The following is a 72,089-nucleotide window of genomic DNA, read 5'->3' on the forward strand; positions in this document are numbered from 1 at the left end:
TTTGCCACTAATACATGATAAAAAGTGCTGTAATTTTAGCACTTCACTCCTTGTAATAAACCCTGTTAATGGCTGTAACACCCCAATAACAAGAACGGTTGGAATTGCAGAGATGTATAATGGCAATTTAGATCCCCAGTCAGTGCAGCAAGGTGTAATAGGATTGTTCCTATTACCCAGGCTGTAACCTCCCCTACTGAACCCTGTTCTACATAAATGCTGTGGAATGATTCCTCTCTATCCTTTCGCTATACCTTGAATGATCTTTCCCTGCACTTGTAAATCGTTTTTTTTTTAGCACAATGAAGTATTTCCTAGCACTGTCCCTAGCGCCTGCTGATATCTCTCCCTGCACTAAGTACACTGGTAAATGGCAGAATCCAAGATGGCTGAGGCTATTTATAGGGCTGTGACATCACAGGGCTGGCTGGCTGCTGATTGGCTGCATGCATGGCATTATGGGTGATCCTGCCTTCCCAGAGTTCCTTGCTCCATGTCCTCACATGTGCAGCAGCCATTTTAGGAAAAAATGTGATTCATTACCACAAAGTGTGATGAAATTCGGATTCGGTGCGAATCAAATTTTTCCTGAAATTCGGATCGAATTCCACTTCGTCAGCTTCGATTCGCTCATCTCTAATGTTGACATCAGTGACAAGATGGCCAGTGATTCATCCATAGCGAAATCCATGAATGTTACGTATTTGGTCCGTGTGTCCTTTTTTTTTTTACCCTTCATGTGTCATCCATAGTCCAAAAATGCTGCTAGGCTGAAAATTAATTTTCAGAACATATTCTAGCAATGGTCCATGAAAACCATGGACCAAACACAAATGGTCTGTGGTCTTCACGGACCCATACACTGTAATGTGCATGAGAGATCTGTAATCACAGACAAAATGCATGTTTCCATGGTGTCATGGTCCATGAAAAACCACTGATGTGTGAATACACACATTAAAGACAAAAGATGTGTGAGCTGTCCGAAAAAGACCAGGGGCAGCACATATCCCACAAATAATTTTGGGGGTACTTTCTCTCCTTGGGGAGAGCGCTTTAATCAGCATGAGGAGACTTATAGGCCATACTGGCTCCTCTGGAATTCTGGGAAGAAAGACCTCTCACCCAGTTGTACCCCCCAAATCCTGACAGGCCTCTTACCCAGTTAAGCCAGTACTCTCTGCTCTGCACTGATGAGGGGCAATCACCCCAAAACAGCTGTCTGCAGATGAGGTGTTGGCTTATTTAACATCCGAGTCATGTCTTAAGGCTTATTTAAAGGGTCGAACACTGACTTATAGGATAGCTGCCTTACATCTGGTGGCATTAGAGGCAGAGCTTGTTAAGAGCTCATTTGCATGCTTTTCTTCTCGCAATCCATTGACATGTGAAAGAGACCTTGCAGAAACAAGCCAAGCAGAAGAGCACGTCACACATTTATTCTCTTCCTGGATGTGGTGGCCAGAGGTCGGTGATTGGCTGCAATGGTCAGATGTCCATTTTAAATATCATCATTGGGGTCCTAGATACAGACCACTGGGAAACCCCTCCAAGATATTGGTCTGGTGTTTTCATGAAGATGCTGGTTGAGTTATTTTTATATAATACCTTATAGACATGGTGTATAACAGCTCTGTACAACCTCCAAGTCAAGTTGTATGGGGCCATGATTGAGCACCCATGGACTTCTCCTATTTTATTTTCCTGTCTATTTGGTCAAATTTAGCAGAAAGTAATTGTGCCATATTCCAATAGATGACATATTTCATTGGTACTCTCCCCTGGAAGGGGGGATTGCCCTGTGAGCCTAGCAGTGCCAGAGGTCAGCCTCTGAAAGAGCCATGACTGAGCTATCTATCGGTATCTGCTCTTACTGGTGAGGGGCAATCACCCTGAAACAGCTGTCTGCAGAAGAGACACCGGCTTGGCTATAATCCTGAATTATGACTCAAGGATTGTTTAAAAGGCATAGTTTTTTTTTTTTTTTTTTTTTTTTTTTTTTTTGGGGGGGGGTGAAGAAGCTACTTTGTATGCCTCTTTCCCAGAGCAGAATTGCATGCCCTATAAGACTCCTTACACATTGATTAGTATTTTATATGTTCATTTGATGAAACTCTAATTTTATGTTTGTAGCAACGTCATTCTATAAATCTTACTTAGCTATGTTCCAGTTGTGTTCCCTGCAGCTAAATATTACTCATATCCTTAAATTACACATTAAAGTAGTTATTTAGTCCTTTGACAGCTGCTTGAAGATCACATCTGGAAGTTTCTGCTAGCAAATTCAATATGTTTTAGGTCATTTTTCAGAGGTCAGCTTCCTTTGTGAAAGTCTGAGTTAACTGCCCAGAGATAAGTGGGTGTCCTGGGATTGGCACCCTTGCAAAGTTGAAATGAACTTCAGACAGATCAGAATCTTCTGATGGATTATCAGCTTTTCTGTCACAGTCCATGCAGTTCTTAGCTTCTCTGCCCATCGCTGCCATTCCCAGAATGACCTAAGGTGGGAAAGCTGAAGGGTCGGAACAGACGCTTTCTGCATAGATTGCTGCCTAGACATTTTCTATGAATACCATTTTCCAAATCCCATTTTCTATCAATGCATTTGTGCCTCGGCATGTATATCTCTTATTATCCAGCATCCCTACCACTACTTCTTAGAGATGATTAATCCCCACGCTATATGGAAGCAAAAACTATGTAGTGTCCCGCTCGCTTGCATGCTGTAGGCACCATGAGGCTGTCTATGCACTTTATTTTTCAGTAATAATAATAATGTATAATTCTAATGCAGAGCAGCTTGGACTAATATAACCTTTTTGTAGACGGATAGTGGTGGGATAAGATTTCTGAAGTCCATTTTCAGAAGGGTTAATTAAAGTGATCACTAGTGACATGTCCTTTCAGTGACTGCAGAGCTGTAGTCAATCTCTCTTTGTGACTGGGTAGTTGATTGTCTTTAGTTATTGAGTAGTTGTAATTAGTTCTCACGCTGTGCTACGTTCCTGGCAACAGCCACTGGATGGTGTGACATCTGCACAGGTGACACTATCGATATCTATGGGAACGTGGGATAGTTCACTCTGGATGTGGTTTTTACAGACAGAATTGTAATTATAAAATTGAAGACAATGTGAAGGAACTGGAGGCCATCCAATCTAATACTGTCTCTACTTGTTCTGGCCTCACCCTTCGTACAGCGGTATTTGGTCCTACAAAATGATGTCCTGTCACCTGCATGTACCAGAGGAAGGTGTTTTATTTGGGCGCATAACTGCCACAGATCGAAAATGTCCTCCTCCTGCAGCAGGAGCTCCACCACCACGAACAGTACCATGACCACGTCCCTTACTTGATGCTCTCCTCATTCTTTGAGGACACCCACAAAACTGACAGCCAGGTAAACTACAGGGTGGGCCATTTATATGGATACACCTTAATAAAATGGGAATGGTTGGTGATATTAACTTCCTGTTTGTGGCACATTAGTATATGTGAGGGGGGAAACTTTTCAAGATGGGTGGTGACCATGGCGGCAATTTTGAAGTCGGCCATTTTGAATCCAACTTTTGTTTTTTCAATAGGAAGAGGGTCATGTGACACATCAAACTTATTGGGAATTTCACAAGAAAAACAATGGTGTTCTTGGTTTTAACATAAATTTATTCTTTCATGAGTTATTTACAAGTTTCTGACCACTTATAAAATGTGTTCAATGTGCTGCCCATTGTGTTGGATTGTCAATGCAACCCTCTTCTCCCACTCTTCACACACTGATAGCAACACCGCAGGAGAAATGCTAGCACAGGCTTCCAGTATCCGTAGTTTCAGGTGCTGCACATCTCGTATCTTCACAGCATAGACAATTGCCTTCAGATGACCCCAAAGATAAAAGTCTAAAGGGGTCAGATCGGGAGACCTTGGGGGCCATTCAACTGGCCCACGATGACCAATCCACTTTCCAGGAAACTGTTCATCTAGGAATGCTCGGACCTGACACCCATAATGTGGTGGTGCACCATCTTGCTGGAAAAACTCAGGCAACGTGCCAGCTTCAGTTCATAAAGAGGTAAACACATCATCATGAAGCAATTTCGCATATCCAGTGGCCTCGAGGTTTCCATTGATGAAGAATGGCCCCACTATCTTTGTACCCCTTATACCACACCATTCCTTCAATTTTTTTGTTCGAACAGTACGGATACTGGAAGCCTGTGCTAGCATTTCTCCTGCAGTGTTGCTATCAGTGTGTGAAGAGCAGGAGAAGAGGGTTGCATTGACAATCCAACACAATGGGCAGCACATTGAACACATTTTATAAGTGGTCAGAAACTTGTAAATAACTTATGAAAGAATAAAGTTAAAACCAAGCACACCATTGTTTTTTGTGTGAAATTCCCAATAAGTTTGATGTGTCACATGACCCTCTTCCTATTTAAAAAACAAAAGTTGGATTCAAAAGTTCCGACTTCAAAATGTCCGCCATGGTCACCACCCATCTTGAAAAGTTTCCCCCCTCACATATACTAATGTGCCACAAACAGGAAGTTAATATCACCAACCATTCCCATTTTATTAAGGTGTATCCATATAAATGGCCCACCCTGTATTGTATTTCCATGTCACGGATGCAAAGGAGGTGTATGTCACCCCAAAAAAGGAGTTTATGTCACCCACAGAATTAACAGACAGATTAACTATTGTATTTCTGTGTCACTGGTGCAGAGCTTTATTTCAGACTGCACACACAGCATTTTGCAGACTGCACCAGAGCCTTATTGCCTAACACTGTCCCTCACTCAAGCTGCGTCCTGTCCCTACACTAGTTAGGGCAGAATGGCTACCCCACATGTGATCCGGCATTTATGTTCTGCTCCGGCCAATCCTAGCCATGTCAATACTAGGCATGACTGTGATGGCTTTGAAGTGCCCACATCTAAAAAGCTTGTTGATTGGCCGCACTGCAGCCTTTCAACAAACTTTATTCAGCATCCGAACATGGAACCCAAACATAGACTTCCGTGACAAAGTTCGGGTTCAGGTGCCTGAACCCACGATGTTCGGTACAAGCCTGAACTTTACAATCCCTAGTTACCACGAAGCACAAGGAAATTTGGCTTCTCGGCTAATCAAACTTTCCCAGAAATTTGGATCAAAATTCACTTCGGACACTTTAATTCGCTCAACACTAGTTAGCAACACTGAAGACCTGAAGTTAAATCTAACCATTGACAATGTCTACATGGAGTTTTCTTGTTCTTTGTGTGTGTATGTGGGTCTCCTCCAAAACCTATATTGATAGGATAAATCTGAATTTAGACCATAAGCACCAATAGGGCCAAGGATTTACTGGTATGTAAGTGGCATCCATTTCTGTACAGCGCTGCAGAATATGGAAATGCTGTCAAAATTAATAAGAGATGTACAGTCGTGGCCAAAAGTTTTGAGAATTAGATAAATATTGGAAATTGGAAAAGTTGGTGCTTAAGTTTTTATAATAGCAATTTGCATATACTCCAGAATGTTATGAAGAGTGATCAGATGAATTGCATAGTCCTTCTTTGCCATGAAAATTAACTTAATCCTAAAAAAACCTTTCCACTGCATTTCATTGCTGTCATTAAAGGACCTGCTGAAATCATTTCAGTAATCGTCTTGTTAACTCAGGTGAGAATGTTGACGAGCACAAGGCTGGAGATCATTATGTCAGGCTGATTGGGTTAAAATGGCAGACTTGACATGTTAAAAGGAGGGTGATGCTTGAAATCATTGTTCTTCCATTGTTAACCATGGTGACCTGCAAAGAAACGCGTGCAGCCATCATTGCGTTGCATAAAAATGGCTTCACAGGCAAGGATATTGTGGCTACTAAGATTGCATCTCAATCAACAATTTATAGGATCATCAAGAACTTCAAGGAAAGAGGTTCAATTCTTGTTAAGAAGGCTTCAGGGTGTCCAAGAAAGTCCAGCAAGCGCCAGGATCATCTCCTAAAGAGGATTCAGCTGCGGGATCGGAGTGCCACCAGTGCAGAGCTTGCTCAGGAATGGCAGCAGGCAGGTGTGAGCGCATCTGCACGCACAGTGAGGCGAAGACTTTTGGAAGATGGCCTGGTGTCAAGAAGGCCAGCAAAGAAGCCACTTCTCTCCAAAAAAATTGGATCTTCTGCAGAAAGTATGGTGAATGGACTGCTGAGGACTGGGGCAAAGTCATATTCTCAGATGAAGCCTCTTTCCGATTGTTTGGGGCATCTGGAAAAAGGCTTGTCCGGAGAAGAAAAGGTGAGCGCTACCATCAGTCCTGTGTCATGCCAACAGTAAACAGACCATTCATGTGTGGGGTTGCTTCTCATCCAAGGGAGTGGGCTCACTCACAATTTTGCCCAAAAACACAGCCATGAATAAAGAATGGTACCAAAACACCCTCCAATAGCAACTTCTTCCAACAATCCAACAACAGTTTGGTGAAGAACAATGCATTTTCCAGCATGATGGTGCACCGTTCCATAAGGCAAAAGTGATAACTAAGTGGCTCGGGGACCAAAACGTTGACATTTTGGGTCCATGGCCTGGAAACTCCCCAGATCTTAATCCCATTGAGAACTTGTGGTCAATCCTCAAGAGGCGGGTGGACAAACAAAAACCCACTAATTCTGACAAACTCCAAGAAGTGATTATGAAAGAATGGGTTGCTATCAGTCAGGAATTGGCCCAGAAGTTGATTGAGAGCATGCCCAATCGGATTGCAGAGGTCCTGAAAAAGAAGGGCCAAAACTGCAAATACTGACTCTTTGCATAAATGTCATGTAATTGTCGATAAAAGCCTTTGAAACGTATGAAGTGCGTGTAATTATATTTCACTACATCACAGAAACAACTGAAACAAAGATCTAAAAGCAGTTTAGCAGCAAACTTTGTGAAAACTAATATTTGTGTCATTCTCAAAACTTTTGGCCACGAATGTATATACAGGGGAGCAAATCCTGCACTTGTGGCCCGTTGCTAATGACGATCCCCAGCAAAAATGCATACAGTGGAGGATGCCCACAAGTACCACAATAGACATCCTACACAAGACAAAATCAGTTTGAGGGTTTAGTAAGACTGCAGAGTGCACCTGTCTTTGCTATTATTTTGTTATATTGTTATATTGATTATCACATCCACATAATTGCTATCTTGTGTAGGATGTCTATTGTGGTACTAGTGGTTCGCTGCGGGCATCCTCCACTGTATGCATTTTTGCTGGGGATCGTCATTAGCAACAGGCCACAAGTGCAGGATTTGCTCCCCTGTATATATATATGCACAACTGCATGTGGGTTTGAGCACTTCCTGCTTGTTTAATACCACGCCATTCTTTTTAGTTTGTATATATAGAGATGCCTGGAGGTGTACAAACTCCAAGAAGTGATTATGAAAGAATGGGTTGCTATCAGTCGGGAATTGGCTCAGAAGTTGATTGAGAGCATGCCCAGTCGAATTGCAGAGGTCCTGAAAAAGAAGGGCCAACACTGCAAATACTGACTCTTTGCATAAATGTCATGTAATTGTCGATAAAAGCCTTTGAAACGTATGAAGTGCGTGTAATTATATTTCACTACATCACAGAAACAACTGAAACAAAGATCTAAAAGCAGTTTAGCAGCAAACTTTGTGAAAACTAATATTTGTGTCATTCTCAAAACTTTTGGCCACGACTGTATATAAAATCTTGACTCTCGGGAAACTATATTGAAAAAGACATAGGGGAATTTATAAAGCCTTGTACACTGGCTGGTTTTCTGACATATAAGGGTACGACCACATGGCACAGGTAGGGAACGAATGAGGCATAACACATGTTTAATCATGCTTTTAGGGTTTGTTTTTTGTCCACAATCGTTTATGGACTGTTGTCTGAACAGTTAGGAATTCTTGCAGTTCTTTAGCATTCTGATTAACCTCAAATAGTGACACGTGGTAAAATATATATACCGCAAGCGGCTGATCAACTGCATAGCCAATGGTATTGGCACCCGCAAGCAGGTGGGCAGTGCCAGGTCTGTCTCTTCACCCATTGACTTCTATTTGGAAATGAGATGCTGTGGTTCCTGACCGCATCATGACTGCATCACAACCGTGCCTTGTGGTCATACCCATAAAGTAACAACTTTTGGTATGCTTTTGAGTAAAATTTCCAACTTTTTGAAAAGTGGGTATCAAAATGGGCATTGATAGATGGACTAGTAGATTTACCGATAGCAAATTTTTCAAAAATTCACAAAAACGGTCACAATCTCCAGTTTTAAGTGAATAAAAGCATCTCTACACAGAATTTTTTTTTTCTAAAGATGCACCAAATTTATCAAACAACCTACAACATTTAATAAATTTGGTACAAATTACGGCATAGCGAACTCAAGCAAAACTGACTTTAAAAATGTTCCTCATGATAAATCTCTCCCCCCATGGTAAAGAAGTGTCATGTCATTTCTGGTGACCTTGAATGTCTATTTCATGGTCTCTTTTCCCAAGGCATATAATGTATTCTTCCTTGACTTTCTTCGAGGTGAAACAAGGTAGTATCTTACAAACATCTTCACACCAATGCACAAAAATGTTGACTTCATGATTTACATGCAGAGCTATGTACTGTCCTATGTGTTTCCTTTGTTTCTATGAAGCCACCTAGTAGAAAACTCAATGAGCTAAATCATATTCTGTATTTGTGATGTAATATAGATTTTAGGCAGAATTTATACAGAATTTCTAATAATTTGGCATTTTTTGCAAATAACCTCCAAGCTAGACTAGAAGAAGATCCTCCAGCCTTCCTTTATTACTTTTGAAGGACATATTGGTCAATTACTGGCAGTGCAAAAAGTATTTTTGAAAGGCAGGAACATGCAGCATATGAACTAATAGTATATCATCCTACAACTCTAATAATCTAATTACTGGTATTGGAGCTTTCCGTGGTGTTACTGTAGCACCACTTGTGAAATGTTGCATAAGTTACAGGGTAGAATTAGTATGCAAGTAGCAGTTCTACCCCATGCCTCTAATTACTTTGATATTCAGGAAGCACAGGTCTCTAAAGTACAGGTCACTATGTGCGTAATATACATATTTCAGTTGCTTATTCATCAGCCAAATACCACTTGTGAGCAGAGAGACTCATTTAACTCTGCGCTTAATTATCTCTTTCCTGTAATAATGTAAATGCGTTTTCTTTTTTGTCTTTACTCTTAGGTTTGGTTTATTGATTTGTTGCTTTTTTATTACACTCGTCCACCTTTATGCTACAAAGTAAATTCTTTCATTTCTCCTAGTTTCTTTCATATGACTGTAAAATACTCACTACGGTGTCTTATGGAGATCAATCATAAACTCAAGTGATGAATAAAGATTAAAGGGTTTTTCCGGGTGTTTAATATTGATGACCTGTTCTCATCAATATATCCTTGAAGACAAGGCCATTTGTAGATACAATTTATAGTTTTTGCCTTTCTGGACTTAATGGTCATAATTTTCCTATTTTTAGATCAATTTAGTTGTATGAAGCCTCATTTTAAGCAGAACTAGTGGTACTTACTTTGAGTGCCATTTAGCCTTCATATGCTGTATGTTAGTGTTTTATGCAGAAATTTTTTGATTATTTCTCGCCTTTTATTTTCTTCTATTGAAGCCATTTACCAAATCATATTAATAGGGTATTCTACTAATAATGAGTTATCAGCTAAACCCCGGAAAGGGTGTAACTTCTATTTCTGTGGGGAGGGCCTGACAACTGAGACCCCCACAATAACAGAAATATCAAGGGTCCTCCATTTTAATGGCGCAGTTGTCAAGTGTGCATATTCCATTTACTTCTTACGGGACTGTACTCAACTATCTCAGACAGTCCCATAGTGAATCGAGCAGTAGTGTCCATTCTAGACTACTCCTAATCTGGGGTCCCAGCAGCCAGTGGTCATTACTACAAACCGGACACTAAACAAATTGTGAATAAAAACTGAATGCAATGATGTGGAGATGGCAAATGTCAATATTTTATTTGTAATAGAACATAGATGACAGATCAAACGTTTAATCCGAGTAAATGTATCATTTTAAAGGAAAAATACGTTGATTCCAATTTTCACGGTGTCAACAAATCCCAAAAAAGTTGGGACAAGTAGCAATAAGAGGCTGGAAAAAGTAAATTTGAGCATAACGAAGAGCTGGAAGACCAATTAACACTAATTAGGTCAATTGGCAACATGATTGGGTATAAAAAGAGCTTCTCAGAGTGGCAGTGTCTCTCAGAAGCCAAGATGGGTAGAGGATCACCAATTCCCACAATGTTGCGCAGAAAGATAGTGGAGCAATATCAGAAAGGTGTTACCCAGCGAAAAATTGCAAAGACTTTGCATCTATCATCATCAACTGTGCATAACATCATCCGAAGATTCAGAGATCTGGAACAATCTCTGTGCGTAAGGGTCAAGGCCGTAAAACCATACTGGATGCCCGTGATCTCCGGGCCCTTAAACGACACTGCACCACAAACAGGAATGCTACTGTCAGTGAACACAATCCACCGTGCCATCCGCCGTTGCCAGCTGAAAGTCTACAGTGCAAAGAAGAAGCCATTTCCAAGCAAGATCCACAAGCTCAGGCGTTTTCACTGGGCCAGGGATCATTTAAAATGGAGTGTGGCAAAATGGAAGACTGTTCTGTGGTCAGACGAGTCACGATTCAAAGTTCTTTTTGGAAATCTGGGACGCCATGTCATCCGGACCAAAGAGGACAAGGACAACCCAAGTTGTTATCAACGCTCAGTTCAGAAGGCTGCATCTCTGATGGTATGGGGTTGCATGAGTGCGTGTGGCATGGGCAGCTTGCATGTCTGGAAAGGCACCATCAATGCAGAAAAATATATTCAGGTTCTAGAACAACATATGCTCCCATCCAGACGTCATCTCTTTCAGGGAAGACCATGCATTTTTCAACAAGATAATGCCAGACCACATTCTGCATCAATCACAACATCATGGCTGCGTAGGAGAAGGATCCGGGTCCCCAGACGTCTGTTGAGTGTTGTAAGAAGAAGGGGAGATGCCACACAGTGGTGAAAATGGCCTTGTCCCAACTTTTTTGGGATTTGTTGACACCAGGAAATTCTGATTCAACATATTTTTGCCTTAAAATGGTACATTTTCTCAGTTTTGTTCCGTGATTTATGTTCTATTCTGAATAAAATATTAGAAGTTGGCACCTCCACATCATTGCATTCAGTTTTTATTCACGATTTGTATAGTGTCCCAACTTTTTTGGAATCCGGTTTGTAGAATACCCCATTCCAGGGGTTTCCAGCCTTTTCTAAGTGAAGGCACTGGCATAGCTATAGGGGTCGCAGCATTCTTAACTGCGACCGGGCCTCTAAGCCTTTACCAGTGGAGCACCACTAATTATGTATTGCCGTACTGCGGCTGGGGCATGGGAGCAATGTCTCTCTGTCCCACCATTACCCCTGGTAGGCTCCAAACCCAGTCTGAGGCCAGCACAGGCATCACGATGATGTAATCATCATCGCGCTGCCTGAGTCGGGCAGGGTACAGCTCAGGAAACAGGCCAGAAGAGGCCTGCACTGCATTGAGTTGAATGCGATAAACTTGCAGCGTGTGTCATTAAGGGGTCCCGTTCTGGCCTCCGCTCCTCTAACAGGACCGCACAGCATTATTTCACTGTAATACAACAGATTCCAGGACCCTCAGGGTTCCACAGCATTATAATGCTGTGCGATCCTGTCAGAAGAGCGAGACCAGAACGGGAACTCTAACTGACACCGGCTGTGAGTTTATCGCATTCAACTCATTGTGTGTGTGTCTTGCCTAACAGTAGGGAAGGGGATAGGTTGAGAATTTGGCATTGGGGGGTTGAAGTTTAAATTTTTGCCTCAGGCAGCAGAAAAGCTAGGTGCCCCTTTGCCACAAAGCACTGAGGGCAGGGGAGCCAAGCTGAACTCTTGCACCAGGGCCTTTAGCTATACCCCTGAGTGATGGCCTATTCTGAGGGTTGGTCCATCTTCCTGCATCCTCGCCGATCAGCTGTTAGGGTGTAGCTCCATCGCCGGAAGTAGTTGCTAGAACTACACAGTAACATCAGAATTGTAATGGATGGCACTCATGGCAACAGCGCTGCTCCAATTGTGAGAAAAAAAATCCATTCCAACTCCATATCTGGCAATTAGAATAACTTTCTGATTTAACGACCATTCTACAGAAATCTAATAACTATAGCATGTAATATTACACTCCAGGCCCTTCTTGGACTCTTTTAGTGAGTTCATCATCACAACCTTCTCCAGCAGAGATCTCCATAGATCCACTGCTTGGTACAGCAGCAGCCCACGGCCGCCCCTGCTCTGCTCATTTCTCCCAGTTGTGCAAACCCGTGTGCCGCTGTCTCCTACTTCATGACAGGCTGCCTCCTGCTTGCTGGAAAGGCACCTCTTCTTCTGCCGGTAGGACGCGTGTTCATGTGCTCCAAGGCTGGCAACCCTGGGGTGCTTAAGACATCTTCATCTGCGGGAAGGTGCTTGAAGAAAAAGGTTCCTAGCTTACAAGTTTCTGCAACGGTGTGCCATATTTATTTGTCTGCCTCTGTACTGTCTTCTGCCCTTTAACTGGATTGATCATTCGCGGACCTTGGCCTACGATGTTGCTTAATACCTAGGTGCTCAACATTGGTGTCTCTTGTTACCTGTGAGTTAGCAATAAACCACCCAGAGACTACTCCAGGAGGTTGCAACCTGGTGGTTCCCCTGAAGCAAAATCCAGATCCCTGTAAAGGGGTTAAAGGGTAAAAACTAATATAACACTTGGAGTAGCCCAATGCCTAATTTGTTGGCTTCTGTTCAAAGGAAGGTGTCGCGCTGCCTCACTTGGCTGTGATTCAAAGGGCTTGATCAGGATAGGATACGACAGCTTTTAGGTGATGCCAAACAACGAGGTTCCACAGGAGGATAATCTCGGTCGCAAAACCACCCCTCTGTAGATATAAAGGTGCAGGCACATAGTGAAGATCCACCAATGTTTCCAATGATAATAGCTTGTATTATACTCACAAAGGTATAAGATCAGTAGGCATAAAACAGAATAAAATCTCTGTGGTTATAACACAGCTCAACCCAGGTTTCGCCACACCAGCTTCATCAGGACCGGATGATACACCCACATATGGGTGTTCCTTTTATATGGGTGTTAAAATAACATTCAATCTTCTCCCATCCCCCTTCCATTATAAATCCATATATTTTATATGTAAAATTGGGAAATGGGATGATTTATACTTAATAATTTGTTGTTGTTTTTTTAACTTTTTTTTTAAATAACTATTTCCCCCTTAGGGGCTAGAACCTGGGATCTTTTCATCCCTTGTCCTATTTACCCTAATAATGCTCTATTAGGGTGAATACGACATAGTGCACACAGCAGCAGGGAGATTACCATGGCAGCCAGGGCTTCAGTAGCGTCCTGGCTGCCATGGTAACTGATTTGAGCTCCAGGATTACACTGCTGGGGCTCCATCAGAAGCTGCCACTACACCACCAAGGAGGAGGAGGGGACCCTGTGGCCACTGCCACCAATGATTTTAATACTGGGGGGTTGAGGGGTGGGAGGGCGCACTGCGCAACCAATGAATTTTAATACTGGGGGGTTGAGGGGGGGCGCACTGCGCCACCAATGTTTTTAATACTGGGGATTTTTTTTAAACAATTAAAATCCACTTTTCTTTTCTTTTTTCCTTTCTTTTTTTTCCTCTCTACAATCACAGGAAAATCCATATAAAAATAGAATAAATATAGAAAAAATGGTTAATATAAAATAGCAATTTTTGTCACAATACCAACTACTCTCATAATGTCCGAATAAAATTTGAACAAAATATAATAATAATAAATCACATACCAGCTAATGTAATTTTCTTATTCACACATCTCTCTCCACCTAAAATAACTTCATTTATCCAATACATCATAGTTCTTGTCTCGGATGATATATGATCAAACCATTATTCACAAGGAGCATTAACCCTCACAATTAATACCAGCAGTAAAAATTAGCAGTAAAAAAAAAAGAAATAAATAATTACTATTCCACCAAACAAGGTTTCAAATCTAGGTCGATGTTCAGACCATCCTGCTGTAGAGACCCCATTCTGAAGATCCATTCCACCTCCCGGCGGTTAATTGCTGCCCCCGGATCTCCTCCTCGCCAGTTCTGTTTGACCCTTTCTATCCCCATGAATTTCCATGCATTTTTTTCTTGGATTCTTGTTTTAAGTTTTCTCAAGGTCCTCCCAATATAGATTAGTCCACACGGACACTTCAGGAGATATATAACCCCCATACATTCAGAGGAGATTTCTCCTTTGATAATATAATTCTGTTTAAATTCTTTTTTTATTCAAATTTTTCAGGTTCAAAGAACAAATTTGTAATACAATAAAATGATAGTTTAAATCAATATCGTAAACATAAATCAGAATGGTATACATATCATTAATGTCATGACATGTGTTACAATAAAAATGTATAACAATCAAGTAACGAGATGAGAGTATTTAGTTTCCTAAAGTTATTGAACCCCTGATTATTAGTGCTGGGGCGACAATCAACCAAATAGCAAATTAGGACCGCAGTCTTTGTTAACTAGATGATAGCGTAGTTGCTATTTGTTATAATCCTATATCACTACAGTTGCCCAGTATTGTGAGATTTAGTCAGCTTCTAAGTTACTGCGTGTGATTGATAATATAATTCTGACTATTTTTTGATTCCACTTTTTGAACATTTCTCATCTTTTTGTCTTCAGAGGTGAGGTTTCTGCACGCAATGCAGAAGCAGCACCATGTAAATTGGTTCTTACTCTCCTTCCCAGCCTTCACTGGAATATGGCTATGTACCAAAGTATCTCTTAAATTTGGTGCTTTCCTAAAGAGGAGTTCTGGTTTATCAGGAATAATATCCCCCAAGATCGGGTCATTTTTAATTATTAACAAATTTTTTCTCAAGGAATTTTTTAAAGGTCCCACAATAGCACTGAACTGGGTGAAAAAAAATAAATAAAATATAATCTTTCTCCTGATTACCCCTATATCTTTTCTCTTTCTTATCCCTTGTTGCAACAATGTCCCTAGTTTTTTCCAGAGAGCCCCTATCGTACCCCTTCTCCTCAAACCGTTCCATCATAATTTTACTTTGTTCTTTATAATCACTTTTTTCCGTGCAGTTTCTATATATGCGCATAAATTGCCCCTTAGGGATATTTTCAATCCAGGGACTATGGTGACAGCTCGATGTGTCATTGTCAATATAACCATTTACATCAGTGGGCTTAAAGAAAGTCTTTGTTTCTAGTTTGTTATCCTGAACAAATATGGTAAGATCTAAAAAATTAACCCTTTCTGAGCTAATTTCACTTGTGAAGGTGAGATTCCAGCTGTTATTATTTATCTCCCTGAGGAAGTCTTTTAACCCTTGTTCATCACCCTCCCACATTATCAAGCAGTTATTGATGTATCTTTTCCACAGGGTAAGTCGGCCACCGGACTGTGGCCGATGTAACCTTGGCTGAATGGTAATTTCTTCCCATGCGGTCATAAACAAGTTAGCGAAACTGGGCGCAAATTTTGCCCCCATCGCCGTCCCAGTTTGCTGCAAATAAAACTTGTTTTGGAACCAAAAATAATTGTGGGTCAAACAGAATTCCAGACATTGACATAATTTTTTTTTTTATGCATTTTATATATCGCTACTATATTCCTCAGCGCTTTACAGACATTATCATCCAACTGTCCCCAATGGGGCTCACAATCTAAGGTCCCTATCAGTATGTCTTTGGAGTGTGGGAGGAAACCGGGGAACCTGGAAGAAACCCACGCAAACACGGGGAGAACATACAAACTCCATGCAGATGTTGCCCTTGGTCGGATTCGAACCTAGGACCCCAGCGCTGCAAGGCCACCGTGCTGCCCTACATATAAAATTACTTTGCATATCTGTTATATCTCCATCGCCATCAAGTTGTTCTTTGATGGCATTAATGCCTAGATCTTTTGGAATAATAGCATACAGGGATGACACATCTGCTGTAGCCATCCATGTATTAGGAGAGGGTGAGCCATATTGTTCAATCACTTCCAACACACTGCCACTGTCTTTGAGGTAGGACGGGGATCTTTTCACGTACTTCTGCAGGAAAAAATCAACATACTCTGTCAATTTACTTAAAAGTGACCCAATTCCTGACATAATCGGCCTGCCCGGGGGTTTTGTGACCGAGATTTTCCTCCTGTGGAACCTCGTTGTTTGGCATCACCTAAAAGCTGTTGTATCCTACCCTGATCAAGCCCTTTGTATCACAGCCAAGTGAGGCAGCGCGACACCTTCCTTTGAACTGTTTGTTGAATGTGAATAAGCCCGCTTCACACGATAGTCTGCGATGCCAAAAAAGAAGAAAACACAGTGGTGAACTCTATCTTTTTTATTTTTCTGTTGTGTTATTTGTTATTTTATTTTATTGAACTAACTTGTTGGCTGACTCAGTAAAGAGTCCCCTTCTATTTTGGTGGAATGAATGTTCACACAAGACTCGAGGGGTCTGCTGTCAATGTTCTGGTGTCAGATACCAGATCTTCAACAAATTTCCTTCATTTCTAAAACTTCTTTAGGTGTTCGGACCACTTTGCCCGATTCACTATGAAATCACTATACCAGCACTGAGGGCAAGGGAGCAGTATATATACTGAAAATGTTATGAGCAATTTCCACATTCCAAAGGATAAAGATGCAGCTTTATTATTTGGAGTGCTGGAATTGTTTCATTGCACTTATGGGGTGGAAACGCTATAACAAGCACCAGAAAAAAATGAGCGCTGCAAGATTTTTATTACTGACTATGTTAGTACTCTGAATGCAGCAGAAGGTGGACCAGAAGGATAAACAGCAGGAAGCGCACCAGAAAGAAAAATTGAATGTACATTAAAAGAAAATGAACAATAATTTTATTGCATGTATATTGTAATAATACTTCATTTGAAATCCCCTGTTCATGTCATAGTAATATCTTTTTAAGGGATTTTCAGGGATTTTAATATTGATGATGATGATGTACACTCAGGATAGGTCATCAATATCAGATTGGCAGGGGTCCGACACCCGGCACCCCTGCTGATCAGCTGGTGAAAAAGAAGGCCATGCTCATGCGAGAGCTGCCTTCCCTTCATTGTTTACCTGCTCGCCGTCGACATCGCATATAATTACAAGAAGTTGTCCCATAGAAGTGAATGGGGTGGCTTCTTGTAATTACACCTGCTCACCACTGTGATGTCAACGTCAAGCAGGTAAACGATGAATGGAAGGCAGTGCTCACACAAGCACAGCCTTCTCTTCAAACAGCTGGTAAAGAATCAGGTCTTCCTAAAATGATGGCTGCAGGTGTTACAAAGTGGAATTAATGAGACAAGCCCTGGAACACAAGATCACTCATAATGCTGTGCAGCCAGCCAGTCCATAGGAAGCCATCCCCTGTGATGTCACAGCCCTATAAAACTTGCATTCCGTGTTGCTGAAAACAATTAATAGAAGAATTCAATACCACTAAGATGGAAGCCTTTATTATTTCAGTGCCCAACGTGCCAACCCTTTAGGGGGGCCAGGTCTTAATGATGACCATCCTCATCTTTTGCTGGCTTCACTTCCTAGAAAAGTCAGCAAGATACAGAGAAAGGAGGAGACATATTCTCATTGATATTAGATGATGTGGAAAAGGAGAAAAGGGAGATGGCAGAAGAAGGGCTCTCACCTGTAGGGCAGGAGAGCGCTGGGGTTGGAGAAGTGGGTCTGCCAGCATATTGTGCCCCAACCTAACCAGCCAGACCCCATACCACAACAGCTCCTGTTTAAAGGTGCCTTAAAGGTGCCGCGCGGCCATCAAGAATGAAGACCGACTTTACAGTGAGTCAAATTTTTCAAAACTTCGCTCATCTCAAGTCATCAATATTAAAATCCTGGAAAACCCCTTTAAGTATTAGTCTCTGGTCAGCGTACTCACAAAAACAAATATAAAGAAAACATGGTTAATAATTAGTGCAGATGAATAAATGCATAATTTTCAAATATTAATTTAAAAATTTACATATACTCTCCCTCCAGGACCATATAAAGGTGAGCAACAGCTACTGGTAATGTCTGATGCGAAGAAAGTCCCTATACTTAAAGAAATGTAATAGAATTAGTAAAAAAGGATCAGGTGATATTGGACCTAGAGGAGAGCAGAGGAGAGGAGTGACAGTAGCAAGGGTTGGGGTTATAGTTGGTACTCACTATGATGCTCACCTGGGCTGCACACTGATTAGAAGGGCACACCTTTTCTTTCCTTCCGGGCACACTCTGGTCCTTGAGATTTCCTGCCTGGTGTAGGTTGGGGTGCCCTTGGTGTTCAAATTTATTTATTTTTTAAGAAATTCTTTATTTAAGTGAATATATAAAAGGCAAGTACAAATGTCTCATCATCCAAATAAAACATGTCAATCACATAAATGTGTGGAGAGTAATCTTTGGCATATCAAAAACAGTTCAAATATGTTCGGTCTACTAGACAAAACCTGACTGATCAAAGGAAATCAAAGCACGAAGATCCTAAGGATGTTCAAGCGTGAACGGAAAAGTACAACCATCATCAGATCACCTATACTTTAAGTTAGGCTACATGCACACGACCGTATGTGTTTTGCGCTCCGCAAAAAAAAACGGATGACGTTCCGTATGGCATCTGGTTTTTTTTGCGGATCAGTTTTTTTTGCGGATCCATTGTAATAATGCCTATCCTTGTCCGCAAACTAGAAAAAAATAGGACATGCACTATTTTCTTTGCGGAGCAATGGAACGGACATACTGATGCAGACAGCACGTTTTTTGCGGACCCATTGAAATAAATGGGTCCGCATCCTATCCGCAAAAAAAACGGATCGGACACGGAAACAAAATACGGTCGTGTGCATGAGGCCTTAGGGTTGTTGCGGGTATCAAAATATCGATACCCAATCAATACTTTTATCCCGGTATCGATACGATAGCAGGATTTGACATTTATCGATACTAGGCTGTGCTACTGCGCAGCCTAGCATCAGAGAGCATGGAGCGCACTCTCCCAGCAGCACAGGGGAGAAGGAGTCACTCTCTCCCTGCCCCCTGAGCCGCTGCTGCCAATAAGAAGAGAGAGGGGCGGAGGAGGGGTGGGCGCACTGCGCCACCAATGAAAGTTAACGTTTAATACAAATACAGGTGCCGGCAGCAGAATCACATAGCCGCAATCAGTGGCAGTTAACCCCTCAGGTGAGTCACCTAAGGGGTTAACTGCCGCTGATCACAGCTCCCAGCTATGTGATTCTGCTGCTGGCACCCGCATCCTGTATTAAAGGTTAATTATCATTGGTGGCACAGTGCGCCTGCCCAGTATTAAAAACATTGGTGGCGGAGTGCGCCCCCCCTCAACCCCCCAGTATTAAAATTCATTGGTTGAGCAGTGCGCCCCCCCACCCCTCAACCCCCCAGTATTAAAATCATTGGTGGCAGTGGCCACAGGGTCCCCTCCTCCTCCTTGGTGGTGCAGTGGCACCTTCTCATGGAGCCCCAGCAGTGTAATCCTGGAGCTCAAATCGGTTACCATGGCAGCCAGGATGCTACTGAAGCCCTGGCTGCCATGGTAATCTCCCTGCTGCTGTGTGCACTATGTCGTATTCACCCTAATAGAGCTTTATTAGGGTGAATAGGACAAGGGATGAAAAGATCCCAGGTTCTAGCCCCCAAGGGGGGAAATAGTTATTTTAAAAAAAGTTTAAAAAAAACACCAAATTATTAAGTATAAATCATCCCATTTCCCAATTTTACATATAAAATATATAAACTATAAATAAATAAACATATCACATATCACCACGTCCGAAAAGTCCAAACTATTAAAATATAAAAAAAATCTCCTATAAGTTGAACGCCGGAACAGAAAAAAAAATTTAAAATTTAAACTGCATGATTAACCATTTTTTTAAATGTGGAATGCACTTGGCTTTTTTGGTGTTTTTTTTTTTCCGCACGGTATCAAATAATATCGAGTATCGCAATACTTTTTTGAGGTATTGAAATCGAATCAAAATTTTGGTATTGCAACAACCCTTCTTTAAGTGCAACACTTTCCATACACAAAGGGAGGTTAGGATAACAATAGGGGAAAGACGGACTGTAACAAGAAGGATGGAATATGGAAGGACAAGAAAATAAACAGATAAATAAGCCATTAAGTATGCACAAGGGAGAGAAGATAGAAGAAGAAAAAAAACATTCAATTTCCCCTCCTCTCTCCCTCCCCCCCTTAAAATAGAGGTCCCCTTTAGGCTAGAAGAGCTTGGTATTTCGGTGTGTTCTGGAACAAAAATCATGGGGTCCATGCCGAAATATATGCCTCATGGGAGTTTTTCAGAAGGGCAGTCAGTTCCTCCATTCTCCGGATATCCTCCACCTTATTGATCCACATGTCCATTGAGGGTGGGGAAGGGGATTTCTATCTGGCTGGGAGGCAGGCTCTCGCTGCGTTAACTAGGTGACGCAAAATAGATTTTTTTTAAGCAAGCGGCTGGGTAGGTCCGTGAGGAGTAACAAAAAGAAGCCCGGTGTATTTGGTATAGGAAAGGAAAAGATTGAGGCTATGGTCTTATGTACCGACTCCCAGAAATGTCTGAGTTTACTACAATGCCAGAAAGTATAGATCAATGTGCCCTGTGCCGACTCACATCTCCAACATAAGGGAGATACTGAGGGAAACATTTTCTGGAGACGAGTCGGAACATAGTACCACCTAGACAGTATTTGTGTTGGTGGTTTTAAGGTGCAAGGCAGGGTTCCTTAGTGCAGCAGCTAATGTCAGTGCAGTGTAGGTATGCAGGAAGGGACAAGGCCAGGGAAACAGCAGAATGGCTCTTTACCGAAGAATTAAGTTCAGACACATCAGGTACAGTTCTCAGCATGCATGGCCCGGAAGATGTTACACAAAATCACTTTCCGCAGATTTTACAAGTGACCTGACTGCACAGGTTAATAGGCCAAGATATTTCCTCAAAATACTTCTCCTTACACTGCACTTCACAAGCTGAATTTTGCACAAGCATCAAGGAAGCAATGCAACCTCAGGGTGGTCCCTAACATCATACTATGCTCTGCACCTTTTTTGAACAGGTTGCAGCACTCACAATATACGTTTCTACAATGTCCTCTGCTGAATGTGGATATTCTTATGCAGATGGCCAATCTGCACTCAAGATATGTCTTGGCAGCATCCATAAACTCCTCAACATGTGACAATGGAGACACAGTGATCCTTTTGAGACAGCAGTACTTCAAAGGACTTATTTCTACACCTCTTCTTCTACAATAATATTGTCACGAGGGTGTCAAGAACCACGCCTGACTCTGTTATACCCGGGGTCAGGAAGTCGCAGCGGTTGGCTGCGCGCTCTATGTAAGATAGGGCTGTTTCCTTATGGTAGCTTTCTGGGTTTCCTTTGCAACCCTTTTTGGCTCACTCAGGGATCCGTAGCTCCTTCTTCTCAGCTGTTCCTTATCCAGCACTCCCAACCTCCTTATATTCCCCTCTCACACTTCACTGGTTGCCAGATATAGAGCTTCCTGCCTGGACTTCTATACTGACCCTCTGGAGCTGTGTTGCTGCGTTCTCTGGTTGTTGGTCCAGAACGTTACCCTCCAGATCCCTGTTGGACCTTTGTGGTCTGCTGTGGTCGCCCACCTGGGTGTATGTGTTTGTCTGTATTGTCTGTCCTCTCCCTGGTGTTTCCCTCTTAGTGTCAGTGGTGCGGACTAGCGATCCCACCGGCCCGTTCACTATCTAGGGCTCATTTTAGGGAAAGCCAGGGTTTAGGCACGTGATCGCCGCACGGGTGAGGAACCCGTCTAGGGACGTCAGGGCAGTCAGGTGCCAGCTGTAAGGTGAGTCAGGGGTCACCACCTTTCCCTCTCCCTTGGGCAGGGCTTTCCCTTTTCCCTCCCTGTGCGTGACGCCGGTCATTACAAATATAAAAAGGAATCTGTTTACCATAGTAATAACTGATTTTAATAGCTCTTCTAAGGTCTGACTCACACAAATTGGTTATATTCGATTAGGGTCAGAAAAAAATCGACCCAAAATGAAACCGCTCCAACATCTCTGAAAATGTCCTGTATTCTACTCCTTTTAAGCTGTTTAACATCAACACGGCATTAGTAATGTCAAAGTGACAGCGACAAATACGGCTATGGGAACACAAGCGGTAGAAGGTCAAACAACCAAACTCTTTAATAACAATCTGCACTGTCTGATTTTTTTAAATACTTTTTTAAATTAAAATATGGTCCAAAAATTATCCCTTCTTGGGGAGTAGCAACAGGCTTGGTGTTATGTTAAAGGGAATCTGTTCACCAGTTTTATGCTGGTAGGTTCTAACAGCTCCAGTGTATGCCAACAACTCCTGATATTCAGGAGTTCTAGCTTTCTTCATCCTCTGTTACTGAGTGACACAGTTTTTTACAACTGAATTAGCAGCAGTTGGTGGAGAAAATCAAGACCTCATGATTATTCAGGACTCATCAACATGCATTGGAGCTGTTCAATACAAGATTTTAGCAAAATTAGTGACCCAGCATTTTGCTAAGGGCATCCATCACTAGTTTATCTTGCTTTTAGTAAGGAGTATTCTCCACTAATTTGTTGTGGCTCTAACTGTAATATATATATATATATATATATATATATATATTATATATAGAGGAAAACAATGGCGGCACCGAAAAAACTTTCGGCGGGTGCTATGTCCCAGGGCATATGTCCAAAGCCCAAATGTAAATAAGGAAAATCGGACAGCACTCCAGGTAAAAAAAAAAAAAAATGTATTCACCCATGTGGCAAAAAAGGAAGCAACGTTTCGGCTCAACAATAGAGCCTTTCTCAAGCATTGAACACAAGTGCAAGTGACCAATATATAAGCCAAACAATTAATCTAATCAGTAAACATGATGCCAAAAAGCTGTGTACAATTCATAACATAAAGCATGACAACGACCCAAAGCATACATCCAAATCAACAATGGAATGGCTTCACCAGAAGATTAAAGTTTTAGAATGGCCCAGCCAGAGCCCAGATCTGAATCCGATTGAAAATCTGTGGGGTGATCTAAAGAGGGCTGTGCACAGGAGATGCCCTCGCAATCTGACAGATTTGGAGTGTTTTTGCAAAGCAGAGTGGGCAAATCTTGCCAAGTCAAAATGTGCCATGCTAATAGACTCATACCCAAAAAGACTGAGTGTCAGTGGCGTGCCCAGGGTTTTTGGCACCCGGGGCTGGTCATTTCTCATGCACCCCCCCCAATACTTGACCACATACCTCTTACATCCAGGGACATCTCCTGTCATGTAGACCTTCTCTTTCCTCTTCTCCTCTGTTAGACCGCCATGAGAAATTCTTTCAGCCGCATCTCGTCTCTACAGAGTTTGTAACACAGACATGTTAGATTTCTCAGTTTTTCCATCAACCTCCCCATCCTGGTGTCCCCACAGTGTGATCCTGCTGCCACCCCCAATACCTGTGCTGTTGTGCCCCCCAATTCCCCAGGTACTATACTGCTGAAAAAATAGTGACCCTAATAGACATAATTGGAGTCCTTTATCAAACTGGTGTAAAGTAGAACTGGATTTCCAAAAGAGCTGTCAAATATGAAAGGTGGAATCTGATTGGCTGTTATGGGCAACTAAGCCAGTTCTACTTTACACCAGTTTGATAAATGACCCCAGATGTTCCTATAGTGTCTACATCAGACATACTGTATAATGTCTCCTAGAGTGCCCCCAGTAATAATAACACCCAATACTGTGCTCCAGGCAATAATCCCTGTATAGTGTCCCCAGAAATAATAGACTGGCCCCTACAGTGCCTCCCCAATAGAAAGGCCCCCACACTGCCCCCACACAGTAATTTCCCCCACACTGCCCCCAACACAGTAGTGTCCCCCACACTGCCCCCCACACTGCCCCACCCACAGTAGTGTCCCCCACACTGCCCCCCCACAGTAGTGTCCCCCACACTGCCCCCCACACAGTAGTGTCCCCCACGCTGCCCCCCCCACAGTAGTGTCCCCCACACTGCCCCCCACACAGTAGTATCCCCCACGCTGCCCCCCACACAGTAGTGTCCCCCACACAGTAGTGTCCCCCACGCTGCCCCCCACACAGTAGTGTCCCCCATGCTGCCCCCCACACAGTAGTGTCCCCCACACAGTAGTGTCCCCCACACTGACCCCCACACAGTAGTGTCCCCCATGCTGCCCCCACACAGTAGTGTCCCCCACGCTGCCCCCCCCCCCACAGTAGTGTCCCCCACACTTCCCCCACACAGTATTGTCCCCTACGCTGCTCCCCACATAGTAGTGTCCCCCGCGCTGGCCCCCACACAGTAGTGTCCACCATGCTGCCCCCCACACAGTAGTGTCCCCCATGCTGCCCCCCACACAGTAGTGTCCCCCACACTGCCCCCCACACAGTAGTGTCCCCCACATTGCTATCCCTTCCATAATAAATTGCCCCCCACTGTGCCACACAGTATCTCACCATATTCCCCCCACATCCTCCTGTGTGCACCCCCCTAATGTCTCCCAAAGTTGGCACATAAAAGAAAAAAAAAATAAAGAAAGAAAAAAACCCTAAAAGCTAAATACTTACCTGCGCTTGCTTGCAGAGTCCCGGCACTGTGCTGCTGAGTCCTGGGACAGGCGCGCGATGACGTCATCACGCGCGCCTGCGCCGGGATTTCACTACCGCAAAGGCTGTATATAATTATATATATATAATTTGTATTTACTAAGTGTGATTAAATATAAGGCAAAACAGACAACTCACATACAGAGTAGTAAAAAGTAAATAATCATCACTGGTCTACACATACGATGTGGAAGGGACTCTGAGTCTGCCATGTTGTAGCACCTGGTCGATATCCCATAACCCACTACATTACAAGAAAAATCATTATGCAAAATATTAAATGAGACAGAATTAAATGGGACAGAACCAATCAGCACTTAGAAATACCCTCACAGCACACTGTATTCTGTGTTAAAGATAAGATTTATTTTCTCTCTGTCAGACCTCATAGAAAACACAAGCATTTCCTGGTTAGGATCTTATATAGTGTTTATGACAAGTGTCAGTATAATCCCTCCTGATTGGCTGAGGTTAACTGCAAGGCATTATGAGCAAGTCTACCAGTCAGGGTGCCAGCTATGGTCATGTCATCCTCATTCTTCATTTTCCCTGCTGTGCTATGTGCGACATGATGCACAAACTTAGAAATGAATCTTTTGGTCAAAACATGTGCTAATACTTTCTAAGTGCAACCCCAGACTAGATGGTCTACAAAATTGAACAGTGACAGTTGTTGACAAACCTGGCCAAAGTTTTTACCAGCAATAAGATGGCTTACTTTGAGTCCGAACTGTGTGCCTGAACTTTGGTGCAATTGTGATTCATCTATCACCATGCCTTTCCCTACACCTTGCTCCATCTTGAAACACTTAAGCAGGGGAAGATTGGTCACAGACCCTACAGGGAAATTTCCAAGTGAGCCGATGTCCATGCGGCCACCCAAGGCCTCCTAATGGTCGTCGGATGGGTACAGAAAGAGCTGATGCTCTCAGCATTAATTAAGGTAGGAGCATTTGGCACTTATGGACCTGGCCAATGGCCACAGGTGCCCTCCTGAATTCAACTGTTGCCACCCTAAGGATAATAAAACAGTTTCATATTGTGCCATAGGCGGCAGAATTTTGTGCTGCACTGTGGTATTTGGTTTTACTCGGGTGGCAGTTTGTTCTGCACTATGTTAATGCTGGCCCCGACTACTTCTGTTGTCCCTGTCTACAGGTTTTTTAGCCCTGTCTACTTTTGCTGCCCTGCCTGATATCATTTTGGACCAACAAGTGACCGCTTTTAGTTTTTTTTCCAGGGCCACTTTAGGTTCCCAGTCCGCCCCCGCATCTACTGTAAAGCTATTTTCAAATCACCCGTTTAGAAGATCTGTTTTTTTTTTTTTTTTAACATACACTAAAAACATATAGAAACAAAAACCAATGGAAATGCATTAGTTTGAATCAATTTTACAAAAGTTTAAATATTAGCAAAAACTCATCATTGTCCGTTTTTTGTGGTTAAAACAAAATCATGGTAAACTCTGCTTAGTGAGCGATAAGGTTTTTCTAGTCTAACAGCGAAGCCTATCTGAAACTGATTATTGACAACCTTTCCTATTAATAACAGCCCTTCCTTTTCTTCAGGGTACCTCTGGCACCCTGCTGCAAAGCTCAGGAGATTACTTTTATCCTAGGTGTTTAACCCTTTATACGCTGCTGCCAAATTGGTTTGCCACATTGTGTGGCACTCCCATCGCCTCACCCGTGATGCCAGTTGATTGTCATGGTAGGCAGGGCCAAACAAAGGCCCCTGAGTCTGCAATTTTTGTACAGCTATTAGGTCTTACCAGCAGCAGGGCCTAATAGGGTGGTGGCTAATATTAGGAGAAAACAATAATACTCTGCAATACAGAAGTATCATAGATTATGAAATCAGCGATGAGAAGATTCATGATCTTATCCCCTATTGAGGACTAAAATGCAAAAAAAAAAAAGAAAAAAATGGAAACATCACAGTTTTACCATGAAAAATTCCTTTATTATGTGAAAAAGGACATAATTGGCATCACTATACTACCAGAACTATACAAGGAACACATTATTTTTTGCACATGGTGAACATCTTAAAAAAGATTCTTGAAACTCAATTTGAGCAGCAATGCTGCCTGGATCAATATAGGATCATCACTGGAGTGCTGCCTTTATCTCTATTATTGGATTCTCTGAGGAAAGGTGGACCTGGGTCTTAGTAAGGCTTGCACCATATATTGGTTTTCATCCTGTGATGCTGATTTCTCTATTATTGAAAAGTTCGATTCGGCTGATTCGCCGAATTTTACAAAAAAATTCATTACTTCGTCGCGAAGCGCATTTTTTTGTAAGTAGCGGTTGCAGCGACAGGGAGCTGTGATAGCGCCGCCCTCAGTCATTGTACCCATCAGATGCCGCGTTCATACATGAGTGTAAGAACAGTGTGAAATTAAAATAAATTTTTTTTTTTCATCAAACTTGCTTGAAGATCTGGAGCGAAATCTCGCGCGGCGCAAGATTACATCATCATGCCGGGATATGGGATTTCGGTAGAGATCTTCAATCAAGATGGCAGCTGGCGGCCCGTCATGAGCAAATGGAGGCGGCAAGTATAAATTTTTTTGTTTTTTACACTATTTCAGGTTAAATCGATTCGCTAACATTAAGCACGAGGAAATTCGACTTCGAGGCGAATCGAATTTATCCTGAACATCGGATCAAATTCCATTTGCTCATCTCTATTAATAATTTATATGCACCCCCAGTACGGTGCCATTGACAAATACAAATCACCCTGCAAAAAAATACCTCCCCCCGCTCTTAAAGGGGTTAATGATAAATCGAATCATTAATATATTAATAAATATAATTAATGATAATTTGATGACTTTTTGAAATGCATGTAGAATATTTATTTTATTAATAATTATAATTTGTATTTATGTTTTTATGGATTACTTTTATTACTTTATTCATTTCTAATAATAATTTTGATATATATTTAATAATTATAATTTTTTTAATTAAGTTATTGATTAATTATTAATAAATATAACCCTAAATTATAATTTTTTAAATTAAGTTATTGATTAATTATTAATAAATATAACCCTAATCATTTTTAATTAGAAGATTTTTTGAGGTGGCATTAGATTCAATGAAGCTACAATGCGACTGATGCTTTTGAAAAGTACTGAACAAACAGAAATAAGTGCAATTTCAGGTATTGATGAGCACTCGTAGCAAAAATTTTAATGTTTTAATGTTTTCTTTCGGCATGAATGCTACAGTAGGTACACTTATTTGATTTATACAATGAATACCACTCATACTGTACACCCAATAATACAGCCTGGCATGTTCCCCAAGGTCACAGTTTGAATCTCTGTAGACATCTGCACCTTTACTATAGCTTGTTGCCCGAGAAAAAAAGCTTTATAAATCCTTTGTGGTTTGAAGAATAATAGGTGATGAAGGTAAAGATACTATTATATCATTATCTTACTATTTCTTTTTAGGGACACAAGCAGATAACCTTCTAAATTCTCTCTCCATAGCCTTGATGCTCACAGCTACCTTTTAGACATAGTATGAATAAAAGATCCTGTAATTGTGTTTTCATAACCTTAAATAAAGCAGCAAGACTTTTATGATTTTTCTGGGTACAACTAAGTGAACTCACAAGACAGCTGCTTTGGCGAGAAATACAAGATTTGTGCTTAGTTTAAAGGGGTATTCCAGGTATTTAACATTGACGACCTCTTGCTAAAGGGGCTATCCCATGATTAATGTAAAAAATTTAAATCAGACATCATATAGTACATGACAATCTTTTTTTTTCACAAAGCTAGAACCAGCCCTGTACCTCCCATGGATCCAGAGATCTCCCCATTCATTGCTCTGCTAGATTTATTTCAAGCAGCGGAGTGTCTTTTCTGCTGCAGCTCAGGGGGCGTGTCTTTTCTGCTGCAGCTCAGGGGGCGTGTCTTTTCTGCTGGAGCTTTTAGCTCAGGAGATAGTTGACGAACGAAACTGAGCATGTGCGACCATCTCAAAGAACAAAGAGCAGGTGGCGCTATGCAGATACATTTTATTGAATACCTCAGTACCTATAATACATTTTTAATTACATGCAATTACAAATGTATTCAGATCCAGGTTCTGGTTTGAAAACTGTAGTATATTGTTCGTGGGACAACCCTTTTAAGATAGGTCGTCAGTATCAAATAGGCGGGCATCTGACTCCCAGCATCAGCTGTTTGCAGGAGATGGGGTGCTTTGAAACTAACACAGTTCTATACAAATGCATGAAATGTAATGCAAGATCAGTCCCGGCTGCTACACAGTGTGCAGAGCTGTGCCACCTCCAGTACACTGCAGTCCAGTGAAAAAAGCCTACCAGTGGTGGTACCAGTCAGTGTTACACTGTGGTTCCTTAGGCCCACCAGAGGAAACTATTCTTTTTTTTTAGGTTTCATAATTTTTTTTATTTTCTTCAAAGTAGTTACAAAACGAAAAAAAGGGACACTTACAGACATAGATAATAAATGTTAATACAATCCTAACACAATAATGCACAATAACATTGAGTCCAGATCTGTAAATTCTAACCTGTTATATTTAATCCAACCCCCTCCCCTTTTTATTTATTTATTTTTCCCCCTCTCCCCACCCCCCCTTCCTTTCTTGGCTGCAGTCGCTGATACCCAGAACCCCGCGCTTCCCCCGACCCGTCCGCGAGCTCAACCTAGTGCAATCCAATTGTAATACTCCATGACAAGGAATAGACAGTCCACCTTAATTCTGAAACCAATAAGGTATTCACATACCTCCCCTCCTCCGCGTCTCGACTTCCTCATAGGACTTAATTTGGGACATAATCAATCTCCACTCCATAAATGAGGGAGAGGTAGGGGAACACCATTTTTTAATTATCAGAACCTTTGCTATCAAACAGCCCTTCAACCACGTTAATTGGTCACCAGGGGAGAGAGGACTTTCTGGTATATACAGACCCAAAATCGCGGAAACCATATCCGGGGCAGAGGACTGGGGAGACTCCCTTTGTAGGGTCATAAACACCTGCTCCCAAAACCGCTTTATCGTACTACACTCCCAAAGAAGATGAATATATCCAACATTGGGACTGCCGCACTTCTGGCAAAGGAGTTCCTGACCGCTATTCTTAGGGAACTTCGCCTGCATTTGGGGTGTATAGTATAACCTGTGCAAAATCTTAAATTGAATAAGTCTATAACTGGCTGCGGATACTACTTTTTTAACATTTTTATATATCTGTGGCCAAGGAAGTGGGGGAGATCTCAATTCCTGTTTCCATTTATGTGTACTTTTAAAAGGAGTGACCGTAACCAGTGAGTTTTGAAGTTTAGAGTAAATCTGTGCAATTTTAATCCTATTACCTGAGTGAGAAAAACAGTAATCAAAAAATACATGTTTTTGAGTGATCATCTCTTTTTTATTTGAAGTGGCGTCATAGGCATGTTTTAGGCATGCATACATAAATTAATCTAGCGGAATAATGTTTATGAAATTAAAGTCCCCTAGGGCTTTGAACTGATCTGCCACAAACAAGTGAGCCACTCTAGTGATACCCTTACGACTCCAATAGGTATGATCTGTTATTTTCAAAAATTCCACTAGGTTCCAATTCTCCCACAAAGGAGTAAAATAAAAAGCATATAGAACCTTCAAGATCATTTTCAGTTTGTTCCATACTCTCTGTAGAGTCCTAGGGATTAAACAACTAGTGCCCAAAGTTCCAAACTGTCCTGTTTCTAAGTGAATAAAAATATTCTCAAGTGACCTACCTAATACCCTCAAAGTATTGCCCGAGTGCATTCTCTCTAAAGTTACAACACCTTTGTAGCTGCGCAGAAAAAAAATACCCTTGAAAAAACGGAAGTGATAGTCCCCCTTCTGACTCAGCCAACAATAAAAACCTTTGCTTTATACGGACCCTTTTCCTTCCCCAGATTAGATCATTTATTAAGGTCTCTAATTTATAGAAAAATACGTCCTCTATCCAAATGGGGGAGGAGCAGATAGGGTACAAAATCAAAGGCAATATGATCATTTTGACCAAAGCAAGTCGGTCAGGTTGCAAAATTGACAATTTTTGCCAGACTCTAATTTTCTCCTTTACTTTATCTATTGCCGGGGAGAAGTTTAAATCATAAAATCTATTTATTGGAAGACCAATCTTTATCCCCAGATAATCCAGGGAGTCCTCTGGAGACAATATCCAAACACCAGAGCCACCTTCGGGGGCATTTCGGTTTAGCGGGAGGAGCGAGGACTTGGCCCAGTTGATTAAATAACCAGATAATTGACTGAACTCCTCTATAACCTGAATTGGGGGAGCTTATCTGTGACAAACTCCCCTCTTGTGAGGTTGCCACGAGTGCTTGGAGAGGACTACTTGCCAGCCTCTTACCATGTGATTACGGTCCCATGTTGTATGCACCGGTTTTATGCAATAGCGGCATAGTTATATAAGTTCATGTATTTTGCTGTCTTTTGCTACCATGTGGCTAATGGAGTCTTGCCTGTCCTTGGGAGATAAGTGGATCACCTCTCAATTGTCTCCAGGACAAAAGACTGTGTAGAACCGGTTTTGGACAGAAAAGCCATGAGTACAGCCAGGCCCAAGAGACTTTTACTAATTTTTAACCCCTGGTCTAATTCGTGCCATTTTGGGATGTTAAATGTCTATGTGTACTGTAAAGGGTGGGACATTGTATAAGTTGAGTAGTGAGGTCTGTTCCATTGTCTCTCTGTGTGTATTGGCGATTGCCCTCTGTCCTGAGAGATAATTGAATTACAACTCGGTTGTCTCCAGGACAGAGGACATTGTGTATTGTCCTGCCTGGGATAATTATGTTAACCATGGTGTACCATGATTATATCACAGGCAGACGGGAGGATGTTATGTGGGTTGTAACCTTTGTGTTATGGGTTAATGTATGTTTGTTGTGGGTGTCTCCTTTGCATAAGAGCAGGGGATAAAAGAAATTGTATTTTTGAATGTGGTCACCTTCAGTAAAGTATTTCTAGCATTCAGCTTGGGCTCATGTATAGACTTATTTGGCGATACCAGCGATACCATCGATACTAGCGATACTAGCGATAATAGCGATTTATTGCTCTGTGGATTACTTGGCGGTGCTATTTCAAGGGAAGAAGGGAATACTAGACGGTGACACGGATGATACCGTCACAACTGGTGGCAAGCAGCAGGATTTTCCCTTCTTTTTCCCTGCACAGAGGATTCAAAGAAGGCACTATTGTATGGTGCATGGAGGGCAACTCTGGCACTCGTGCAGCGACCCTGGCTTTGAAGGAGCTCAAGGGACAGAGCTAGCTACCGGGCAGCGTTCCTATCCACAGCAACATGGAAGAGGAGTTTCGCTGGAGGTTGCAGCAGTACTTGGCCCAACAGGATGGGCCTGTATCAGAGGAGGGCATACTGGACTACAGAGATGCCACTCGAAAGGGGCTGTGGTATGACGCCTTAGAGGAGGTACAGCGGCGGCGGAGAGAGAACCTTCCCGGTGAGAAACAGAGGTTCCAGGTACTCGTGGCCCTGCGGTCATCCTTTCTAGGAGAGCAACCCTTGGCTGAGTGGGTGACAGAACTGTGGACCCTGATTTGGAGGGAGTTGTGGCTGGACAAAGCGTACCGGGCACTAAAGTGGTATGCCACCCAGCGCAACCCATGGATGACTAACCACTATCTGCCGGAGGGAGAGGATTATAATGGTCCGGGCTTACTGTGGGAAGCCTTTGATGAGGACGATGACTTTGGATGCCCCACAGAATGTCGGTTCTGGGACATCCACGACATCAGGGAAACCGAGCTGGACCTTCCCCGAGCGGACGACCTTGGGCCAGACCTGATTCATCTAGTCACCATGGAGTGGGAGCTGGAGCAGAGCTACCATAAACTGTTTAACCTAGCTGTCACGGCTGAGGATGGGGGAAATCCTCAGCCGTGTGGAGCCCGGTGATATTTCGGCTGCTAGGCCATGTAGACAGGATTAGGGAGCAGGTCACCTCCTAAGGCATCCCTAACCTGACCCTAGCTCCTAGTTACATGGGCCAACCTTGATGGTAGGAGGGCCCATGCTCCGGAACCTAAAAGTCCCTGCTGGCCCTCAAGATGACCCTCACCTAGGAGCTGAGTAAGACAAGCCCACTCCTCCTAGACACGGAGGAGCAGGAGTCTCAACGGCCAAGCTGCAGGAAAAGGGGAGACATAAACAGCTCTATGGATATGGCAGGTGAACAAGGAGTTCCACCTACCTGCCACAGCCTTGCTGACTGGATCCCTGTGTTAGCAGGGTGCAGATCACAAGCGCATCCCTACACAGGGACCCAGATCCATAGCTGCACAAAATCACATATAAAACATCACACGGACATCACACATAACTGGAAATAACTAAAGCACAATATGGTTATGACATTAAGGTTTATGACCACAGGGGTGGCTCTTACTGGCAGGTAATAAATACATGAGGCTGCTCTCAGCTAAGCATGGCTGAAGCAACCTGAAGGCCTGCAAAAGCAGTGAGGCTTTATAGGCCAAGAAGCCACACCCCACAGTCGGACACACCCAGTGATCACACACACTAGGAAGGGGATTAACCCTTCCAACACCAGGGAAGGGAAAACACCACTTAAAGGGAACGTGCACACAATAACATAAAACACAGTGCACACATCCACACATCACACACAAAACCGCATGCGCAGGGTAGCGAGCTGCATGGCACAGCTCAGCCTGCTACGCTGCCACATACATACTGTTGCCAGCGGCAACCACAGGTGAGGCCAATACCACAGCCCTCACCTGTGATTGAACACCAATGAAAACCGCTGACAACCGCATGCGGTTCAGGAGTCACGGTCATAGCCATGGCCGTGACACTAGCTCAACCACCATCCCTCAGCCCAGAGGATTACCTGGAAATTATACCCTCTTTTGCCCAACCAACCTCAGAGGTGAGCAACCTCATAGACTTGTCCTGGGAGGACCCACAGATGGCAGGTGGAGATGGGAACGAGGTCTCTCTACCGGCCCTACAGGGATGCTGGGCCGCCTGCCCAGATCTCCAGCGGCAGTGCATATCACAGGGAGAGGAGACAACCGGTCTCTCTCCCCAGCGGCGACCTGAGTTCCAGGGGGGGGGGATGCTGGGTCCCTCTTCCCTACAGCAACCAGAGTCCTGGGGAGGAGAGGCAACCGGCCTCACCTTCCAACAGCAGCCGGAGATACCGGGAAAAGGGGAACACAAACCCCTCTACACGGGCGCAGATGAGACCGCGAGCTCTGTGCCAGTCCTACAGGGATGGTGGACGGTCGGTCCAGATCCCCAGCCATCTCCGCAGGGATACCAGGAGGAGGAGGTAAGCGAGCCCTCCCCTTCCCAACTACTTCCCAACCGAGTTCTGGGGGCAGGGGATGAGCCTGCGATACCCACTGATCCCTTCCCAGCAGAAGAGCTAGCCTCTGCTCCACCGACCCCCTTGTTACAGGACTGGCTTGCAACCCCCTCGCCCCAGCAGAAGTGCTGGCATCAGTGCAGAACGCCGCTGGCCGCTGTTCCCCAAGTAGCCCCAGCGGTTTGCCTAGCTGCACCAGGGAGACTGAGGATGCAGAACTGTTTCACCACAACCTGGGACCTACAGACCAGTACTGTCCCTGGTGGGTGAGCTACCCTGTTAACTATTTACCGTGGGTGGGCAACTCTGCTAATGTTTCTTTGTGGGTGGGCTTCCCGACTAATCTAGGTACTGACCGACAGGAGGTCAGATACCTGTTTAGTCTTAACCCCAAAGGGAAGATATGTGACAAACTCCCCTCTTGTAAGGTTGCCACGAGTGCTTGGAGAGGACTACTTGCCAGCCTCTTACAATGTGATAACAGTCGCATGTTGTATGCACCGGTTTTATGCAATAGCGGCATAGTTATATAAGTTCATGTATTTTGCTGTCTTTTGCTACCATGTGGCTAATGGAGTCTTGCCTGTCCTTGGGAGATAAGTGGATCACTTCTCAATTGTCTCCAGGACAAAAGACTGTGTAGAACCGGTTTTGGACAGAAAAGCCATGAGTACAGCCAGGCCCAAGAGACTTTTACTAACTTTTAACCCCTGGTCTAATTCGTGCCATTTTGGGATGTTAAATGTCTATGTGTATTGTAAAGGGTGGGACATTGTATTAGTTGAGTAGTGAGGTCTGTTCCATTGTCTCTCTGTGTGTATTGGCGATTGCCCTCTGTCCTGAGAGATAATTGAATTACAACTCGGTTGTCTCCAGGACAGAGGACATTGTGTATTGTCCTGCCTGGGATAATTATGTTAACCATGGTGTACCATGATTATATCACAGGCAGACGGGAGGATGTTATGTGGGTTGTAACCTTTGTGTTATGGGTTAATGTATGTTTGTTGTGGGTGTCTCCCTTGCATGGGAGCAGGGGATAAAAAAAATTGTATTTTTGAATGTGGTCGCCTTCCAGTAAAGTATTTCTAGCATTCAGCTTGGGCTCATGTATAGACTTATTTGGCGACACCAGCGATACCAGCGATACTAGCGATAATAGCGATTTATTGCTCTGTGGATTACTTGGCGGTGATATTTCAAGGGAAGAAGGGAATACTAGACGGTGACACGGATGATACCGTCACATTATCAACTGTTGCATGAGTCTCCAATAAAGCTACTATTGTGGGGAGGTGTCGTACCATTACATCAAAGACCACTGTCCTTTTAATTTTATCACCCAACCCTCGCACATTCCAACACAAAACCCTACGCGACATCATATCCTACAAAAGGGCAGCACATTCCACGGACGAGTAGGGAGAGCGAGAAGGGTCACATGGGCCCAGCAACAGCAGCCAACCCCCAACCCCATCCCACCCCATAACCCATACCCAATCCCTCCACATGGCTCACGGGGAAGATATTCCCCATCAACCTCTTCCAAATCGCCAACCACAACCCCACTCCAACCCGCTCCACATTCTACCACCACATAAAACCCTCCACATATAACAACCATAGAGAGGAAAAAAAAAAAACTGGGGCTACACACCTGCCAAATCAAGCCACTGTGCAGCCTAAATAGATGTCATAAAGAAATGCACAGAACCGTTATGGACAACCCTGAGTTTGACAGGGTACAACATCGAGTACTTCATATTAGCAGAGATTAATCTTTTTTTAACTTTATAAAAGGATCGCCTTTTATTTTGCGTTTCCCGACAGAAATCAGGATATATTTGAATGTCATTACCATCAAAAACTGTTTTGAGAAGTTCTCTTTTGCGTCTAAGTACCCAATCACGGTCCTTCGAACAAACCAATCTAGCAAGTAAAGCTCTGGGGGGTGCACCTGGGGGAGGCTTTCTCAAGGGGATTCTAGGAGCCCGCTCTACACAAAACCTGGAAAGATCATGATCCGATCCAAGTGTTTGCACCAGCTACTTTTGGACAAAGTCCGCTGGGATATCTTGTTCCACTCCCTCAGGAAACCCAACCAGTCTTATGTTATACCTGCGAGATCTATCCTCTAAATCTATTAGTTTGTTTTTCAACCAGACCCGCTCTTGCTCGGCCTCATCCAAACGTTTTTGGATGAGACCCAACTCCTTTTTTTTACAACTGACGTGTCTGACTCCAAGTCCTTCACTTTGGCTCTTAGTTTTGTAATTTCATCCCTAATTATAGTAACATCCCCCTGTAGGACTGCCAATGTAGCTGTTACTTGTAGTACCGTACTATTGGTAGTGTTTACCGCCCCCAAAATCTCTGCTATTTTTTTATTGACAGTGTCCAGACCTTCCCTATTTATTTCCTTAGCTTCCAGACTGACCTGTTCTGCCATGGTAGACTTATTTTCTCCCATTTCAGAGTGGATTCCCACTTTTTAGGATCCCCCCCTAGTTTTTGACGTTGGTGACCTCAAAAATTTATCTAAAAGAGCCTGCGGGCTACCCCCCAGGCCTCCTTTAGGGGGGCTTATCCCACCCGATTTCCGATATTTGGGGGGCATTATAGCTGAATGTGTTACTGGACAATATAAAAAAAAATAGGGATAGGGTTGGTGTTACACACAGCGAATCTGAAAAAAGTTAAATTAAGGCAGAGTAGATATACACATATGGCTACAGCCACATTTTCAAAACATAATACAAAACCAAACGTTCTTAGAGTAGCACAGGGGTGACAAACAACCAATTAAGGTTAGCGTTGGATATTAGGTGTTATTACAGTGAGTATGAGCGTACAGAAATCAATTCATATATGCTTGCAAAAAGGAAGAAAAAGAGCAGAGCCCAGAGCTGAACCCACCCTCATGCCCATAGAATCAACGTTAGTCTCTGTTAGTACGTAGGTTAGTATTTGAAGTTAATAATGACAATAAGTCACAGATCCGACACTAACGCAGGGTGAGCCCTGCTGATCTCACCAATCTTCGGCCCCTTTAACTCAGATTTCAATGAAGGGCTAGCAAACGAGTGCCAGATACGCCTGCCGGAGGTAAAGTTAAATGAAAAAGGGTATAGGCGAGGAGGTCTCTCCCTCTTTCACAAGGATCCGATCTTCAGCCCCCTCACCATCAAAGACCAGATGAAAGTAGAGATCAACTTGTAGAATACACGGCCGGGCCGGTACAGAAGCCCTCAGACTTATGACAAACAGTTTCCAGACCGGGAGCCCTCTCTCTCTCACCAAGAGAGCCCCACAGCCCTCAATACTCACAGCCCTGTAGCTGAAGGGAATCCGATTCCGCGCCCCCTCACCGGTAAAAGCAGACCGCATGTGTATCTACGAACCGCCCCCAGTAGTTAAGCCGAGCGCCAGGCAGACCAAGCAGGCCAAGCATGTAGAGGAATATGGCGTCTGTGTCCAGGTCTGTGTCCGCGTCTGTATCCTCGATCCAGCGCCAAGGCTTAAGCCGAGCCACCGAGGAGACCAAACAGACCGAAGAGGGAACCAGGCCCACACTCGTCCACAGCAGATGCGCACATCAAGCGCCACCGGAGCCCAAGTCCAGGTAATACGCTACTCCCCCATGCTGCGAATAGGACCGAGGAAGCAGAAAGGAACCCACACGGCCAGTATCACCCAACCATCCCGGGGATAGACGGAGGGCAATGGAGCGGTGGTACTGCCGAGCGAGGGAGGTAGGGAGGCGGGGAGCAGCACGTCCACGTCCTACGTCATGCCTCTACGTCGGGGAAAACTATTCTTGATGCCCAACCCCTGTAGATCAATAAAGTTCAATAACTTTTGAATCAAAGAAATAGACCTTTAACCCATCAGAGGAAATTATTCTTGAGAAAAACCATCAATAAAGTTTTTAATAGTTTTTGCATCAAAGAGATAGACCCTAGAGGGAAGTGATTGACTTATAAGGCAACCACAGTTCCCCCCCCCCCCTCTTGGTTCTTTCTGGCCCATTATGCTAACGGAACCTGGTCTCACTGGAGGATCCTCTGGTATTCAGTTGGGCCAGTCTAACCCTGGTGTTGGGAGTCAGAACACCCACCAATCTGATATTTATGACCTATCCTGAGGATAGTCCATCAATATTAAAGTCCTGGAATGCCTCTTTAAGTAATATAAGAGTCAATACCAGGTCCCTGTTACCATGCCAGCATGTTATACAGAGCAGGATTGCGGGGTGCAAACTAGGCAATTGCCCAGAGCCACCATCTCCAAAGGGGACCCCTGCTTTAGCACTGCTGTTTAGCTGCATTTCTGTGGATAAGAGTAGGTGGATAAAAGGCAGTGACTGCAGGTAGAAACTACAAGAGGCTTTGGCTTGAACTGACTTGACCGGTAGGCTAGTCACAGAGTTGGCTGCCTCGCTGTGCTTGTCAAATATACATATAGTACCTCTGAATATTTACTGTATAGTCCAGCCATACGCTGTCACGAGGGTATCAAGAGCCACGTCTGACTCCGTTATACCCGGGGTCAGGAAGTCGCAGCGGGTGGCTGCGCGCTCTATATCTAAAGATCACGGTGTTTCTTAGTTATTGTTTTCTGTGTTTGCCTTGCTATCCTTTTTGTCTCTCTCAGGGATCCGTAGCTTCTCCTCCTCAGCTGTTTCTTGTCTGCCACTCCCTACCTCCTTATATTCTCCCCTCACACTTCTCTAGTTGCCAGTTATAGAGCTTCCTGCCTGGACATCTATACTGACCCACTGGAGTGGTTAATCCTGGTTGTTGTTCCTGTGTGCTACCCTCCGGATCCCTGTTGGGCTTCTTGTTGTCTCCTGTTGTCGCCCACCTGGGATTATATGTTGAGTCTGTGTTGTCTGTCCTTCCCTTGGTGTTTTCCCTTAGAGTTAGTGGTGCGGACTAGTGTTCCCATCGCCCTGTTCACTACCTAGGGCTCAGCTCAGGGAAAGCCAGGGCTTTAGGCACGTGATCGGCGTACGGATGAGGAACCCGTCTAGGGACGTCAGGGCAGCCAGGTGCCAGCCGCCAGGTGAGTCAGGGGTCACCATCTTCCCTCTCACTTGGGCAGGGCCTTCCTCGTTCCCTCCCTCTGTGTCACGTATGTGATAGCCACGCCGACCGTGATATTATAACTGGCCCTTACTTTTTGAGAAGAAAAAAAAAAAAAGGGCGCAACTTAAAATATAATTTGCAGGCCTCACGGAACGTTGCAAATTTGTCCCTTCCCCCAGAAAATCTGTTGGGAAGAGCAACCTTGGGTTCAGTGACAACCTGGTTACCCATAGCAACCGCTGGGGGTGCGGTCTGCTGCATTTGCTGCTGTTGTTGGAGAACAGACGCCTTCAATCCTGCCACCTCCAAAGACAGGCTTTGAAGCTGTTCTGCCAAGGCATCAATAGGATCCATATTGGATTCTAAGTAGAGAGAGAAAAAAAAAACAATAAAAAAAAATTTTTGGATCCTATTGATGCCTTGGCAGAACAGCTTCAAAGCCTGTCTTTGGAGGTGGCAGGATTGAAGGCGTCTGTTCTCCAACAACAGCAGCAAATGCAGCAGACCGCACCCCCAGCGGTTGCTATGGGTAACCAGGTTGTCACTGAACCCAAGGTTGCTCTTCCCAACAGATTTTCTGGGGGAAGGGACAAATTTGCGACGTTCCGTGAGGCCTGCAAATTATATTTTAAGTTGCGCCCTTACTCCTCAGGTCATGAAGAACAGCGGGTAGGGATTGTCATTTCCCTGCTTCAGGGGGATCCGCAATCCTGGGCGTTCTCGTTACCCCCTGGTTCTCAGGCTCTTCGCCAGTGGAGGGATTTTTTGGGGCTTTGGGTCTCATATATGATGACCCTGACCGAGTCGCCCTGGCTGAGTCGAAGTTACGGAGACTCCTACAGGGAGATCGGTCAGCAGAGGAATATTGCTCAGAGTTCCGTAGGTGGGCTACGGATACTCAGTGGAACGACCCGGCTCTCAGGAGTCAGTTCTGCTCTGGGTTATCTGAAAGGGTTAAGGATGCACTGGCGCTGTATGAGACCCCTCTTTCCCTTGATGCTATTATGTCCCTCTCTATCAGAATAGATAGATGTCTTAGGGAGAGATCGAAAATTCCCTGAGCAATTGGTTACCTCTCCCAAGCAACAGTCAGCCTGTACTGACTTAGATGAGCCTATGCAGCTAGGCGGAACTTCTCGTCAGGTCCGTCCTCCCGAGGTTCGCCGTAGGGGGGGGGCTTGTTTTTTCTGTGGGGGGAGGGGTCATTTCATTAATGTCTGTCCCTCCTTTCTCAAAAACAAAAGACCGTCGGAAAACTACTAACCCCGGGCTGTGCGGAGGATGTCAGCCGGGGGGTATACGTTTCCTCCATACGAACATCTCAATTTGTGTTACCAGCGGTCATTGTTTTTGGTGTTAAGACGGAGTCTATTTCTGTTTTTCTAGACAGTGGAGCAGGGGTAAACTTGATTGATGCCCATTTTGCCCGCACTATGGGTTTGTCTCTCTGTACGCTGCAGAGACCTATTCCCGTATTCGCTATAGATTCTGCTCCTCTGTCTCAGAGAAACCTCACCCACATTGTTCGTAATTTACACCTTCGGGTAGGGGACCACCATAATGAGTGTCTTGCATGTTACGTTCTGGAGGGCCTTCCCTCTCCGGTGGTATTGGGTCTTCCCTGGTTGGTAGCGCACAATCCAGTGGTGGATTGGCAGGCCAGGGAGATATTGGAGTGGAGTGAGCATTGCAGAGTGAATTGCTTAAATAACAATTGCTTAATCGTCTCCATAGCTTCCCTACCTACATTTATTTCGGACTTTGAGGACGTTTTTTCTGAAAAGGGTTGTCAGAAACTACCACCTCATCGTCCTTATGATTGCCCGGTTAACCTGATTCCCGGGGCAAAATTACCCAAGTCCAGGTTGTATAATCTTTCGGGTCCCGAGAGACAAGCCATGAAAGATTATATCTCCGAGAGTCTGGCTAAGGGACACATCAGACCCTCTTCTTCACCCGTGGCTGCAGGGTTTTTCTTTGTTAAAAAGAAAGATGGGGGCCTGCGTCCTTGCTTAGATTTCCGTGAGTTAAACCAGATAACCATCCGTGACCCATACCCTCTTCCTCTCATTCCTGACCTTTTTAATCAGATTGCGGGTGCTAAGTGGTTCTCCAAACTTGATCTTAGGGGGGCCTACAATCTGATTCGTATCAGGGAAGGGGATGAGTGGAAGACAGCTTTTAACACCCCTGAGGGGCATTATGAAAATCTAGTTATGCCTTACGGTCTGACCAATGCCCCTGCTGTCTTCCAACATTTTGTTAATGATATTTTTAGTCATCTCATCGGCAGGTTTGTAGTCATATACCTAGATGATATCTTAATTTATTCGGCTGATCTGAAAACACATGAGGTGCATGTCAGGCAAGTACTGCAGGTCCTACGAACGAATAAATTATATGCGAAAATTGAAAAATGTGTCTTCGCTGTTCAGGAATTACAGTTCCTGGGATATCTATTATCTGCTTCAGGTTTCCGCATGGATCCTGGGAAGGTCCAGGCAATTTTAGATTGGGATCTTCCTGAGAACCTTAAAGCCCTACAACGGTTTTTGGGTTTCGCTAATTTCTATAGAAAGTTCATTAAAAATTATTCAGTGATCGTTAAACCCCTTACCGACATGACTAGGAAGGGGACGGATTTTTCCAAATGGTCTGACGCCGCTAAAGATGCATTTTCCTCTCTAAAGGAGAGGTTTACCTCGGCACCTGTTCTAATTCAACCTGATGTCTCCCAGCCTTTTATTGTCGAGGTAGATGCGTCAGAAGTGGGAGTGGGAGCTGTATTGTCTCAGGGTCCGTCTCCTGGCAAATGGCGTCCTTGCGCTTTCTTTTCCAAAAAATTATCTTCTGCGGAGAAGAATTATGATATTGGAAATAGGGAACTGTTGGCGATTAAACTGGCGCTTGAAGAGTGGCGTCACTTCTTAGAGGGAGCAATCCACCCCGTCACGGTGATTACGGATCACAAGAACCTTCTGTACCTAGAATCGGCTAAATGTCTCACCCCTAGACAAGCTAGGTGGTCGCTATTCTTTACCAGATTTAACTTTGTAATCACCTATCGTCCTGGGGCAAAAAATACCAAGGCAGACGCATTATCTCGTAGTTTCCCTGGAGGGGGTAATGTTTGTGATCCGGTACCTATTTTACAAAGAGGAGTAGTTGTCTCTGCTGTACACTCTGTTCTAGAGGGAAAGGTGTTAGAGGCTCAGGGGGACGCCCCGGCCTCTTGCCCCTCAGAGAAATTGTTTGTACCGTTAAACCTGCGTCTTGAATTATTAAAAGAACATCATAATTCGGCACTTGCTGGACACCCGGGTAGTAAAGCAACCTTGGAGCTTTTATCTCGTCGTTTTTGGTGGCCAAGGTTGCGTCAGGATGTAATGGATTTCGTGTCTACTTGTTCTACTTGTGCACGTGCGAAAGTCTCTCATACACGTCCAGCAGGGTCTTTATTGCCACTTTTCATCCCCAATAGGCCATGGACACATCTGTCAATGGATTTCATCACTGACTTACCGTTGTCGGCGGGTAAAACAGTTATCTTGGTAGTAGTAGACAGGTTTAGCAAAATGGTACACTTTATTGCGCCACCCGCACTTCCTAATGCTAAAACTCTCGCTCAGGTGTTTATCAGTGAAATCGTGAAGCTTCACGGGGTCCCTTCCGATGTGGAACCCAGTTTATTTCTAAGTTTTGGAAAGCTTTTTGTTCCCGTTTGGGGGTTCACTTGTCCTTTTCCTCAGCTTTCCATCCTCAGTCGAATGGACAGACTGAGCGTACCAACCAAAACCTAGAAACATATTTAAGGTGTTTTGTGTCTGAAAACCAAGAGTTGTGGTCATCATATTTACCGTTAGCTGAGTTTGCCATAAATAATCATTATCAGGAGTCCACTGGCAAGTCACCATTCCTTGGTGCATACGGTTTTCATCCCCAATTTTGTACTTTCAAAGAGGGGGGGTCTTCTGGGGTTCCCGAAGAGGAAAGGTTTTCTTCATCTCTTTCATCGGTATGGCAGAAGGTGCAAGTTAACTTGAAAAAGATGAGTGGTAAATATAAATGCATGGCCGATAAGAAACGGTCACCAGGTCCGGACCTAGGAGTGAATGACTATGTGTGGTTGTCTACTAGGAATATTAAGTTGAAGGTTCCCTCTTGGAAACTGGGTCCTAGGTTCATTGGTCCCTATAAAATAGTAGCCGTCATTAACCCTGTGGCTTTTCGCCTGGAGCTACCTCAGACTTTTAAGATCCATAACGTCTTCCATAAATCGTTACTCAAGAAGTATGTTCCACCTCTAGAACCATCGCCGCTGCCACCTCCTCCTGTTATTGTGGATGGTAATCTGGAGTTTCAAATAGCCAGAATTGTTGATTCTCGTCGGGTCCGCCGCTCTCTTCAGTATCTGGTGCATTGGAGGGGTTACGGTCCCGAGAAAAGAATGTGGGTTCCAGCGTCAGAGGTAAACGCCAACAGGTTAATTCAGACTTTCCATGCCTCTCATCCGGAGAGACCTGGTCCTGAGTGTCCGGAGGCCCCTCGTGAAAGGGGGGGTACTGTCACGAGGGTATCAAGAGCCACGTCTGACTCCGTTATACCCGGGGTCAGGAAGTCGCAGCGGGTGGCTGCGCGCTCTATATCTAAAGATCACGGTGTTTCTTAGTTATTGTTTTCTGTGTTTGCCTTGCTATCCTTTTTGTCTCTCTCAGGGATCCGTAGCTTCTCCTCCTCAGCTGTTTCTTGTCTGCCACTCCCTACCTCCTTATATTCTCCCCTCACACTTCTCTAGTTGCCAGTTATAGAGCTTCCTGCCTGGACATCTATACTGACCCACTGGAGTGGTTAATCCTGGTTGTTGTTCCTGTGTGCTACCCTCCGGATCCCTGTTGGGCTTCTTGTTGTCTCCTGTTGTCGCCCACCTGGGATTATATGTTGAGTCTGTGTTGTCTGTCCTCCCCTTGGTGTTTTCCCTTAGAGTTAGTGGTGCGGACTAGTGTTCCCATCGCCCTGTTCACTACCTAGGGCTCAGCTCAGGGAAAGCCAGGGCTTTAGGCACGTGATCGGCGTACGGGTGATGAACCCGTCTAGGGACGTCAGGGCAGCCAGGTGCCAGCCGCCAGGTGAGTCAGGGGTCACCATCTTCCCTCTCACTTGGGCAGGGCCTTCCTCGTTCCCTCCCTCTGTGTCACGTATGTGATAGCCACGCCGACCGTGATATACGCACAAGGTCCTCATGCTAATGTATGCCTTATTTACACAGTCAGTGTTCGGTCAGTGATTTCCATCAGTATTTTGAGCCAAAACCAGATACAGCTCTAAACACAGAACAAGTGCAGATCTTTCCCTTACACCTTATCTCTGTGGAGGCTCCACTCCTGGTTTTGGCTCACAATCACTGATGGAAAACAGACCTAACACTGACTGTGTGAATAAGGCATTACTGTGTGAAGCTAAACATTGTCCATTGGTCCTGTGTTGGCTCTGCTTCCATCTCTTGCCCACTCTTGTATTTTCCTCCTTCCACACATGATAGCAGCCATCTAGCTTGAGCAGGCCATGCTGATGCTGGTGGTGATTTAAGTCTGCAGAGAAAACTCACTGCCGAGAAGAAGATGGGAATGCCTACCTTCCTCATTCCACTTTAATTCATAGGAATTAAAGTGAACTAAAAGTGTCAGAATTTGTGGCCCCACTTTCAATTTTGCCCATAGCCACACTTTGACTAAGGCATGTTGTGTTGACAAGTTTATTAAAGTAATTATTTGTCCAGAAGAAAACTTTTTTTGAGCCCTGGAAAAACAATAAATCTCAGATACAAAGGTGCAGCAACTAAGTGACAAGTAAGCTATTTCCTACTTCTCCCTGATTGTCAGTGAACTTTGTGTACCCATGAGCACTATGTCAGTAGGTACTAGACGCTTATTGTGTGAGGTCACTGGTAGGGACAGGTGAATTATTTTCTATAAGAAATCCTAAGTGGCTCAGTTATCATATTGTCATGGTGTTGACAGGTGTATTGCATCTCAGGCTTATGCTCCATGGTTATTGGTAGTTCAGGCTTCAGATGTGACTTAGTAGGAGACAGTAAGAGGTCTTCCAAATCCTTCTCTTGGGGGGTAAGTACCACTTAAGTTTGACTAAAGACAATATTTTCTCACCAAAATACGTGACATATTTTAGCCACAACTAATATCTTAGACCTCATCATTAGAATCAAACATTTTACATTTACATTAAGAAAATCAAAGCATTTGACAAAAGCATTTCTAATGACTACCTCGTCCCCTCTTCCTCTTCTCTCTTCTTCTCTTGAATCACAGCTGCATCCCAACTTTTACTGCAATCCCAGAAAGAAAATCCACCAAGATAGGCCATAGAGATCTCTGCTACCAACCACTAAAACACTTATTAGGTTTCCATGAAATGTAAAGAAAGCCCTGCATAATGATTTTCTGTTTAATTTATCAGGGTTATATGTTCTATGCAATCCTTGAACATCTTGCTGTAACGTCTTCTTTTTATTAGTATTTGGCTGACTTTTCCCACTTGGTGTCTTAACCTCAAAAGTATTTCCTTCCACTTTTTTCTCTTTAGCTTCTCTTTCCATTTCAGGTTCCTCATACTTTCCACTTTCTGGATTTTGACTTTTCACATTTCCTTCCACCGCACTTCTTTTGGAACATTTCTTGAACTGATTTCTCTACACAAATTAGACCTCAGTTTCGATGGACAATCTTTTAGCACATGCGATTTGCTATTGCACAGGCCAAATTCATCCTACAGATGAGTCATGAGTCTTTGTCATGTCCACACCTCTGGCAGTAACAATAGAACAAAGGCATGATATTAAAGTAAGAAAATCACCATTAATTATTTCAATTTTAAAACTTGCCGAAGGTAACAAATTAATTTCCCTCATTCTCTTTCCTTCTTACAAGAACTCTCCATTTACTTGTCCAAAATCAAGACCTTTGGGTTGAACCCAATTACAGTACCCCTTCAGAAAGGTTTCAGTGTCTTCTCCTTTTTCACCAGCATTGGACTGGACTTCTATGGATCCACCCTCATAAACTGCACAGGGCCCCATGTGCAAAAAAGCTATTGTGGACTTTTCTTTAGAGTGAGATGCTCATTTTAGATCTCCTTTCTAGCAAGTTGGTTAATGTTGCACAAACTTTTCTTCTGGATTGTATTTCACCAATAACAGTAATGACAATTGTTAACAGTTCTTTACATGCTATGAAGTAGATATTAAGAATTTAAGATACATTGTTTTTTTAATTTTTTTAAATAATATGGTCCCCTTTTCCTACTGGGCCCCATGGAGCGTATATTGAATGTCTGCCCCGATCTTATTCCAAGGTCAATTCTAAATGAAATTGTCTTCTGCTAAACTTTAGAGTCCTTTACTATTCTCTCACTTGGAAAATGAGGGACGATCTTTACTCCTTGACCTCTTGCATTCTTCATTTCTTTAGATCTTCTCAAGAAGGCATTGTGGCGAAACCAACCTCGCCACTGGGTGCTTGAGAAGCCTGGTTGCCAGCCTCTTGCCCCAGGATTATGGGCCCTCTCATCAGCCCATGCTAAACTTAAACCCCATGGCGATTTGACTGTGTTTGTGGCATCTGAGCGCTGTTCGGATATATTGAGCGCTCAGATCCAAGCCATCTGGGGATAAGTTGAATGTGGGGGTTCTGTTCAGTTTGATAGGAGAGTTATGTATTTTTGTGTAGTTTTGCTGTTGTGAATAGAGGCATTTTCTGTACCTAGTTGGCTTACCACACCCAGTTAAGCCAATTATCTCACACAGCCTAAGGCCTCATGCACACGACCGTTGTGTGCATCCGTGGCCGTTGTGCCGTTTTCCGTTTTTTTTCGCGGACCCATTGACTTTCAATGGGTCCGTGGAAAAATCGGAAAATGCACCGTTTTGCAGCCGCATCCGTGATCCGTGTTTCCTGTTCGTCAAAAAAATATGACCTGTCCTATTTTTTTGACGGACAACGGTTCACGGACCCATTCAAGTCAATGGGTCCGTGAAAGAACACGGATGCACACAAGATTGGCATCCACGTCCTTGATCCGTGGCCGTAGGTTACTTTCATACAGACGGATCCGAAGATCCGTCTGCATAAAAGCTTTTTCAGAGATGAGTTTTCACTTCGTGAAAACTCAAATCCGACAGTATATTCTAACACAGAGGTGTTCCCATAGTGATGGGGACGCTTCTAGTTAGAATATACTGAGAACTGTGTACATGACTGCCCCCTGCTGCCTGGCAGCACCCGATCTCTTACAGGGGGCTGTGATCCGCACAATTAACCCCTCAGGTGCTGCACCTGAAGGGGTTAATTGTGCATATCATAGCCCCCTATAAGAGATCGGGGGCTGCCAGGCAGCAGGGGGCAGACCCCCCTCCCTCCCCAGTTTTAATTTCATTGGTGGCCAGTGCGGCCCCCCGCCCCCCCTCTATTGTATTATTTTCATTGGTGGCACAGTGTGCGGCCCCCCATGCCCCCCTCCCTCTATTGTATTATTATCATTGGTGGCACAGTGTGCCCCCCCTCTATTGTATTAATATCATTGGTGGCCAGTGTGCGGCCTCCCCTCATATTCAACAGATATTTGAGGATCTATTTCCTTAGAAAATTGATTTTTTTCTTCTTAGAAACCTTACATGTAGAAGAAAATCCTCAACCTTTTAAACCTTTCCTTGCTCAGGAACAACCTCATCAGAGTCCTGCTTCTGAACATAAGATGACTCTAGCATTTTGTGCCGTATGGAATCTCTGGCTTCAGCATCGATGACATTTCACCTAGGAATCACATCTTTTAAGGAAAAATGTTTTATTTTAACATTTTATGCAGAGTTAAACACCACTAAAGTAAATCCCTATACCCAAATTTATAAAGGAACATACACTATGTGGACAAAAGTATAGGAACACACATCTTAATTATTGCATTTAGATGTTTTATTCAGTTCCATTTCCACAGGTGTATAAAATCCACCCCTAGCAATACATCTGCCTTTACAGACATTTGTGAAAGAATGGCTCATTCCCCGGAGCTCACTGAATTCCAATGTGGACCTATAGTAGGATGTCAACACTGCCACAGGTCAGTTCCTGACATTTCTTCCCTTCTAGATATTCCACCATCACCTGTGAGTGGTATTGTTGCAAAGGGGAAATGCAAAGTGGAGACCATGTAAAGTTACAGAGCAGGGTCTTGAAGTGCTGAGGTGCATAGTGCAAAAAGGTCACCAACGCTCTACTGACTCCATAACTGTAACGTTTCAAACCTCATCTAGTGTTAACAACAGCACAAATTCTGTGTGCTGGGAGCTTCATAGCATGAGTTTCCATGGCCGAGCAGCTACAACAAGCACAATGCCAAATGTCGGATTGAGTGATATAAAGCATGCCACCACTGGACTCTAGAGCAATGGAAATGTGTTCTGTGGAGCGACTAATCACGCCTGACAGTCTGATGGATGAGAAAGGGATTGGTCAATGCCAGGAGAATGTTACCTGCTTAACTTCACTGCACCAACTGTAATGTTTGATGGAGAAGGGATAATGCTAGAGATGAGCGAATTTATGAAAAGTTCGATTTGGCTGATTCGTCGAATTTTACCCCACAATTTGCTTCGTGATGAATTACTTCATCATGAAGCTCATCTTTTTGTAAGTAGTGGCTGCAATGACAGGAAGCTGCGATAGCGCTGCCCTCCGTCATTGTACCCCTCAGATTCCGCGTTCATACATGATGGTGGCATCGTAGTGTAAAAACAGTGTGAAATTAACATAATATATATTTTTTTTTATCAAACTTACCGCCTCCATTTGCTCACGGCGGTCCGGCCGCCGCCATCTTGCTTGATGATCTTGCTTCGGACGAGATCTTTAATCAAGATGGAGGCTGGCGGCCCATCGCGAGCAAATGGAGAAGGTAAGTATGAATTTTTTTGTTTTTTACACTATTTCAGGTTAAATCGATTCGCTAACACGAAGCACAAGGAAATTTGGCTTTGAGGGTTCGTGGGATTCGATTCGCTCGTCTCTAGATAATGCCTCTGAGTTATTTTAGCCTTAGCTATCATTCAGAAGGAATAAAACTGTGTCTCTGGTGCCACCTAGATAGTTACCCAGGCTGCTTTGCCTGTGCTGCTGAGGTTTATTGACAGTTGACATGGGCCTAAGAGGAAGCTGAGTACCCACTGTGGAAGAGAGTTGGCTTATTTGCATAAAATATGCATGGCCTATAAAGACTTTTTTAATCAAAATGGGACATTTACATAGGTGGCAAGATGACCAAAATATACTACATGACTGCTTTATTGGCTGTCCCTGGTGGCATCCTCTTTTGCACAGGTGCCGGTTGCAATATACTACTCTTCAGCGCCTGCATAGAAGAGGAGACAGCTGTAGTGTCTGTCAATAAAATAGCTATGCGGGTAAATATATTGACTGTTACCATCTTGCTTTGTATGAATGCCAGAACTACTTTTTTTTTTACACTATTTACATAGCCCATGGAGAGGTGACTTTCTAAAGGCTTGGATAAAGTACTAGATGCTACACAATTTATTATGCCAGAGCAAGGACTTTAGGGGCACCTAGGAACACACATACAATATACAATTATTAAATCCCAGACATTTTCTCTAGTGCATTGTTCAGATGTGGTATACATAAAAGAAAATTGTAGGTGCACCTGTTTCAATATAAAATTCAAAGATTTGAGAATAAATAGGCTTACACCGGCTAAGTGATAAAATATGTGTGATTAAATATATCAAACTGACAAATCACATACAGAGTAGTAAAGGTAAATAATAATCAATCACCTGGCCTGCAACACAATGGGGGACTCCCATCACCACAGTACCCACTTAGCACATGGTCGATGCTCCATGGTAATGCAAGAGATAGATAGACCCAGGGGCGTAGCTAAAGGCTCATAGGCCCTGGTGCAAGAGTTCAGCTTGGGCCCCCCTTCCCTCAGTGCTCTGTGGTCAGGGGCAGGGAACCATATAGTCTTTGTACTGCCTGAGCTAAAAATTGAAACTACCCTACCATGCCAAATTATTGAACTAACCCCTTCCCTCCAGCCAGAGGTGTAACTTAACCAGCATTTCTATAATACCAGTGTCTTCTTATGCACCACAAGGGTCTTTGGGCCCCCTCAGGCTCCTGGGCCCGGTAGCGACTGCTTTCTCTGCAACCCCTATAGCTACGCCCCTGGATAGACCTACAACGTCCTACCTGGATGATGTTATCATTAGAGCTCAGTTCTTTGTCTTTGTACACAAAGGTTTATAACTTTCAGCCCCTCCTCCTAAGGATGTCCATTGTGCAGTATGTATGTCCTGTGAGTTAACCACTCTGGAGTGTGGCCTGGTGGTATCTCAAAAGCCAATTATTTTTTGTAATATACCCTTACAACACATCATAATGGAGGAATCTACTGTATATCTGGGAGACAAAAAGTGGATTTAGATGTGCAGATAATCTGGCAGATTATCGGGAACAAACATTCATGCGAACGCTCGTTCACAACAATCTGCCCATGTAAAGGTGCAGCAGATCACCCAATGAATGAGCGAAATGCTTGTTCATTGGGTGAAACTGTCGTTTGTGCAGGAAACAAAATAATTGTTTCTGAAAAGCATATTGTGCTGTCTAAACAGTGATCTGCTGTCTAGAAACAATGCAGCTGTATGAGGACAAGTGATCACAATAGTGATTTCTGATCCTCATACTGTAGAGGTGATCATTGCATGTAAGTGTGATCCTCATACTGTAGAGGTGATCACTGCATGTAAATCCAGAGCTTCACCCCCACTGAACGAGCAGCCGACTGTCGAGAACGAACGCTTCCTTCTCAACAATCTGCTGCTCATTGGTATGTTTAAATCCACCTTAAGCAAAAACAATATTTCTGTTGAATCTACACAGTCACACAATGAAGAAGCCAGAATCCAGACACACCCTTGACTTAATACTCTTCTGGCCCAGGACACAGTATGACTCAGTATGAAATTCTAAAAGATAATTTTAAGAATTATAAAGTCTGGGAATTCAAACTGATAAGAACTTTCTATTGTTTGGCAAAAGCACTCAATCTATCAGCTTGACATATGAGCCAATACATGGATACACTTCACACCACTGTACCATAGCAAAGACGGACTCTAGATCTCTGAACTTCTAATTCATCTCTATCACCTCTATTGTTGTTCAATCTGTAAAAAGAAGCTTGTTATAGGGTATATCCTCATGGGATGTAAATTTGCAAAAAGTCTGAAACCATGGCAAAATCCATGACAAATCTGAGGGAAAATCCACATGGGGATTTGGAGTAGATTTGGCTACAGATCTGCTGTTTATTTGACCCTGTATGTATGTATGTACCCAGCTATTATAAAGGTGTGAAATCTGTGGTAAAATGAGGCTGTAAAGCAGCTCAATGCAGGGAGCTGAGTGCACATCACAGTAAAGCACTGCCTCTTGCAGGAGCAGTGCTCAGCAGAATAAAAGTTCATATTCACACTATTCCTGATAATAAAAGCGCCACAAACTATTTTTATCTTGTTCTCCCTGACATCTACATAGTGTTGTCACCAGTTTTGCATGGTTAAAACTACTGACAGATTCCCTTGAAGGTTTTGATTACACTGTAAGAATATGGGCCAAGGCTTTGCCAAAATGTTCACTGGGGTGGTGCCCTCTACCAGTGTAGCAGGTGGAGTGACAATAAATTGATGGATCACACAGAGATTTACAATAGCAACAATCTTTACTGAAATGGCAACTGCAAAAATTAACAGTGAGGGATGATAGTCTTTATGATTGAATTCACAAGGAGGCACAGTTCCTAAATTGCTGGTTAAAAGTAACAAGTAAACAGGCCTGACCTCCCTTTTGTTTGGCTGTTCAATGTGTAATCCTCTTAGGATCCTTTTCACCAAGGCCAATTTGGGTCTCTAATGACCACCAATGATATTCTTGCTAAATGTCTACTTGGATAGTAGATCCTCCTAGTAGGTACATATGTAGGTCAGCACCTCTGGTGTAGAATCTGTGGGCAAAGGCTGTCATGACTAGAAACCAGATGTAATAGTGAAATTTGGTGATTAAATTTGTAGTCAATAAAGCAAAAGTCAGGGCAGTCAGAATTCATACTATACAATAAGCCAAGCAGACAAGGTCAAAGCAAGCTGCAGAAGTTCAGGTGAAATCAAAATAAATCCAAACGCGACAAGACAAGGTATTATATCTCCTTAAAGAGACCTGCCCTGGGTGGAGACTTACTGGAAGTGCTCCATGGTATGGAGACTTATTGGTAAAGCTTCATTGGAAAACAATATGCAAAGAGATATCTCCTGAGAAAAGAGAACCCTCTCGCTAGGGCCACTTTGTGAAAGTGGCTCCCTAGGAGTCACAATCAAACTTTTTAACAAGATTAGGACTTTGGAGTGCTCATCAGTAAAGTGTATGATACTGGCTGGCAAGGTGCGATGCCTTGGATGGACACAAAGTGGCACTAGCAAGAGGAAATCCATTACCCTGCATGCACTACATCCAAGGCATTTCACCCAGCCAACCAGAATCCTACTCTGTGCTGATGAGGAGGAAGCACCCTGAAAAAGCTGTCAATGGACAGATATCTGGCCTGGCAATTTTTCCTTTTCATGTCCCAAGGCTTATTAAAAAATCCGATTGTGACCTATTACGAGCCACTTACAGAAGGTGGTGCTAGTGAGATGGTTCTCTTTTCTCATGGAATACCTCTTTGCATTAACACACTACAGAAACTAACAAATCTATTGGTCAGACAAGGAGAAGTGGGAGAGGGGTCCTTAAGTAACTATAGAGTTCAGTACTGAAAGAGTTAAGGACTGCTTAGTTGTTGAACTGGGTGTGGCCAGGTAACATCATAGAGTCAGTGAGCACAGATAACAGAGCTGACTTTGAAGCTTAGCCTTTGAAGCTTATTCTGTCAGTGGTGGTGAAATAGTGGGTGGAGAGCGTGACATATACAAGTTGTTCAGCGCTTGTTTTTACATTGCCCAATCCAAGCTGAATGGTGGACAACAGATTTTTGGTACAACTTTTTATGACCCAAACAGTTTGAATACTTTTGCCAGCATATTTACACTGGGCAATGTGCTTTAAACCCAAAAATTATTTTTTGGCCAGTTATAAGGAATTAGCATTAGTTTTGGGTGATCATTGATAAAAAGCCTTATAGGCTTCTCCTCCAGCAGTACCTCCTTAAAGAGGTTTTATAGGATTACAATGTTTTATTTTTTTAACAGATATGCTTATTTAGTTGCATACCTCATGTACATCTTCCCATGATTTTTTTCAGATGGCCTCTCCTGACCTATGTAGCACTTCCTGTATCCAACCAAACCTATGATGCAATTCTCCTTTCTCTGCCACAGCGCTAGCACCCCCTCCTCCTAATAATGCCCAGCTAGTTTATAGTTTCTCCCACCCATCTAGTTACAAAGACTTCGATCCAAATTAAAGGATAAGTGGACTTCGATCCAAATTTCAGGATAAATTTGAGTCGCCGCAAAGCCAAATTTCAGAGTGCTTAGCGAATCGATTTAACCTGAAAAAACAAAACAAAAAAAATCTTACTTACCTGCTCCATTTGCTAGAGACGCGCTGGCCACCACTGTCTTACTTGAAGATCACGGCCAAAATCTTGTCCGCAGTGACATATGACGTCATCACGCCGGCTGGTGTGATGTAATCTCCGGCCTCACGAGATTTTGCGGCAGATGTTCACGCAAGATGGCGGCGGCCGGTCCGTCGTGAGCAAATTAATTATTGGGGGGCACTGTGGGGAAATCTATGGGGGCACACATCTTACTGGCACGTTATTGGGGGGCACTGTGGGGGCATCTATGAGGGCACTTCTAACTGTCACATTATTGGGGGCACTTCTTACTGGCACATTATTGGGGGCATCTAATGAGGCCACAAAGAAGGAGTATTTTATTTGGGAGCTGTGTATATGGGCATTTTATACTAGGGTACATTATGGTGGGTACTATAGGGAAGGGGAGAGAGGAGTACTATGGGGTCATCTAGGGGGGCACTAGGTATGGGGCATTTTATACTGGTACATTATTGGGGCCCTAGGAGGAAGAGGGAGAGGAGCACTAAGGGGGTATTTTATACTGGCACATTATGGGGGGACTATGGGGACATTAGCTCAACTGGGGGCATTAAAAGGGGGGTATTTTTGGCACTTTCACATTATAAGCAGAATTATTACTACTGCATTATGGTGGCCTTTATTACTACTGGGCGTCTAGGGGGAACGTGATTACTATTTTGGGCACTATGGGAGCATTATTACTTCTGGGGCACAGTGGGAACATGTTGGGGGCACTGTAGAAGCACTATTACTACCTTGTATGCTCTAGCAGAGAATGCCTCCCAGTAGTAATAATTCCCCCTTTTACTGCCCCCAGTTGAGCTAATGTCCCCATAGTGCCCTCATAATGTGCCAGTATAAAATACCCCTATATAGTGCCTCCAGTAAATGCGTCCATAGTGCTCCTCTTCCCCTTCTTCTTAGTACACCCCATAATGTTCCAGCATAAAATGCCCCATATATAGTGCCCCAGTAGATGTCCTCAGTGTCCCCCATAATTTGCAAGTATAAAATACCCCTTCTTAGTGCCCCCCATAGATGAGCCCATAGTACTCCTCTCTCCCCTTCCCCATAAAACCCATCATAATGTGCCCCAGTATAAAATGCCCCTATACAGAGCCGCCCATATAAAATATCCCTTCTTTGTGGCCTCAGTAGAAGCCCCCTTAGTGTTGCTCTCCCCCCTTCCCCCATATTAAATACACTTTCTTTGTGGCCTCAGTAGATGCCCCCATAGTGCCCCCAATAATGTGCCAATAGGAAGTGCCCCCATAGATGCCCCAATAGTGCCACCAATGATGTGCCAGTAAGAAGTGCCCCTATAGATGCCCCCAATAATGTGCCAGTAACAAGTGCCCCCATAGATGCCCCCAATCATTTGCCAGTAACAAGTACCCCCTATAGATGCCCCCAATCATGTTCCAGTAACAAATACCCCCATAGATGACCCCAATCATGTGCCAGTAACAAGTACCCCCATATATGCCCCCCAATTACGTGCCAGTAACAGTGCCCCCATAGATGCCCCTAATCATGTGCCAGTAACAAGTGCCCCATAGATGCCCCCAAATCATGTACCAGTAACAAGTTCCCCCATAGATACCCCCCCAATCATGTTCCAGTAACAAGTACCCCCATAGGTGCCCCCAATCATGTGCAAGTAACAAGTACCCCCATAGATGCCCCAATCATGTGCCAGTAACAGTGCCCCCATAGATGCCCCCAATCATGCGCCCCCTGGAATTTTGCGCCCGGGGCTACGCCCCCCCTACACTACGCCACTGGCCAACGGGGCTCAAGAGGCAGCTGCCCCTTTTGCCCTGCGTTAAAGACGGCCCTGAGTACAAGTTGCACCTATCAATAGTTGCATACATCACATTGATCAGGAAGGTCTGCCCCACTTCTTATGGTCCTAGTCAAAGTAGAAAAAGTGCTTAATATCTAAATTTAACAAAATTAAAAAAAATAAACCTAAAATGAAGGTACATCTTTGTGAAATAACAATTCACAGGTATTGCTGTCAGTCCATTAGCAGAATAAGGCCTCATGCACACGACCGTATGTATTTTGCGGGCCCCAAAAAACAGGTCCGCAAAAAATACGGATGGCGTCCGTGTGCATTCCATATTTTGCGGAAGGGATTAGCTGGCCCCTAATAGAACAGTACTATCCCTGTCTGTAATGCGGACAATAATAGGACATGTTCTAATACGGACATACAGAAACGGAATGCACACGGAATACCTTCCGTTTTTTTTGCGGACCCGTTTAAATGAATGGTGAAGAAATATCTTGCAATATGCAGCCCCGAGTGCTTTTGTGTCCTGGCTTCTGTGTAGGTAGTAATCCTGATAAAAACACTCTATAGATTAATTCCATAATATATGCTTGTAGGTTCACAAAAGGTTACGGTTTACATTAAGAGAAGCATTCACCTGCAGTAGATAAAGAAAGCATATTAAAAACATGTAATTAGCCTTTAATGATGCCCTGGAGCCATGGAAACAAATCATCTAAGATGAGAATACCGTGAATCCTCCTACAAGTATTCTCGGTTTCGGGAGATAAAGACCAGAGTGGAGAGCTCAGTAATGTTCCCTCTGCTATCTTTGTCATTAAATGCCAATTCACATTTGAAAACCATTTTCACTGGCTTCAAATCTTGGCATAGATTGCAATAGCTTGGACTTGGACTGATTACAGTATATGTAGCATTTACACTTTATGCTTTGCACTTGACAGTATAGCTAAGCTCTTAATGGGGTGTCATGATCGGGCACACATGCAACTCAACAGGGCACTAGAAGGCACTCTGGCATCTACTGCCCCCGTGACCTTGGATGGGACTGTAAGGGGGAACTCTGCTTCCACACTTGATTTTACACTCTACTAACAAATGAGGCAAGAACTGAAGCAACCCACAAACACGTCTGCACATCCACACACAATGCTGCCAACATCCGTAAGTATGGCCGACAGAACGCCCCGGTTCCAGACACACAATATTCACAGGAACATTGTTTTCTAGCACACTATCTCTAGCACCTCTAGCACACTGACCTTCAATGGTAACTTTTTAAAACGAGAGAACATGAGTATGTTTAGAGCAGCAAGGAATGACTTATTAATTTAGTACATATAGAATAGCAAACAGCACAGAAATAAAAGGGATAAAATAATGAATCACATACCAATTGGATCAATGAGACATCCATGCTGGGAGAACAGCTAAAAGATGACCAGACCTACAACTAGGTGTATCTCTAGGATCTGACCATATGTGAGTTATAGTATGAAATTTTTACAAGGTCTTAGTTAACCCTCTTTTTTATCCTCCTCTGAGTCATATGACATCAGGCCAGCTATTTACATACAGCAAGTGGAAAGTTGCATGGCATAATTGTAATTTGAGCCACAACTTCTTGTAGGTATCTTTGAGAAGGCATGTTTTACAGCATATTTTTACCAACCCAGACATGTGAAATAGTAGTCCTTCCAACCAATATTTAATTCGGAAGGTTTCCTAAGGCCGAAAATCCCGGAGCTTGAGACCAAAGAAGCGTACAAGTTTCCTGATCATTAGAAATACGTTTATTTATTATGATAAGGCTGCTTTTGAAGTGTATCTTTTGGTCTGTGGAAATAGCAAACCTTAAGCAGCACTCCAACCCACCATGGGGAAAGTTCATTATAATCCTCAGGGCACCAGATAGAGGTCCACAGAACAAGTGGTGCACTTGGATGGGGACCAAGGCTCGGGGGTCCCAGTCAATATCAAGTGATTAGAAGAGATCCACAGAACTCGTCAATTCAGAATATCTTGTGGTTTATTTACTAGACAACAAACATGGCGACATTTCGACTTGAAGTCTTGCCATGTTTGTTGTCTAGCGAAAGGGTTAAAAATCTCATGTTTTGAACCTGTGGTTGTCCTGATGAATTAGGGCCCCATTACTAAATTTTCACACATGAATGTATCTGTGACTGCTAGAATAACCTGTACACTGCCACTGAGTAAGAATATCTTGTAAAGTCTTATGGGGTAAATTCTAATGAGCGCTTCCATTATGGAAGTGCTCATTACTATCGCAGGAGTGGGGAGCAGTGAATGCAACGTTCCAGGTATGGGCTGTGTACTCACCGCCTCCTGGTCTTCTCCTGTAGGGCTCCGCACACTGTGCTTTGACCTGCACACAGCATGAGGATGTCCAAATGCTCTCTGACCTCATGCTGTGTGACATCGGGTCATAGCACAGAGCGTCAGGAAGACCAAGAACAGCGCTGGATCTCAGGAGCGGCAGCAAGGTATGAATGGGGAGTTTTATTCACATTGGGGCTCTGATCTGAGGTCTGAATAGCGGTCTTTTTCACATTGGTTCTCTGATCTTAGGTCTGATTGGAGGTGATTCACATTGGGGATCTCATCTGAGATCTGATTGGGGTTTTAATAACATTAGGGGTCTGATCCGAGGTCTTATTAACATTGGTGGCTTGGTTGGCTCTCTGATTGGTGGTCTGATATGAGGTCTAATGAAAAAAAAAATGTTTCAAATTTTCCTCCTCCAAAACCTAGGTGCGTCTTATAGGGTGAAAATTATGGTAAGTGCAAGGCTATCTTGAAATGGGACCCTTTTCGCACTAGGACATACGGACAGACTTTTGCTGCAGTGGGATCCTCAGGAAACAAATAACTATAAGGGTGCGACCACACGGTCAGGTTTACTGATGCAGTTTTGGAAACCAAAACCAGGAGGGATTTGCAAAAAGACGAAAAATCATATCTGCCCTTTATACTTTCTTTTCTTTTTATGATCCACTCTTGATTTTAGCTTCCAAAACTGCATCAGGACACCTGACCGTGTGGCCGTACCCTTATAGCTTGCCGTGACATCCTGCTTTGACCAGATACTATGAATTTCATTGCTGTACATTAATCTAGCGGCATCCTGATGAAGACATCATTATACATAGTAACATAGTACATAAGGCCGAAAAAAGACATTTGTCCATCCAGTTCGGCCTGTTATCCTGCAAGTTGATCCAGAGGAAGGCAAAAAAAACAACCTGTGAGGTAGAAGCCAATTTTCCCCACTTTAGGGGAATAAAAAATTCCTTCCCGACTCCAATCAGGCAATCAGAATATCTCCCTGGATCAACGACCCCTCTCTAGTAGCTATAGCCTGTAATATTATTACACTCCAGAAATACATCCAGGCCCCTCTTGAATTCCTTTATTGTACTCCCCATCACCACCTCCTCAGGCAGAGAGTTCCATAGTCTCACTGCTCTTACCGTAAAGAATCCTCTTCTATGTTTGTGTACAAACCTTCTTTCCTCCAGACGCAGAGGATGTCCCCTCGTCACAGTCACAGTCCTGGGGATAAATATATGATGGGATAGATCTCTGTACTGACCCCTGATATATTTATACATAGTAATTAGATCTCCCCTCAGTCGTCTTTTTTCTAAAGTGAATAATCCTAATTTTGATAATCTTTCAGGGTACTGTAGTTGCCCCATTCCAGTTATTACTTTAATTGCCCTCCTCTGGACCCTCTCCAGCTCTAGTATGTCTGCATTGTTCACAGGAGCCCAGAACTGTACACAGTACTCCATGTGTGGTCTGAATAGTGATTTGTAAAGTAGTAGGAATATGTTCTCATCACGGGCATCTATGCCCCTTTTGATGCAACCCATTATCTTATTGGCCTTGGCAGCAGCTGCCTGACACTGGTTTTTGCAGCTTAGTTTGCTGTTTATTAAAATTCCTAGATCCTTTTCCATGTCAGTGTTATCGAGTGTTTTACCATTTAGTATGTACGGGTGACTTGCATTATTCCTTTCCATGTGCATAACTTTACATTTGTCAGTGTTAAACCTCATCTGCCACTTATCTGCCCAAGCCTCCAATCTATCCAGATCCCTCTGTAGTATACTGTCCTCTTCAGTGTAAATTACTTTACACAGTTTAGTGTCATCTGCGAAAATTTATACTTTACTGTGCAAGCCTTCTACAAGATCATTAATAAATATATTGAAGAGAATAGGGCCCAATACTGACCCCTGAGGTACCCCACTAGTGACAGTGACCCAATCTGAGTGTGTACCGTTAATAACCACCCTCTGTTTTCTATCATTGAGCCAGTTACTTACCCACATACAGACGTTTTCTCCCAGTCCGAGCATTCTCATTTTATATACTAACCTTTTATGTGGTACAGTGTGAAATTATAGTCACGCACAGCGAGTGCAATTAAACCCACTGATGTTTATGCCAATTTAACTTTGTAGCTAATTAATAGCAACAATATGTAGTTTATCATAATTGTAAGCATCAATATTGTATGAGCATTTATACTTGAAGAACCATGCTTTAGATGCACGTTTCTGACCACAACTGCGCATACCATATATGCTCTATATATACTGAATATATTTCACTGGAGCTTTCTATACCGACCACCAGCCCCACTTTCCAAAATCAATATGTTTGTCCTCAGTGATTCATAAAAATTCATCGCAGCGTGATCTAGTTTGCTTTTGCATCTATATATAGGCTCCACAACCTTGTTGCAAATCTATGTTAACCTTGAAATGACATCGTATCACACAAGGCATTTCCAGCAAAAATAAAATATCTTAGTGGCAAGATAAAGGGATGCTGATTATCAAACAGCACGTCATCTCCTTATGGATCCTTTTCCCATTTTATTAGAAATGTAAGCAGAACAAACCCATGAGGAGGAAGGAACAATTAAGCAACCCTCCACTGGGCAAGGATCATAAATGGAATACTTGGTGAGAACTTTGGATCGATACAGTATGAATAGCTCCCTATCTGGATTATGTAATATGCCACCTGACCTGACAAGCAGAGGGGATGTAGATCTCGAATATTTGACACCCACAAACCAATCCACATTGCTGAATTAGATCTGAATGCAATGGCATTTGGAAATGTCAAATCTGCTTTGCAAAATTAATCAAATGATCATGGCTCCGTATTAGCAGCGAGGAGAGGTAGTGCTTGTATGCAAAGATCATTAGCTTAAAATGTTATTAAAAGTCGATAAACAATAGCTGATTTGAGCAGAGATACGTAGTACAGGCATTTTTTGTAGGGCATGTATCTTAAAGAGGACACGCACCACCTTTCCTGACATGTCTGTTTTACGTGCTCTAAGATAAGGTCTGATCAACATTAGGGGTCTGATTGGTGGTCTGATATGAGGTCTAATGAAAAAAAAAATATATTTTTTTTTATTTTCCTCCTCTAAAACCTAGGTGCGTCTTATAGGGCGAAATATATGGTATCTGCAAGGCTATCCTGAAATGGACCCTTTTCGCACTAGGACATATGGTGACTTTGGCCACAACGGGATCCTCAGGGATCATATAACTATAAGGGTATGACACGCGGTCAGGTTTACTTATGCAGTTTTGGAAGCCAAAACCAGGAGTGAATTACAAAAAGACAAAAAGTCATATATGCCCTTTATACTTTCTCTCCTTTTATGATCCACTCCTGATTTTGGCTTCCAAAACTGCGTCAGGACACTGGACCATGTGGCCATACCCTTATAGCTGACCGTGACATCCTGCTTTGACCAGATACTACGAATTTAATTGCCATACATTAATCTGCCTACATCCCAATGAAGTCATCATTATATAGTCATGCACAGCATGTGCAATTAAACCCACTGATGTTTAACTCTGTAGCTGTACCTTTCCTGACATGTCTGTTTTAGTAACTTTTTGCTTCTCCAATGCAATAACAGTTCCGGAGCGTCTTGTCTTATAACTCCATATTGTGCCCTTCGTCTCTTGTTCCTACTATAAAGTTATGAATACATTGAGAATTGGATGTAACCAACTGGGTGTGTGTCCCTGCACAGTGTGACACTACCAGCCCTGATTGGACAATGCCAGATTGTGTAGCGACACACTCCCGAACTGGTAACACCCAGCTGACTAAGTCATAAACCTCTTCTAGGAATAATAGAGGAATGTCACAGCATAGAGTCATAAGAATAGATGATCCAAATTTGTCAGTTCATGTGGAATTCAATACAGTAAATCACTAAAACAGACATGCCAAGTGTGGTGACAGGTCCTCTTTGAAGGGAGTCTGTCAGCGGTTTTTACCCCCTAGTTCAGAGCCCTGTGTTCTCTGCACTGAACACTTCCCTGCCATTTCCCTCTGCTCTGAGTGACATGTCTAGCTTCCAATCAAGAGACAGCTAGACACTCAGAGCTGAGGAAACAGTACAGAGAGCGTGGGGAGCAGCACATGAAGGGATCATCCTCTGGGCACTTGTGGACGTGGTGCAAAGTGGATGAAACTTTGATTTCTGAGTCATGCAAACTATGTGACCAGCACTTAAGGCATGTCTGCACCACTGCACTACCTCCTTGTCCCCTGTGTAGTGTGACAGCAGTTTCTAGGGCTCAAAACTGTTGTCAGACTCTCTTTAAAGAGGACCTGTCACCACTAGAGTTGAGCGAACACCTGGATCTTCGGGTTCGAGAAGTTCGGCCGAACTCCGGAAATGTTCGGGTTCGGGATCCGAACCCGAACCGAACTTCGTCCCGAACCCGAACCCCATTGAAGTCAATGGGGACCCGAACTTTTGGGCACTAAAAAGGCTGTAAAACAGCCCAGGAAAGAGCTAGAGGGCTGCAAAAGGCAGCAACATGTAGGTAAATCCCCTGCAAACAAATGTGGATAGGGAAATGAATTAAAATAAAAAAAATAAAAATGAAATCAATTGGACAGAGGTCCCATAGCAGAGAATCTGGCTTCACGTCAGCAGAGAATCAGTCTCTTCATGCCATAGCAAAGAATCTGGCTTCATGTCAGCAGAGAATCAGTCTCTTCATGCCATAGCAGAGAATCTGGCTTCATGTCACCCACCACTGGAACAGGCCACTGTCACATATTTAGGCCCCGGCACCCAGACAGAGGAGAGAGGTCCCGTAACAGAGAATCTGGCCTTATGTCAGCACAGAATCTGTCTTCATGTCATAGCAGAGAATCAGGCTTCACGTCACCCACCACTGGAACAGGCCACTGTCACACATTTAGGCCCAGGCACCCAGGCAGAGGAGAGAGGTCCCGTAACAGAGAATCTGGCCTTATGTCAGCACAGAATCTGTCTTCATGTCATAGCAGAGAATCAGGTTTCACGTCACCCACCACTGGAACAGGCCACTGTCACACATTTAGGCCCAGGCACCCAGGCAGAGGAGAGAGGTCCCGTAACAGAGAATCTGGCCTTATGTCAGCACAGAATCTGTCTTCATGTCATAGCAGAGAATCAGGCTTCACGTCACCCACCACTGGAACAGGCCACTGTCACACATTTAGGCCCAGGCAGCCAGGCAGAGGAGAGAGGTCCCGTAACAGAGAATCCGGCCTTATGTCAGCACAGAATCTGTCTTCATGTCATAGCAGAGAATCAGGCTTCACGTCACCCACCACTGGAACAGGCCACTGTCACACATTTAGGCCCAGGCACCCAGGCAGAGGAGAGAGGTCCCGTAACAGAGAATCTGGCCTTATGTCAGCACAGAATCTGTCTTCATGTCATAGCAGAGAATCAGGCTTCACGTCACCCACCACTGGAACAGGCCACTGTCACACATTTAGGCCCAGGCAGCCAGGCAGAGGAGAGAGGTCCCGTAACAGAGAATCTGGCCTTATGTCAGCACAGAATCTGTCTTCATGTCATAGCAGAGAATCAGGCTTCACGTCACCCGCCACTGGAACAGGCCACTGTTACACATTTAGGCCCCGGCACCCAGACAGAGGAGAGAGGTCCCGTAACAGAGAATCTGGCCTTATGTCAGCACAGAATCTGTCTTCATGTCATAGCAGAGAATCAGGCTTCACGTCACCCACCACTGGAACAGGCCACTGTCACACATTTAGGCCCAGGCACCCAGGCAGAGGAGAGAGGTTCCGTAACAGAGAATCTGGCCTTATGTCAGCGCAGAATCAGTCTTCATGTCATAGCAGAGAATCAGGCTTCACGTCACCCACCACTGGAACAGGCCACTGTCACACATTTAGGCCCAGGCATCCAGGCAGAGGAGAGAGGTCCCGTAACAGAGAATCTGGCCTTATGTCAGCACAGAATCTGTCTTCATGTCATAGCAGAGAATCAGGCTTCACGTCACCCACCACTGGAACAGGCCACTGTCAAACATTTAGGCCCAGGCACCCAGGAAGAGGAGAAAGGTCCCGTAACAGAGAATCTGGCCTTATGTCAGCACAGAATCTGTCTTCATGTCATAGCAGAGAATCAGGCTTCACGTCACCCACCACTGGAACAGGCCACTGTCACACATTTAGGCCCAGGCACCCAGGCAGAGGAGAGAGGTCCCGTAACAGAGAATCTGGCCTTATGTCAGCGCAGAATCAGTCTTCATGTCATAGCAGAGAATCAGGCTTCACGTCACCAGCCACTGGAACAGGCCACTGTCACACATTTAGGCCCAGGCACCCAGGCAGAGGAGAGAAGTCCTGTAACAGAGAATCTGGCCTTATGTCAGCACAGAATCTGTCTTCATGTCATAGCAGAGAATCAGGCTTCACGTCACCCACCACTGGAACAGGCCACTGTCACACATTTAGGCCCAGGCACCCAGGCAGAGGAGAGAGGCCCCGTAACAGAGAATCTGGCCTTATGTCAGCGCAGAATCAGTCTTCATGTCATAGCAGAGAATCAGGCTTCACGTCACCCACCACTGGAACAGGCCACTGTCACACATTTAGGCCCAGGCACCCAGGCAGAGGAGAGAAGTCCTGTAACAGAGAATCTGGCCTTATGTCAGCACAGAATCTGTCTTCATGTCATAGCAGAGAATCAGGCTTCACGTCACCCACCACTGGAACAGGCCACTGTCACACATTTAGGCCCAGGCACCCAGGCAGAGGAGAGAGGCCACGTAACAGAGAATCTGGCCTTATGTCAGCGCAGAATCAGTCTTCATGTCATAGCAGAGAATCAGGCTTCACGTCACCCACCACTGGAACAGGCCACTGTCACACATTTAGGCCCAGGCACCCAGGCAGAGGAGAGAGGTCCCGTAACAGAGAATCTGGCCTTATGTCAGCACAGAATCTGTCTTTATGTCATAGCAGAGAATCAGGCTTCACGTCACCCACCACTGGAACAGGCCACTGTCACACATTTAGGCCCAGGCACCCAGGCAGAGGAGAGAGGTCCAGTAACAGAGAATCTGGCCTTATGTCAGCACAGAATCTGTCTTCATGTCATAGCAGAGAATCAGGCTTCACGTCACCCACCACTGGAACAGGCCACTGTCACACATTTAGGCCCAGGCAGAAGAGAGAGGTCCCGTAACAGAGAATCTGGCCTTATGTCAGTGCAAAATCAGTCTTCATGTCATAGCAGAGAATCAGGCTTCACGTCACCCACCACTGGAACAGGCCACTGTCACACATTTAGGCCCAGGCACCCAGGCAGAGGAGAGAGGTCCCGTAACAGAGAATCTGGTCTTATGTCAGCACAGAATCTGTCTTCATGTCATAGCAGAGAATCAGGCTTCACGTCACCCACCACTGGAACAGGCCACTGTCACACATTTAGGCCCAGGCACCCAGGCAGAGGAGAGAGGTCCCGTAACAGAGAATCTGGCCTTATGTCAGCACAGAATCTGTCTTCATGTCATAGCAGAGAATCAGGCTTCACGTCACCCACCACTGGAACAGGCCACTGTCACACATTTAGGCCCAGGCACCCAGGCAGAGGAGAGAGGTCCCGTAACAGAGAATCTGGCCTTATGTCAGCACAGAATCTGTCTTCATGTCATAGCAGAGAATCAGGCTTCACGTCACCCACCACTGGAACAGGCCACTGTCACACATTTAGGCCCAGGCACCCAGGCAGAGGAGAGAGGTTCCGTAACAGAGAATCTGGCCTTATGTCAGCGCAGAATCAGTCTTCATGTCATAGCAGAGAATTAGGCTTCACGTCACCCACCACTGGAACAGGCCACTGTCACACATTTAGGCCCAGGCACCCAGGCAGAGGAGAGAGGCCCCGTAACAGAGAATCTGGCCTTATGTCAGCGCAGAATCAGTCTTCATGTCATAGCAGAGAATCAGGCTTCACGTCACCAGCCACTGGAACAGGCCACTGTCACACATTTAGGCCCAGGCACCCAGGCAGAGGAGAGAGGTCCCGTAACAGAGAATCTGGCCTTATGACAGCGCAGAATCTGTCTTCATGTCATAGCAGAGAATCAGGCTTCACGTCACCCACCACTGGAACAGGCCACTGTCACACATTTAGGCCCAGGCACCCAGGCAGAGGAGAGAGGTCCCGTAACAGAGAATATGGCCTCATGTCAGCATAGAATCTGTCTTCATGTCATAGCAGAGAATCAGGCTTCACGTCACCCACCACTGGAACAGGCCACTGTCACACATTTAGGCCCAGGCACCCAGGCAGAGGAGAGAGGTCCCGTAACAGAGAATCTGGCCTTATGTCAGCACAGAATCTGTCTTCATGTCATAGCAGAGAATCAGGCTTCACGTCACCCACCACTGGAACAGGCCACTGTCACACATTTAGGCCCAATGCACCCAGGCAGAGGAGAGAGGTCCCGTAACAGAGAATCTGGCCTTATGTCAGCGCAGAATCAGTCTTAATGTCATAGCAGAGAATCAGGCTTCACGTCGCCCACCACTGGAACAGGCCACTGTCACACATTTAGGCCCCGGCACCCAGACAGAGGAGAGGTTCATTCAACTTTGGGTTGCCCCGCAATATAATGGTAAAATGAAATTAAAAATAGTATTGAATGAGGAAGAGCCCTGGAGTAGAATAATATATTGTTAAGGGGAGGTAGTTAATATCTAATCTGCACAAGGGATAGACAGGTCCTGTGGGATCCATGCCTGGTTCATTTTTATGAACGTCAGCTTGTCCACATTGGCTGTAGACAGGCGGCTGCGTTTGTCTGTAATGACGCCCCCTGCCGTGCTGAATACACGTTCAGACAAAAAGCTGGCCGCCGGGCAGGCCAGCACCTCCAAGGCATAAAAGGCTAGCTCTGGTCACGTGGACAATTTGGAGACCCAGAAGTTGAATGGGGCCGAACCATCAGTCAGTACGTGGAGGGGTGTGCACAGGTACTGTTCCACCATGTTAGTGAAATGTTGCCTCCTCCTAACACGTTCCGTATCAGGTGGTGGTGCAGTTAGCTGTGGCGTGGTGACAAAACTTTTCCACATCTCTGCCATGCTAACCCTGCCCTCAGAGGAGCTGGCCGTGACACAGCTGCGTTGGCGACCTCTTGCTCCTCCTCTGCCTTCGCCTTGGGCTTCCACTGGTTCCCCTGTGACATTTGGGAATGCTCTCAGTAGCGCGTCTACCAACGTGCGCTTGTACTCGCGCATCTTCCTATCACGCTCCAGTGTAGGAAGTAAGGTGGGCACATTGTCTTTGTACCGTGGATCCAGCAGGGTGGCAACCCAGTAGTCCTCACAAGTTAAAATGTGGGCAACTCTGCTGTCGTTGCGCAGGCACTGCAGCATGTAGTCGCTCATGTGTGCCAGGCTGCCCAGAGGTAAGGACAAGCTGTCATCTGTGGGAGGCGTATCGTCATCGTCCTGTGTTTCCCCCCAGCCACGCACCAGTGATGGGCCCGCGCTGCTGTGGGTGCCACCCCGCTGTGAACATGCTTCATCCTCATCCTCCTCCACCTCCTCCTCATCCTCGTCCTCCTCGTCCTCCAGTAGTGGGCCCTGTCTGGCCACATTTGTACCTGGCCTCTGGTGTTGCAAAAAACCTCCCTCTGAGTCACTTCGAAGAGACTGGCCTGAAAGTGCTAAAAATGACCCCTCTTCCTCCTCTTCCTCCTGGGCCACCTCCTCTTCCATCATCTCCCTAAGTGTTTTCTCAAGGAGACATAGAAGTGGTATTGTAACGCTGATAACGGCGTCATCGCCACTGGCCATGTTGGTGGAGTACTCGAAACAACGCAACAGGGCACACAGGTCTCGCATGGAGGCCCAGTCATTGGTGGTGAAGTGTGTCTGATCCGCAGTGCGACTGACCCGTGTGTGCTGCAGCTGAAACTCCACTATGGCCTGCTGCTGCTCGCACAGTCTGTCCAGCATATGCAAGGTGGAGTTCCACCTGGTGGGTACGTCGCATATGAGGCGGTGAGCGGGAAGGCCGAAGTTACGCTGTAGCGCAGACAGGCGAGCAGCGGCAGGGTGTGAACGCCGGAAGCGCGAACAGACGGCCCGCACTTTATGCAGCAGCTCTGACATGTCGGGGTAGTTGCGAATGAACTTCTGCACCACCAAATTCAGCACATGCGCCAGGCAAGGGATGTGCGTCAAACCGGCTAGTCCCAGAGCTGCAACGAGATTTCGCCCATTATTGCACACCACCAGGCCGGGCTTGAGGCTCACCGGCAGCAACCACTCGTCAGTCTGTTGTTCTATACCCCGCCACAACTCCTGTGCGGTGTGGGGCCTGTCCCCCAAACTTTTGAGTTTCAGAATGGCCTGCTGACGTTTACCCCGGGCTGTGCTGAAGTTGATGGTGAAGGTGTGTGGCTGACTGGATGAGCAGGTGGAAGAAGAGGAGGAGGAAGCTGAGTAGGAGGAGGAGGAGACAGGAGGCAAAGAATGTTGCCCTGCGATCCTTGGAGGCAGAAGGACGTGCGCCAAACAGCTCTCCGCCTGGGGCCCAGCCGCCACTACATTTACCCAGTGTGCAGTTAGGGAGATATAGCGTCCCTGGCCGTGCTTACTGGTGAGATGGAGAGCTGAACGCTGCCGTGTGACATGGTTGATATGCTTGGTGACGCAGGTGGTGGTGTTGGTGGTACATCCCATGTTTGCTGGGCGGCAGGTGCCAACGTTCCTCCAGAGGCAGAGGAAGAGGCCGAGGCGGCGGCAGCAGCAGCAGAAGAGGCCGAGGCGGCGGCAGCAGCAGAAGAGGCCGAGGCGGCAGCAGAAGAGGTAGCAGGGGGAGCCTGAGTGACTTCCTTGTTTTTAAGGTGTTTACTCCACTGCAGTTCATGCTTTGCATGCAGGTGCCTGGTCATGCAGGTTGTGCTAAGGTTCAGAACGTTAATGCCTCGCTTCAGGCTCTGATGGCACAGCGTGCAAACCACTCGGGTCTTGTCGTCAGCACATTGTTTGAAGAAGTGCCATGCCAGGGAACTCCTTGAAGCTGCCTTTGGGGTGCTCGGTCCCAGATGGCGGCGGTCAGTAGCAGGCGGAGTCTCTTGGCGGCGGGTGTTCTGATTTTGCCCACTGCTCTCTCTTTTGCTACGCTGTTGGCTCGGTCTCACCACTGCCTCTTCCTCCGAACTCTGAAAGTCAGTGGCACAACCTTCATTCCATGTGGGGTCTAGGACCTCATCGTCCCCTGCATCGTCTTCCACCCAGTCTTGATCCCTGACCTCCTGTTCAGTCTGCACACTGCAGAAAGACGCAGCAGTTGGCACCTGTGTTTCGTCATCATCAGAGACGTGCTGAGGTGGTATTCCCATGTCCTCATCATCAGGAAACATAAGTGGTTGTGCGTTAGTGCATTCTATCTCTTCCACCCCTGGGGAAGGGCTAGGTGGATGCCCTTGGGAAACCCTGGCAGCAGAGTCTTCAAACAGCATAAGAGACTTCTGCATAACTTGAGGCTCAGACAGTTTCCCTGATATGCATGGGGGTGATGTGACAGACTGTTGGGCTTGGTTTTCATGCGCCATCTGTGCGCTTTCTGCAGAAGACTGGGTGGGAGATAATGTGAACGTGCTGGATCCACTGTCGGCCACCCAATTGACTAATGCCTGTACCTGCTCAGGCCTTACCATCCTTAGAACGGCATTGGGCCCCACAAAATATCGCTGTAAATTCTGCTGGCTACTGGGACCTGAGGTAGTTGGTTCACTAGGACGTGTGGCTGTGGCAGAAAGGCCACGTCCTCTCCCTGCACCAGTGGGTCCACTAACACCACCACGACCATGTCCACGCCCGCGTCCGCGTCCCGTATTAGATGTTTTCCTCATTGTTCCCGTTCACCACAATTTTGAGAATGGCAAATTTGGGAATAGTTTTTCAACCCAGAACAAAAAGTGTGCTTTTACGGTGACTACAAATAACTTGACCAGCTAAAACAGTACAGATTTGGTTGAATAGAAATGTGAGGCCTGTTTTTTTGCGCTGTGTGACAGGTATAGGTTTAATCACAGAATCAGACTTCTATCTGCACGGTAGCGTGTGTCTTAGGTTTTTCTGAATGACACTATCAGCACCTTCAATGTAAGATATCCTTTTTGGGATAGATTTCAAGTAGGCCTCATATAGCAGAAACTAGTTATTTTGAGAATGGCAAATTTGGGAATAGTTTTTCAACCCAGAACAAAAAGTGTGCCTTTACGGTCACTACAAATAACTTGACCAGCTACAACAGTGCAGATTTGGTTAAATAGAAATGTCAGGTCTATTTTTTAGGCGCTGGGTGACAGGCTCAACTTGCCCCTGATGTAGTATATGGCCAAAAAATAACCACACTATTGATGGTTAAATGCACTTGGGTAACACAGGCTCAGCCTGCACCAGATGTAGTATATGGCCAAAAAATAACCAGACTGTTGATGGTTAAATGCACTTCGGTGACACAGGCTCAGCCTGCAGCTGATGTAGTATATGGCCAAAAAATAACCAGACTGTTGATCGTTAAATGCACTTCGGTGACACAGGCTCAGCCTGCAGCTGATGTAGGATATAGCACAAAATAACCACACTATTGATGGTTAAATACACTTGGTGATAGCTCGTGCTGGCGCACCACAAGTCACAAAATGGCCGCCGATCACCCCAGAAAAAAGTGATCTAAAAACGCTCTGGGCAGCCTCAAAAAAGTGAGCAAGTCGATATTAGCACTTCAATGATCCACAGCTGCAGATCGATCACAGAATTAAGTCTTTTGGAGGAGTTAATCTGCCTAATCTCGCCCTAACGTCGCAGCTGCAACCTCTCCCTATGCTTGAATCAGCAGAGTGACATGCAGTGCTACGTGACCCAAGCTTATATAGAGGCTGGGTCACACGCTGCACTGGCCAATCACAGCCATGCCAATAGTAGGCAAGGCTGTGATGGCCTCTTGGGGCAAGTAGTATGACGCTTGTTGATTGGCTGCTTTGCAGCCTTTCAAAAAGTGCCAAGAAAGCGCCGAACACCGAACCCAGACTTTTACGAAAATGTTCGGGTTCGGGTCCATGTCACGGACACCCCAAAATTCGGTACGAACCCGAACTATAGAGTTCGGGTTCGCTCATCCCTAGTCACCACAAAATGCAATGCAATCTGAAAGCACCATGTTATAGAGCAGGAGCTCAGCTGAGCAGATTGATATATGATTTTCTGGGGAAAAATTCTGTAAAACTTGAAATTTATACATTTACATCTCTGCTTTTTCTGCCTTCTGTGAAAAGCTATTGGTACTAGAGGGAGGTGTTATCAGTGATTGACATCTCTTATGGCCAAAATGCTATCAATTACTGATAATCCATCCCTCCTGTACTTATAACTGTTCACAGGAGGCAGAAAAAGCAAAGATATAAATGTATAAATAACAGGTTTTACTGAATCTTTTCCCATAAAACGATATATCATTCTGCTGATCTTCTCCTGCTCTAACATGGTGCTTTCAGATTTCATTGCATTTTGTAGCGACAGGTCTTCTTTAAAGGGTAAAATAATAATAGGGTCTCTTTCTGATTAGTGATGGGCCGATTGCGAGGACGTCAACTGATACTGAGACTAAAAAGACTGCTTTCCATTCAAATTAACAGGGTTGTGCTGCAACAGGTGACTGAGAGCACTGAACTTCACATGAGAAACAGCACTAAATTAGTGGAGCGGTCCCCTCAGTCACAGAATTGTGTGGGTCCCAGCACTTACACTTTCTGTGATGGAAGTAATCCTCTAAAATTACTCTAAAATAAAATCTTATATAAAATGGGAATTGGCATGAAATGACTTCTGTAATACATGCACTTACCCTGCAGACCC

This window comes from Bufo bufo, chromosome 1, assembly GCF_905171765.1.
Source record: "Bufo bufo chromosome 1, aBufBuf1.1, whole genome shotgun sequence".
Classification (NCBI taxonomy): domain Eukaryota; kingdom Metazoa; phylum Chordata; class Amphibia; order Anura; family Bufonidae; genus Bufo; species Bufo bufo.